Consider the following 72089-nt stretch of genomic DNA (forward strand, 5'->3'; position numbering starts at 1 on the left):
TGGGTCACCTGAGAAAACAGGGGGTTCTGGAACTGGAAGCCGAGTGAGGGCTATGGACTCGTAATGTTTGCACTAAGCTTGCTTCATTCTTAATGAGTTGCTCGTTCTGATTTGTTAGCTTTGAATTAGTGGAGGGAGGGCTTCTCTCTTCATTGTACAAACAACCATCCCTATCAACCTTTTCCTTTAGCTCTTCCTCAGTGTACACTCTAAGTTTTGCTTCTATTACCTCAACATCTCTCTGATTTTCAAGCCGTTTTAGTTGTTGGCGTTGTGCTTCAATAGCAGCTTCCATTTCAATTTCAGCCCTCTTTGCAGCTAGCTGTGCAGCAGTCTCTGCTCTCTTAACTGACATACTTGGTGACTCAGATGAATACTTAGAGCAATCACTTTTAACAGTGGCTCTTGAAACTGTGGAGCCATATATAGATTTAGCGTAGTCATTATCAAGGAGCATGCATAGCCTTGCATTTTCTGCTTCAGCATCAAAATCATCTTCATCTTCAATTGCTCGAACCTTCATGAGCCCCAGCAAGTCAGCAGTAACAGCTGAGCATGTATCAACTTTCCGTCTAATGTCTTGACTTGGTGTAACTTGGAGTCGTATTTTGTTATATAGTTCTTTCAGCTCGGATTCAAGCTTCTCAATCACATCCATCATGTTAAATAAGTCAGTTTCCGAACACTCTATCTTTAGCCTTTTCCGAGTCTCCTTTACATGACATTTCCATTTCTCATAAACTGACAGAAACTTTCTTTCCCGCTGAGCCAGCTCTTGCTCTTTTAACTCCTGCATCTTAGGTGTAAGGCGTACTTCACGTGAAGATTTTCGGATATTTGTATTACAGTCCTCATGTAGCTGTTTTGATGTCTCACCTCTAATGCCATCATTATCCAGGGCACAGCTTCCTTTGTCTGTTTCAGCTTCAACATATTTAGGTGCTAGAATGTTTTGATCTTCCATTTCAGGATTTGCATTTTCATCAAACTCATCTGATGTTTCATGTTGAACCAACATATTTACCTCTGCCAAATCAGTACTTTCAGTAATCAGAATTACAATATACAACTTCAGCCATTGCAAGTAATGCAAAACCTTGCTTTAGACACACTGCAGTAACCTGTTATATAATTACAGTACTGCTTTGAAATCTGTCATTCAAAGGAAATATGTTCTCAAATCACACCAACTTGTGTATTTCACTTATATGATCCTTTTTGTTTAGTTATGACACTTTACCATGAGATGACAGATTTGAATTTCCAAACGATGACCTCTAAAGTTTTAGTTCACTAGCTCTGAGTGGCTTTGCCATGTGGTTACACTGTTAAGTTTACAACTTACTCTTATATCGTGCCAGAAATGCTTGGTGTGAAACTTGTGTTGTACTTAGTTCAACGTGAAATGGCCTGGTTGTTGGTGACCACATGACGTGAAGCAGGCCTTCACTCTGAAGCCTGATGATGCCAGCAGGAGATGAAGCAGGTCTGCACTCTGAAGCCTGATGATCCCAACAGGAGATGAAGCAGGTCTGCACTCTGAAGCCTGATGATCCCAACAGGAGATGAAGCAGGTCTGCACTCTGAAGCCTGATGATCCCAACAGGAGATGAAGCAGGTCTGCGCTCTGAAGCCTGATGATGCCAGCAGGAGATGAAGCAGGTCTGCACTCTGAAGCCTGATGATCCCAACAGGAGATGAAGCAGGTCTGCACTCTGAAGCCTGATGATCCCAACAGGAGATGAAGCAGGTCTGCGCTCTGAAGCCTGATGATCCCAACAGGAGATAAAGCAGGTCTGCGCTCTGAAGCCTGATGATCCCAACAGGAGATGAAGCAGGTCTGCGCTCTGAAGCCTGATGATCCCAACAGGAGATGAAGCAGGTCTGCGCTCTGAAGCCTGATGATCCCAACAGGAGATGAAGCAGGTCTGCACTCTGAAGCCTGATGATCCCAACAGGAGATGAAGCAGGTCTGCGCTCTGAAGCCTGATGATCCCAACAGGAGATGAAGTAGGTCTGCGCTCTGAAGCCTGATGATCCCAACAGGATGAAGCAGGTCTGCGCTCTGAAGCCTGATGATCCCAACAGGAGATAAAGCAGGTCTGCGCTCTGAAGCCTGATGATCCCAACAGGAGATGAAGCAGGTCTGCACTCTGAAGCCTGATGATCCCAACAGGAGATGAAGCAGGGCTTCACTCTGAAGCCTGATGATGCCAGCAGGAGATGAAGCAGGTCTGCACTCTGAAGCCTGATGATCCCAACAGGAGATGAAGCAGGTCTGCGCTCTGAAGCCTGATGATCCCAACAGGATGAAGCAGGTCTGCACTCTGAAGCCTGATGATCCCAGCAGGAGATGAAGCAGGTCTGCGCTCTGAAGCCTGATGATCCCAACAGGAGATGAAGCAGGTCTGCGCTCTGAAGCCTGATGATCCCAACAGGAGATGAAGCAGGTCTGCACTCTGAAGCCTGATGATCCCAACAGGAGATGAAGCAGGTCTGCGCTCTGAAGCCTGATGATCCCAACAGGAGATGAAGCAGGTCTGCACTCTGAAGCCTGATGATCCCAACAGGAGATAAAGCAGGTCTGCGCTCTGAAGCCTGATGATCCCAACAGGAGATGAAGCAGGTCTGCACTCTGAAGCCTGATGATCCCAACAGGAGATAAAGCAGGTCTGCGCTCTGAAGCCTGATGATCCCAACAGGAGATAAAGCAGGTCTGCACTCTGAAGCCTGATGATCCCAACAGGAGATGAAGCAGGTCTGCACTCTGAAGCCTGATGATCCCAACAGGAGATAAAGCAGGTCTGCGCTCTGAAGCCTGATGATCCCAACAGGAGATGAAGCAGGTCTGCGCTCTGAAGCCTGATGATGCCAACAGGAGATGAAGCAGGTCTGCGCTCTGAAGCCTGATGATCCCAACAGGAGATGAAGCAGGTCTGCGCTCTGAAGCCTGATGATCCCAACAGGAGATGAAGCAGGTCTGCGCTCTGAAGCCTGATGATCCCAACAGGAGATGAAGCAGGTCTGCACTCTGAAGCCTGATGATCCCAACAGGAGATGAAGCAGGTCTGCACTCTGAAGCCTGATGATCCCAACAGGAGATGAAGCAGGTCTGCGCTCTGAAGCCTGATGATCCCAACAGGAGATGAAGCAGGTCTGCGCTCTGAAGCCTGATGATCCCAACAGGAGATGAAGCAGGTCTGCGCTCTGAAGCCTGATGATCCCAACAGGAGATGACGTGGTTTGGTGGAATTGGGCCACGTTTTCACTATAACTACTCTGGTCATAAAGAATCCACGCTTCTTACTGATGCATACTTTTCTTTATTCCATAACCACGAAACACCGTGAAAACTGAAAGAAAAAAATGTCTTTTCAAAATCAAGGCTCAAATATTCTTTTCCAATCACAAATATTAGAATATATTTACGTTTTAAATATCCAATTTAAACCTTGTTTACAATATATCCATAAACAAAAGAAATACCTCATCAAACATACCGTGTTCGCCTTTCAGACCAGCAGTAGAATTATTAAGCGCATAAAACTCCTCCCGAAGTCTCTATTACTTTACTCTTGTTGGCGCTTAGTGAACAGCTTCCGGGGCGCAGTCACATGACTCAAAACGCAAACCTATTCTCACAGAAACAGCAGCACAGCAATCAAATAATGGCCAAAATCATCAGAGCATTTCCACAATAATACAATCAGACACTCCGAAACTGTGTTTAAAAAAAAAAAAAGGAATTCAATTTATATAAAAACCCACAAAGAAAAAACAGCGCGAATGCCGGCTTCCGGCGTTACCATGGCAACACATAAACATTGTGCCGAATATGCTGCCAGCTACAGGAAGTACTTTTAATTTATTTTCAAAAGGTCCTTAAGATCGAAGCAAGAGGATGGAATCTGACGTCATCGTCAGAGATTGGTTTCCCTTTGATTCTTTGATCCTTTGATCCTTTGATGTCAAAGGCAATCGAATATGATGTCAGACCCGCCACTCTTTAATAGCCAGCTACTTGTTCACACACCTTCATTTCTAAAGGATCGCTTCAGAAAAGACAAGTAGTTTTCAGTATCGAGCAAATTTACAGGACTTTTTTTTTTTAATCCGTCACAGTTTACAATGGGAATCTGTTCCAGTAGGGATATTCATCCCGCGATACAATTAAATTGTTATGTGCATGATCCATATGGAGGATATTGTCTTCGTGAGTTTATTGGAAAAGGGTCTACTGGAGAAGTGGCCGAATGCATCGACGTGTACAACAATTACAGGACAGTGGCAATTAAATTTTTGAAAAGAAAATTTGACGAACTAGGAAGAAGAGAAGCTGGGATCTTGCACCAAATCCAAAAATTAGATCCTGACAAAAACAATTTGATCAAATTCCACAGGTGCTTTCAGTACATGGGCGTAAATTGTCTGGTTTTTGAGAAGCTGGACATTAGCTTATCTGACTTGATACAACGGAAGAGGAAGTCACTGCATGTTTCTGAAATCAGAACAATTGCAAAGCAGCTACTGGAGGCCATCAACGCACTCAATAGTATCGGTTTGTCACACAATGGTATTAACCCAGACAATGTAATGTTGGTAAACCGGAAATTGCAGCCTTTCAAAGTGAAGCTAATTGATTTTGGACTAACTGCTAAGTCAGGTGATTTGTGTAATCATCCTTCCTTTCAAAAACTTTGTTACAGAGCCCCTGAGAATTTTTTGGGCCTTCCAGTCAATGAAGCAGTTGACATGTGGTCTTTGGGATGCACACTGATGTTCTTGTATCTTGGTGAAAACCTGTTTGCAGGCAAACATAATTATGACATCATGAAAGTCATTTCAAAGATTATAGGTATTCCTAATTACATACTGGATAAAGGACTCAAAACCGAAACCTTTTTTAACTGGGTGGAGACGGATGACGGTTCAGAATGGAAGTGGAATACAATGGATGAATATGAAAGATCTGAAGGAGGTTGTTTTACTTCCGTCAAGTATATTTACGACAACATCTCTTCTCTGGAAGATCTGCCAACACTGCATAAGGTGCCTGACAAGCCCACAGAACCTGAAGACACAGATGGATTCATCAGTCTTCTCAAAAAGATGTTGCAGGTGGATCCAGACGAACGGATAACCCCTGCTGAAGCACTCAATCACCCTTTCATACTTCAAACTCCCTTATCTGAGGAAAATAATCAGCCTTCTGCAGTTCCAACTCAGTGCGTTATGTCAGACGATGGAAGATATCGAATGGAGCTGATGGATGTACAAAATCAAAGACAGGTCGAGTTGATAGCAGCATTTAATAATTGGAAAAATCAGGAACTCTTTCCTGTTACCAGTGATCAGCCTTCTGAGACCTTAAGTCAGATAAATGTGGCAGACATTCAGCCCAGTGAGACAGAAGAAGAGACCATTGTTACATCCTCTACTAAAGAAACAACTAAATCAGTCAATAGTTTAACCAGCTTCACAGGCGCTGTGACCAATGCTAACAGAGTTACTGCTGTAACTTCTGCAGAAGTCTCTCCCAGCGACAAACAAGTCAAAGATGAAGATGATAACAACAAAGACAATGAAATATATCTAATGGAACTGATGGATGTACAAAATCAAATACAGGTCGAGTTGATGGAAGCATTAAATCATTGGAAAAATCAGGAACTCTTTTCTGTTACCAGTAATCAGCCTTCTGAGACCTTAAGTCAGATAAATGTGGCAGACATTCAGCCCAGTGAGACAGAAGAGACCATTGTTACATCCTGTGCTAAAGAAACAACTAAATCAGTCAATAGTTTAACCAGCTTCACAGGCGCTGTGACCAATGCTAACAGAGTTACTGCTGTAACTTCTGCAGAAGTCTCTCCCAGCGACAAACAAGTCAAAGATGAATATTATAACAAAGGCGATGGAAGATATATAATGGAGCTGATGGATGTACAAAATCAAATACAGGTCGAGTTGATGGAAGGATTTAATTATTGGAAAAATCAGGAACTCTTTTCTGTTACCAGTAATCAGCCTTCTGAGACCTTAAGTCAGATAAATGTGGCAGACATTCAGCCCAGTGAGACAGAAGAGACCATTGTTACATCCTGTACTGAAGAAACAACTAAATCAGTCAACAGTTTAACCAGCTTCACAGGCGCTGTGACCAATGCTAACAGAGTTACTGCTGTAACTTCTGCAGAAGTCTCTCCCAGCGACAAACAAGTCAAAGATGAATATTATAGCAAAGGCGATGGAAGATATATAATGGAGCTGATGGATGTACAAAATCAAAGACAGGTCGAGTTGATGGAAGCATTTAATCATTGGAAAAATCAGGAACTCTTTTCTGTTACCAGTAATCAGCCTTCTGAGACCTTAAGTCAGATAAATGTGGCAGACATTCAGCCCAGTGAGACAGAAGAGACCATTGTTACATCCTGTGCTGACGAAACTGCTGCTGACAATGCAAACAAACCAGCAGCAACACCCGTCCAAAACATCACAAACATAACATCCTCTGATATGTTTAACAGTAACTGTAAATAAGAGCAATGAAGATCTGCTGAGGTGAACACCTGCAACACGTTTTTACAAAGGATTGGTAAATTCTTCTCCCAGTTATGCATGTTTTGCACAGGAGCAGAATAAATGGATGGATTTCCACCACCTTAATTCGTACACATAAAAAAAAAAACAACTACAAGCACAGACCACAACGCCATAGGGTTCCACACCTGAGCAAAACACCAAAAGGCCAAACAAATAAAAGCAAACAAAACTAACAAAAAACCCCACAAAACACAAAAACAACAAAAACCACCCAAACAACCAAAAGCAAAACAACGAAAAACAAAACCCAACAATAAACAAACTCTACACAAAAACCCCAACAAAAAACAACCAAAAACAAAAAACAACAAAACACCAAAAAAAACCAAAAACACAAAAACAAAATCCAACAAAAAACAATGAACAACTGAAAAAAAAAACAACAAAACCCAACAATAAACAACAAACAAATTGAGTAACAACAAAAAAAACCAAAAACAAAACCCAACAGAAAACAACCAACAACTGAAAAAAAACAACAAACAAAAAACAAAAAAACCCAACAATGAAAAACCAAAAACAAAACCCAACAATAAACAAACAAACACAAAACATAAAAACACACAAATAAACACAAAAAACGTAACTAAAAAAAACAACAAATAATGCAAAAACAAAACCCAACAAAAAACAACCGAAAAAAAACAACAAAAGACAACCCAAAACACAAAAACCAAAACCCAACAATAAACAACCAAAAAACACAAAAACAAAACCAACAATAAACAAACACAAAACAAAAAAAACAACAATAAACGACCAAAAACGCAAAAACAAAACAAAAAAAACCCTAAAAAACCCAAACAACCAAAAGCACAACATAAACAACCAAAAAACACAAAACACCCCTCCCTGAGCCGTCACCTTGTCGTGGTGGGGGGGTTTGTGCGTCCCAAAGATCCTAGCAGCTATGTTGTCGGGGGCTTTATGACCCTGGTAGGGTCACCCATGGCAAACAGGTGTCTAGGGGAGGGACCAGACCAAGCACGGCTCATCGACCCCTATGATGACCACAAACCTGGGCGGAAATGTTCCCTTCCCCGGACACGGGTCACCGGGACCCCCTCTGGAGCCAGGCCTGCAGGTAGGGTATGAGAGCAAGCGTCTGGTGGCCGGGCCTTCGCCCATGGGGCCCGGTCGGGCTCAGTCCGAAAGGGTTACATGGGCTCCACCTCACCAGAGCTCACCATCTGCGGGAGGAGCCGTAGGGGTCGGGTCAAATGTGAGCTGGGCGGCCGCAAGGGGCGGGGACCCTGGCGGTCCGATCCCCAGCTGCAGAAGCTGGCTCTAGGGACGTGGAATCTCACCTCTCCGGTGGGGAAGGAGCCTGAGCTTGTGCGCGAGGTTGAGCAGTTACAACTAGATATAGTTGGACTCACCTCGACGCATGGCTTGGGCTCTGGAACCAGTACCCTCGAGAGGGGCTGGACTTTCTTCCACTTTGGAGTTGCTCATGGTGAGAGGTGCCGAGCAGGTGTGGGCATTCTCATCGGCCCCAGCTTGGTGCCTGCACGTTGGGGTTTACCCCGGTGGATGAAAGGGTAGTTTCCCTCCGCCTTCGGGTGGGGGGACGGGTCCTGACGGTTGTCTGTGCTTATGCACCGAACAGCAGTTCAGAGTACCCATCCTTTCTGGAGTCCTTGGAGGGAGTGTTGGAGGGTGCTCCTTCTGGGGACTCCATAGTTCTGCTGGGGGACTTCAATGCTATCAAAGTTATTGGGAGGCATGGTCACCCCCCTCTGAACCCAAATGGTGTTTTGTTATTGGACTTCTGTGCTCGTCATGGATTGTCCATAACGAACACCATGTTCCAACATAAGAGTATCCATATGTACACCTGGCATCAGGATTCCCTGGGCCGCAGTTCCATGATCGATTTTGTAGTCGTATCGTCAGACCTGCGGCCACATGCCTTGGACACTCGGGTGAAGAGGGGGGCGGAGCTGTTCAGATCTGGCAGGCCCAAACATGTTGTGAGGGTCTGCTGGGAACATCTGGCTGAGTCCCCGTTAGAGCGAGCTTCAACTCCCACCTTCAGCAGAGCTTCAAACATGTCCCGAGTGAGGCGGGGACATTGAGTCCGAATGGGCTGTGTTCCGTGCCTCTATTGCTGAGGCGTACTTGGCCAGTGGGACTCCGGAGGCAGCTGATGGGTACCGGCGGACTAAGCGGCATGCGGCTTCGGCTGTCACCAAGGCAAAAACTCAGGCATGGGAGGAGTTTGGCGAGGCCATGGAGAAAGACTTCCGGATGGCTTCGAGGCGATTCTGGTCCACCATCCGGCAGCTCAGGAGGGGGAAGCAGTGCTCCATCAACACTGTGTACAGTGGAGGTGGGGAGCTGCTGAAATCAACTCGCGACATTGTGGGTTGGTGGAGGGAGTACTTCGAAGACCTCCTCAATCCTACCAACACAAAAAGGGGGGTGGTGGTCCCCCTTTTTAAGAAGGGGGACCGGAGGGTGTGTTCCAGTTGCAGGGGAATCACACTCCTCAGCCTCCCTGGTAAGGTCTATTCAGGGGTCCTGGAGAGGAGGGTCCATCGGATAGTCGAATCTTGGATCGAGGAGGAGCAGTGCGGTTTTCGTCCTGGTCGCGGACCAGCTCTATACCCTCTTTGGAGTCCTGGAGGGGGCATGGGAGTTTGCCCAACCAGTCTACATGTGCTTTGTGGACCTGGAGAAGGCGTTCGACCGTGTCCCCCGGGGGCTCCTGTGGGGGGAACTCCGGGAGTATGGGGTACTGGACCCCCTTGTACGGGCTGTCCGGTCCCTGTACGACAGGTGTCAGAGCTTGGTCCGCATTGCCGGTAGTAAGTCGGATTCGTTTCCGGTGAGGGTCGGACTCTGCCAAGGCTGCCCTTTATCACCGATTCTGTTCATAACTTATATGGACAGAATTTCTAGGCGCAGCCTAGGTGTTGAGGGGATCCGGCTTGGTGTCCTCAGGATTGGGTCCCTGCTTTTTGCAGATGACATGGTCCTGTTGGCTTCATCTGGTCGTGATCTCCAGCTCTCGCTTGAGCGATTTGCTGCCGAGTGTGAAGCGGCTGGGATGAGAATCAGCACCTCCAAATCCGAGACCATGGTCCTCAGCCGGAATAGGGTGGATTGCCCTCTCCGGGTCGGGAGTCAGGTCCTGCCTCAAGTGGAGGAGTTTAAATATCTTGGGGTCTTGTTCACGAGTGAGGGAAGGATGGAGCGTGAGATTGACAGACGGATCGGTGCGGCGTCTGCAGTAATGCGGACTCTGCGCCAGTCTGGTGTGGTGAAGAAGGAACTGAGCCTGAAGGCGAAGCTCTCGATTTACCAGTCGATCTACTTTCCTACCCTCACCTATGGTCATGAGCTGTGGGTCGTGACCGAAAGAAGGAGATCTCGTATACAGGCGGCTGAAATGAGTTTCCTCCGCAGGGTGGCTGGGCTCTCCCTTAGAGATAGGGTGAGGAGCTCGGTCATCCCGGAGGAGATCAGAGTAGAGCCGCTGCTCCTCCGCATCGAGAGGAACCAGTTGAGGTGGCTCGAGCATCTGGTCAGGATGCCTCCTGGACCTCCCCGGTGAGGTGTTCCAGGCACGTCCCTCTGGGAGGAGACCCCGGGGAAGACCCAGGACACGCTGGAGGGATTATATGTCTCGGCTGGCCTGGGAATGCCTCGGGATCCCCCCGCAGAGTTGGCAAATGTGGTTGGGGAGAGGGAAGTCTGGGCTTCCCTGCTTAGGTTGCTGCTACCCCGCAACCCGACCCCGGATAAGCGGCACGAAGACGAGACTGGTGTGTGTGTGTGTGATATGTTAAGATGTGTGCGCTTGAGAAAACGTGTGTCGTAGTGTGAGACTGGTGTCTGCTGAATGCTGTTGGGGGTGACTGGGGATGTCAGTGCTGATAGGAGAGTGTGTGAAATGGCCACTGATTATGACGACATCCTGAGCATGCTCAGTTATTGGTTTCCATCAGCTGGCGAACCTGTAACCAAAGCTGCATTTCCTTATCAAAACATAGCAAATATGTCATAATACCAGTGGTTTTAACTCTTTAAATGCCAGTGTGATCACAAGAGGTCACTGCTCTTGTTAAAACAGGGAGAAACCTACAATAAGTTTGATGTAATACATGTAACGGGATTAACTGGTTTCCATCTTAAAGTGTAATTTTTAATGGAGGCGTCTGGGGTTACGTGCCCTGTGATGACCTGAAGGAGGTCATTTAAACCGCGTGGGTTAAACTCATGCATGTGTCACGAGCCATGTGTCGGTGAGGTAGTCTTTGGTCTTTAACCAGCTCTCAGGTACGGAGCTCCAGGCGTAGAATTCATGGGTCTACATGATGAGAACGCTGCTGTCACTCAGGTGCACTTCATGCCTCACCAGGTACAGGAAACAACACACACCGGTCTGCTCGCAGCTGTGTAAACGGACAGTGTGGAGTAACTGTGCTTCCTCTCCAGGCCGAGCTGGTCACCCTGCTGGACGATAACAGTCTCCACATGTGGAGTTTAAAAGGCCACAACGGGCTTTCTGAGCTGCTGGAGATCGCTTCACGCTGACTGGACCACCCGGGTAAAACACACATTTACAGAATTATCTCCCCGTTCTTAGGGGTCCACTCCTGACTTTACCTGCAGTTCTTCTGTTCTCCATCACATGGATGGAAGCCACTAGTTCTAAACAGCAGCTGGTTTCGTTGCTCAGAGCGCCGCCTTATGTGACCCGAGTGACTGCAGTGCTGGCCCACTCCTCCGGAGAGCTGCTGCTGCTCGGGACAGAAGGAGGACACGTGTTCATCGTTGAAGTCCCAGGATTCAGAGAGCTAGAAGAGAGGAACATCAGCCTGGACCAGGTCGCCAGCAGGTGGGCAAGTCTGCAGGTTGATCTACTGTTCAGCCGGCGGGGGTCGGTGTGTTTGAGGAAGACGCCAGGCAGACCCCAGTCCCCCCATCACATGAACGCAACCTTTCCCAGCAGCAGCCAGACTCTCTTTATCCGCTCTGTTCAGATGAATTAAACATCTGTAAACATCTGTATCTGTAAACGTAAACAGTTTGTAAACATAAATATTCAGTCTGTAAACATAAATATTCAGTCTGTAAACATAAATATTCAGTCTGTGAACGTAAACAGTCAGTCTGTGAACGTAAACAGTCAGTCTGTGAACGTAAACAGCAGTCTGTAAACGTAAACAGTCAGTCTGTGAACGTAAACAGCAGTCTGTGAACGTAAACAGTCAGTCTGTGAACGTAAACAGCAGTCTGTGAACGTAAACAGTCAGTCTGTAAACGTAAACAGTCAGTCTGTGAACGTAAGCAGCAGTCTGTAAACGTAAACAGCAGTCTGTGAACGTAAACAGTCAGTCTGTGAACGTAAACAGCAGTCTGTGAACGTAAACAGTCAGTCTGTGAACGTAAACAGCAGTCTGTGAACGTAAACAGTCAGTCTGTGAACGTAAACAGTCAGTCTGTGAACGTAAGCAGCAGTCTGTAAACGTAAACAGTCAGTCTGTAAACGTAAACAGTCAGTCTGTGAACGTAAACAACAGTCTGTAAACGTAAACAGCAGTCTGTGAACGTAAACAGTCAGTCTGTAAACGTAAACAGTCAGTCTGTAAACGTAAACCGCAGTCTGTAAACGTAAAAAGTCAGTCTGTGAACGTAAACAGTCAGTCTGTAAACGTAAACAGCAGTCTGTAAACGTAAACAGTCAGTCTGTGAACGTAAACAGCAGTCTGTGAACGTAAACAGTCAGTCTGTGAACGTAAACAGCAGTCTGTGAACGTAAACAGTCAGTCTGTAAACGTAAACAGTCAGTCTGTGAACGTAAGCAGCAGTCTGTAAACGTAAACAGTCAGTCTGTAAACGTAAACAGCAGTCTGTAAACGTAAACAGTCAGTCTGTGAACGTAAACAGCAGTCTGTGAACGTAAACAGTCAGTCTGTGAACGTAAACAGCAGTCTGTGAACGTAAACAGTCAGTCTGTGAACGTAAACAGTCAGTCTGTGAACGTAAGCAGCAGTCTGTAAACGTAAACAGTCAGTCTGTAAACGTAAACAGTCAGTCTGTGAACGTAAACAACAGTCTGTAAATGTAAACAGCAGTCTGTGAACGTAAACAGTCAGTCTGTAAACGTAAACAGTCAGTCTGTAAACGTAAACAGCAGTCTGTAAACGTAAAAAGTCAGTCTGTGAACGTAAACAGTCAGTCTGTAAACGTAAACAGTCAGTCTGTAAACGTAAACAGTCAGTCTGTGAACGTAAACAGTCAGTCTGTAAACGTAAACAGCAGTCTGTAAACGTAAACAGTCAGTCTGTGAACGTAAACAGTCAGTCTGTGAACGTAAACAGCAGTCTGTAAACGTAAACAGTCAGTCTGTGAACGTAAACAGCAGTCTGTGAACGTAAACAGTCAGTCTGTGAACGTAAACAGCAGTCTGTGAACGTAAACAGTCAGTCTGTGAACGTAAACAGCAGTCTGTGAACGTAAACAGTCAGTCTGTGAACGTAAACAGTCAGTCTGTAAACGTAAACAGCAGTCTGTGAACGTAAACAGTCAGTCTGTAAACGTAAACAGTCAGTCTGTGAACGTAAACAGCAGTCTGTGAACGTAAAAAGCAGTCTGTGAACGTAAACAGCAGTCTGTGAACGTAAACAGCAGTCTGTGAACGTAAACAGTCAGTCTGTGAACGTAAACAGTCAGTCTGTGAACGTAAACAGTCAGTCTGTAAACGTAAACAGCAGTCTGTAAACGTAAACAGTCAGTCTGTGAACGTAAACAGCAGTCTGTGAACGTAAACAGTCAGTCTGTGAACGTAAACAGCAGTCTGTGAACGTAAACAGTCAGTCTGTAAACGTAAACAGTCAGTCTGTGAACGTAAAAAGCAGTCTGTAAACGTAAACAGCAGTCTGTAAACGTAAACAGTCAGTCTGTGAACGTAAACAGCAGTCTGTGAACGTAAACAGTCAGTCTGTGAACGTAAACAGCAGTCTGTGAACGTAAACAGTCAGTCTGTGAACGTAAACAGTCAGTCTGTGAACGTAAGCAGCAGTCTGTAAACGTAAACAGTCAGTCTGTAAACGTAAACAGTCAGTCTGTGAACGTAAACAACAGTCTGTAAACGTAAACAGCAGTCTGTGAACGTAAACAGTCAGTCTGTAAACGTAAACAGTCAGTCTGTAAACGTAAACCGCAGTCTGTAAACGTAAACAGCAGTCTGTAAACGTAAACAGTCAGTCTGTGAACGTAAACAGCAGTCTGTGAACGTAAACAGTCAGTCTGTGAACGTAAACAGCAGTCTGTGAACGTAAACAGTCAGTCTGTAAACGTAAACAGTCAGTCTGTGAACGTAAGCAGCAGTCTGTAAACGTAAACAGTCAGTCTGTAAACGTAAACAGCAGTCTGTAAACGTAAACAGTCAGTCTGTGAACGTAAACAGCAGTCTGTGAACGTAAACAGTCAGTCTGCGAACGTAAACAGCAGTCTGTGAACGTAAACAGTCAGTCTGTGAACGTAAACAGTCAGTCTGTGAACGTAAGCAGCAGTCTGTAAACGTAAACAGTCAGTCTGTAAACGTAAACAGTCAGTCTGTGAACGTAAACAACAGTCTGTAAATGTAAACAGCAGTCTGTGAACGTAAACAGTCAGTCTGTAAACGTAAACAGTCAGTCTGTAAACGTAAACAGCAGTCTGTAAACGTAAAAAGTCAGTCTGTGAACGTAAACAGTCAGTCTGTAAACGTAAACAGTCAGTCTGTAAACGTAAACAGTCAGTCTGTGAACGTAAACAGTCAGTCTGTAAACGTAAACAGCAGTCTGTAAACGTAAACAGTCAGTCTGTGAACGTAAACAGTCAGTCTGTGAACGTAAACAGCAGTCTGTGAACGTAAACAGTCAGTCTGTGAACGTAAACAGCAGTCTGTGAACGTAAACAGTCAGTCTGTGAACGTAAACAGCAGTCTGTGAACGTAAACAGTCAGTCTGTGAACGTAAACAGCAGTCTGTGAACGTAAACAGTCAGTCTGTGAACGTAAACAGTCAGTCTGTAAACGTAAACAGCAGTCTGTGAACGTAAACAGTCAGTCTGTAAACGTAAACAGTCAGTCTGTGAACGTAAACAGCAGTCTGTGAACGTAAAAAGCAGTCTGTGAACGTAAACAGCAGTCTGTGAACGTAAACAGCAGTCTGTGAACGTAAACAGTCAGTCTGTGAACGTAAACAGTCAGTCTGTGAACGTAAACAGTCAGTCTGTAAACGTAAACAGCAGTCTGTGAACGTAAACAGTCAGTCTGTGAACGTAAACAGTCAGTCTGTAAACGTAAACAGCAGTCTGTGAACGTAAAAAGCAGTCTGTGAACGTAAACAGCAGTCTGTGAACGTAAACAGCAGTCTGTGAACGTAAACAGTCAGTCTGTGAACGTAAACAGTCAGTCTGTAAACGTAAACAGCAGTCTGTGAACGTAAACAGCAGTCTGTGAACGTAAACAGCAGTCTGTGAACGTAAACAGTCAGTATGTAAACGTAAACAGCAGTCTGTGAACGTAAACAGTCAGTCTGTGAACGTAAACAGTCAGTCTGTGAACGTAAACAGTCAGTCTGTGAACGTAAGCAGCAGTCTGTAAACGTAAACAGTCAGTCTGTAAACGTAAACAGTCAGTCTGTGAACGTAAACAACAGTCTGTGAACGTAAACAGCAGTCTGTGAACGTAAAAAGCAGTCTGTGAACGTAAACAGCAGTCTGTGAACGTAAACAGCAGTCTGTGAACGTAAACAGTCAGTCTGTGAACGTAAACAGTCAGTCTGTGAACGTAAACAGTCAGTCTGTAAACGTAAACAGCAGTCTGTGAACGTAAACAGTCAGTCTGTGAACGTAAACAGTCAGTCTGTAAACGTAAACAGCAGTCTGTGAACGTAAACAGCAGTCTGTGAACGTAAACAGCAGTCTGTGAACGTAAACAGCAGTCTGTGAACGTAAACAGTCAGTCTGTGAACGTAAACAGTCAGTCTGTAAACGTAAACAGCAGTCTGTGAACGTAAACAGCAGTCTGTGAACGTAAACAGCAGTCTGTGAACGTAAACAGTCAGTATGTAAACGTAAACAGCAGTCTGTGAACGTAAACAGTCAGTCTGTAAACGTAAACAGCAGTCTGTGAACGTAAACAGCAGTCTGTAAACGTAAACAGTCAGTCTGTGAACGTAAACAGTCAGTCTGTAAACGTAAACAGTCAGTCTGTGAACGTAAACAGCAGTCTGTGAACGTAAACAGTCAGTCTGTGAACGTAAACAGTCAGTCTGTAAACGTAAACAGCAGTCTGTGAACGTAAACAGCAGTCTGTAAACGTAAACAGTCAGTCTGTGAACGTAAACAGTCAGTCTGTAAACGTAAACAGTCAGTCTGTGAACGTAAACAGCAGTCTGTGAACGTAAACAGTCAGTCTGTGAACGTAAACAGTCAGTCTGTAAACGTAAACAGCAGTCTGTAAACGTAAACAGTCAGTCTGTAAACGTAAACAGCAGTCTGTGAACGTAAACAGTCAGTCTGTGAACGTAAACAGTCAGTCTGTGAACGTAAACAGCAGTCTGTGAACGTAAACAGTCAGTCTGTAAACGTAAACAGTCAGTCTGTGAACGTAAACAGTCTGTGAACGTAAGCAGCAGTCTGTAAACGTAAACAGTCAGTCTGTAAACGTAAACAGTCAGTCTGTGAACGTAAACAACAGTCTGTAAACGTAAACAGCAGTCTGTGAACGTAAACAGTCAGTCTGTAAACGTAAACAGTCAGTCTGTAAACGTAAACCGCAGTCTGTAAACGTAAAAAGTCAGTCTGTGAACGTAAACAGTCAGTCTGTAAACGTAAACAGCAGTCTGTAAACGTAAACAGTCAGTCTGTGAACGTAAACAGCAGTCTGTGAACGTAAACAGTCAGTCTGTGAACGTAAACAGCAGTCTGTGAACGTAAACAGTCAGTCTGTAAACGTAAACAGTCAGTCTGTGAACGTAAGCAGCAGTCTGTAAACGTAAACAGTCAGTCTGTAAACGTAAACAGCAGTCTGTAAACGTAAACAGTCAGTCTGTGAACGTAAACAGCAGTCTGTGAACGTAAACAGTCAGTCTGTGAACGTAAACAGCAGTCTGTGAACGTAAACAGTCAGTCTGTGAACGTAAACAGTCAGTCTGTGAACGTAAGCAGCAGTCTGTAAACGTAAACAGTCAGTCTGTAAACGTAAACAGTCAGTCTGTGAACGTAAACAACAGTCTGTAAATGTAAACAGCAGTCTGTGAACGTAAACAGTCAGTCTGTAAACGTAAACAGTCAGTCTGTAAACGTAAACAGCAGTCTGTAAACGTAAAAAGTCAGTCTGTGAACGTAAACAGTCAGTCTGTAAACGTAAACAGTCAGTCTGTAAACGTAAACAGTCAGTCTGTGAACGTAAACAGTCAGTCTGTAAACGTAAACAGCAGTCTGTAAACGTAAACAGTCAGTCTGTGAACGTAAACAGTCAGTCTGTGAACGTAAACAGCAGTCTGTGAACGTAAACAGTCAGTCTGCGAACGTAAACAGCAGTCTGTGAACGTAAACAGTCAGTCTGTGAACGTAAACAGTCAGTCTGTGAACGTAAGCAGCAGTCTGTAAACGTAAACAGTCAGTCTGTAAACGTAAACAGTCAGTCTGTGAACGTAAACAACAGTCTGTAAATGTAAACAGCAGTCTGTGAACGTAAACAGTCAGTCTGTAAACGTAAACAGTCAGTCTGTAAACGTAAACAGCAGTCTGTAAACGTAAAAAGTCAGTCTGTGAACGTAAACAGTCAGTCTGTAAACGTAAACAGTCAGTCTGTAAACGTAAACAGTCAGTCTGTGAACGTAAACAGTCAGTCTGTAAACGTAAACAGCAGTCTGTAAACGTAAACAGTCAGTCTGTGAACGTAAACAGTCAGTCTGTGAACGTAAACAGCAGTCTGTGAACGTAAACAGTCAGTCTGTGAACGTAAACAGCAGTCTGTGAACGTAAACAGTCAGTCTGTGAACGTAAACAGCAGTCTGTGAACGTAAACAGTCAGTCTGTGAACGTAAACAGCAGTCTGTGAACGTAAACAGTCAGTCTGTGAACGTAAACAGTCAGTCTGTAAACGTAAACAGCAGTCTGTGAACGTAAACAGTCAGTCTGTAAACGTAAACAGTCAGTCTGTGAACGTAAACAGCAGTCTGTGAACGTAAAAAGCAGTCTGTGAACGTAAACAGCAGTCTGTGAACGTAAACAGCAGTCTGTGAACGTAAACAGTCAGTCTGTGAACGTAAACAGTCAGTCTGTAAACGTAAACAGCAGTCTGTGAACGTAAACAGTCAGTCTGTGAACGTAAACAGTCAGTCTGTAAACGTAAACAGCAGTCTGTGAACGTAAACAGCAGTCTGTGAACGTAAACAGCAGTCTGTGAACGTAAACAGCAGTCTGTGAACGTAAACAGTCAGTCTGTGAACGTAAACAGTCAGTCTGTAAACGTAAACAGCAGTCTGTGAACGTAAACAGCAGTCTGTGAACGTAAACAGCAGTCTGTGAACGTAAACAGTCAGTATGTAAACGTAAACAGCAGTCTGTGAACGTAAACAGTCAGTCTGTAAACGTAAACAGCAGTCTGTGAACGTAAACAGCAGTCTGTAAACGTAAACAGTCAGTCTGTGAACGTAAACAGTCAGTCTGTAAACGTAAACAGTCAGTCTGTGAACGTAAACAGCAGTCTGTGAACGTAAACAGTCAGTCTGTGAACGTAAACAGTCAGTCTGTAAACGTAAACAGCAGTCTGTGAACGTAAACAGCAGTCTGTAAACGTAAACAGTCAGTCTGTGAACGTAAACAGTCAGTCTGTAAACGTAAACAGTCAGTCTGTGAACGTAAACAGCAGTCTGTGAACGTAAACAGTCAGTCTGTGAACGTAAACAGTCAGTCTGTAAACGTAAACAGCAGTCTGTAAACGTAAACAGTCAGTCTGTAAACGTAAACAGCAGTCTGTGAACGTAAACAGTCAGTCTGTGAACGTAAACAGTCAGTCTGTGAACGTAAACAGCAGTCTGTGAACGTAAACAGTCAGTCTGTAAACGTAAACAGCAGTCTGTGAACGTAAACAGTCAGTCTGTGAACGTAAACAGTCAGTCTGTGAACGTAAACAGCAGTCTGTGAACGTAAACAGTCAGTCTGTGAACGTAAACAGCAGTCTGTGAACGTAAACAGTCAGTCTGTAAACGTAAACAGTCAGTCTGTGAACGTAAGCAGCAGTCTGTAAACGTAAACAGTCAGTCTGTAAACGTAAACAGCAGTCTGTAAACGTAAACAGTCAGTCTGTGAACGTAAACAGCAGTCTGTGAACGTAAACAGTCAGTCTGCGAACGTAAACAGCAGTCTGTGAACGTAAACAGTCAGTCTGTGAACGTAAACAGTCAGTCTGTGAACGTAAGCAGCAGTCTGTAAACGTAAACAGTCAGTCTGTAAACGTAAACAGTCAGTCTGTGAACGTAAACAACAGTCTGTAAATGTAAACAGCAGTCTGTGAACGTAAACAGTCAGTCTGTAAACGTAAACAGTCAGTCTGTAAACGTAAACAGCAGTCTGTAAACGTAAAAAGTCAGTCTGTGAACGTAAACAGTCAGTCTGTAAACGTAAACAGTCAGTCTGTAAACGTAAACAGTCAGTCTGTGAACGTAAACAGTCAGTCTGTAAACGTAAACAGCAGTCTGTAAACGTAAACAGTCAGTCTGTGAACGTAAACAGTCAGTCTGTGAACGTAAACAGCAGTCTGTGAACGTAAACAGTCAGTCTGTGAACGTAAACAGCAGTCTGTGAACGTAAACAGTCAGTCTGTGAACGTAAACAGCAGTCTGTGAACGTAAACAGTCAGTCTGTGAACGTAAACAGCAGTCTGTGAACGTAAACAGTCAGTCTGTGAACGTAAACAGTCAGTCTGTAAACGTAAACAGCAGTCTGTGAACGTAAACAGTCAGTCTGTAAACGTAAACAGTCAGTCTGTGAACGTAAACAGCAGTCTGTGAACGTAAAAAGCAGTCTGTGAACGTAAACAGCAGTCTGTGAACGTAAACAGCAGTCTGTGAACGTAAACAGTCAGTCTGTGAACGTAAACAGTCAGTCTGTGAACGTAAACAGTCAGTCTGTAAACGTAAACAGCAGTCTGTGAACGTAAACAGTCAGTCTGTGAACGTAAACAGTCAGTCTGTAAACGTAAACAGCAGTCTGTGAACGTAAACAGCAGTCTGTGAACGTAAACAGCAGTCTGTGAACGTAAACAGCAGTCTGTGAACGTAAACAGTCAGTCTGTGAACGTAAACAGTCAGTCTGTAAACGTAAACAGCAGTCTGTGAACGTAAACAGCAGTCTGTGAACGTAAACAGCAGTCTGTGAACGTAAACAGTCAGTATGTAAACGTAAACAGCAGTCTGTGAACGTAAACAGTCAGTCTGTAAACGTAAACAGCAGTCTGTGAACGTAAACAGCAGTCTGTAAACGTAAACAGTCAGTCTGTGAACGTAAACAGTCAGTCTGTAAACGTAAACAGTCAGTCTGTGAACGTAAACAGCAGTCTGTGAACGTAAACAGTCAGTCTGTGAACGTAAACAGTCAGTCTGTAAACGTAAACAGCAGTCTGTGAACGTAAACAGCAGTCTGTAAACGTAAACAGTCAGTCTGTGAACGTAAACAGTCAGTCTGTAAACGTAAACAGTCAGTCTGTGAACGTAAACAGCAGTCTGTGAACGTAAACAGTCAGTCTGTGAACGTAAACAGTCAGTCTGTAAACGTAAACAGCAGTCTGTAAACGTAAACAGTCAGTCTGTAAACGTAAACAGCAGTCTGTGAACGTAAACAGTCAGTCTGTGAACGTAAACAGTCAGTCTGTGAACGTAAACAGCAGTCTGTGAACGTAAACAGTCAGTCTGTAAACGTAAACAGTCAGTCTGTGAACGTAAACAGTCTGTGAACGTAAGCAGCAGTCTGTAAACGTAAACAGTCAGTCTGTAAACGTAAACAGTCAGTCTGTGAACGTAAACAACAGTCTGTAAACGTAAACAGCAGTCTGTGAACGTAAACAGTCAGTCTGTAAACGTAAACAGTCAGTCTGTAAACGTAAACCGCAGTCTGTAAACGTAAAAAGTCAGTCTGTGAACGTAAACAGTCAGTCTGTAAACGTAAACAGCAGTCTGTAAACGTAAACAGTCAGTCTGTGAACGTAAACAGCAGTCTGTGAACGTAAACAGTCAGTCTGTGAACGTAAACAGCAGTCTGTGAACGTAAACAGTCAGTCTGTAAACGTAAACAGTCAGTCTGTGAACGTAAGCAGCAGTCTGTAAACGTAAACAGTCAGTCTGTAAACGTAAACAGCAGTCTGTAAACGTAAACAGTCAGTCTGTGAACGTAAACAGCAGTCTGTGAACGTAAACAGTCAGTCTGTGAACGTAAACAGCAGTCTGTGAACGTAAACAGTCAGTCTGTGAACGTAAACAGTCAGTCTGTGAACGTAAGCAGCAGTCTGTAAACGTAAACAGTCAGTCTGTAAACGTAAACAGTCAGTCTGTGAACGTAAACAACAGTCTGTAAATGTAAACAGCAGTCTGTGAACGTAAACAGTCAGTCTGTAAACGTAAACAGTCAGTCTGTAAACGTAAACAGCAGTCTGTAAACGTAAAAAGTCAGTCTGTGAACGTAAACAGTCAGTCTGTAAACGTAAACAGTCAGTCTGTAAACGTAAACAGTCAGTCTGTGAACGTAAACAGTCAGTCTGTAAACGTAAACAGCAGTCTGTAAACGTAAACAGTCAGTCTGTGAACGTAAACAGTCAGTCTGTGAACGTAAACAGCAGTCTGTGAACGTAAACAGTCAGTCTGTGAACGTAAACAGCAGTCTGTGAACGTAAACAGTCAGTCTGTGAACGTAAACAGCAGTCTGTGAACGTAAACAGTCAGTCTGTGAACGTAAACAGCAGTCTGTGAACGTAAACAGTCAGTCTGTGAACGTAAACAGTCAGTCTGTAAACGTAAACAGCAGTCTGTGAACGTAAACAGTCAGTCTGTAAACGTAAACAGTCAGTCTGTGAACGTAAACAGCAGTCTGTGAACGTAAAAAGCAGTCTGTGAACGTAAACAGCAGTCTGTGAACGTAAACAGCAGTCTGTGAACGTAAACAGTCAGTCTGTGAACGTAAACAGTCAGTCTGTGAACGTAAACAGCAGTCTGTGAACGTAAACAGCAGTCTGTGAACGTAAACAGTCAGTCTGTGAACGTAAACAGTCAGTCTGTAAACGTAAACAGCAGTCTGTGAACGTAAACAGCAGTCTGTGAACGTAAACAGCAGTCTGTGAACGTAAACAGTCAGTATGTAAACGTAAACAGCAGTCTGTGAACGTAAACAGTCAGTCTGTAAACGTAAACAGCAGTCTGTGAACGTAAACAGCAGTCTGTAAACGTAAACAGTCAGTCTGTGAACGTAAACAGTCAGTCTGTAAACGTAAACAGCAGTCTGTGAACGTAAACAGCAGTCTGTGAACGTAAACAGCAGTCTGTGAACGTAAACAGTCAGTATGTAAACGTAAACAGCAGTCTGTGAACGTAAACAGTCAGTCTGTAAACGTAAACAGCAGTCTGTGAACGTAAACAGCAGTCTGTAAACGTAAACAGTCAGTCTGTGAACGTAAACAGTCAGTCTGTAAACGTAAACAGTCAGTCTGTGAACGTAAACAGCAGTCTGTGAACGTAAACAGTCAGTCTGTGAACGTAAACAGTCAGTCTGTAAACGTAAACAGCAGTCTGTGAACGTAAACAGCAGTCTGTAAACGTAAACAGTCAGTCTGTGAACGTAAACAGTCAGTCTGTAAACGTAAACAGTCAGTCTGTGAACGTAAACAGCAGTCTGTGAACGTAAACAGTCAGTCTGTGAACGTAAACAGTCAGTCTGTAAACGTAAACAGCAGTCTGTAAACGTAAACAGTCAGTCTGTAAACGTAAACAGCAGTCTGTGAACGTAAACAGTCAGTCTGTGAACGTAAACAGTCAGTCTGTGAACGTAAACAGCAGTCTGTGAACGTAAACAGTCAGTCTGTAAACGTAAACAGCAGTCTGTGAACGTAAACAGTCAGTCTGTGAACGTAAACAGTCAGTCTGTGAACGTAAACAGCAGTCTGTGAACGTAAACAGTCAGTCTGTGAACGTAAACAGCAGTCTGTGAACGTAAACAGTCAGTCTGTAAACGTAAACAGTCAGTCTGTGAACGTAAGCAGCAGTCTGTAAACGTAAACAGTCAGTCTGTAAACGTAAACAGCAGTCTGTAAACGTAAACAGTCAGTCTGTGAACGTAAACAGCAGTCTGTGAACGTAAACAGTCAGTCTGCGAACGTAAACAGCAGTCTGTGAACGTAAACAGTCAGTCTGTGAACGTAAACAGTCAGTCTGTGAACGTAAGCAGCAGTCTGTAAACGTAAACAGTCAGTCTGTAAACGTAAACAGTCAGTCTGTGAACGTAAACAACAGTCTGTAAATGTAAACAGCAGTCTGTGAACGTAAACAGTCAGTCTGTAAACGTAAACAGTCAGTCTGTAAACGTAAACAGCAGTCTGTAAACGTAAAAAGTCAGTCTGTGAACGTAAACAGTCAGTCTGTGAACGTAAACAGTCAGTCTGTGAACGTAAACAGTCAGTCTGTAAACGTAAACAGCAGTCTGTGAACGTAAACAGTCAGTCTGTGAACGTAAACAGTCAGTCTGTAAACGTAAACAGCAGTCTGTGAACGTAAACAGCAGTCTGTGAACGTAAACAGCAGTCTGTGAACGTAAACAGCAGTCTGTGAACGTAAACAGTCAGTCTGTGAACGTAAACAGTCAGTCTGTAAACGTAAACAGCAGTCTGTGAACGTAAACAGCAGTCTGTGAACGTAAACAGCAGTCTGTGAACGTAAACAGTCAGTATGTAAACGTAAACAGCAGTCTGTGAACGTAAACAGTCAGTCTGTAAACGTAAACAGCAGTCTGTGAACGTAAACAGCAGTCTGTAAACGTAAACAGTCAGTCTGTGAACGTAAACAGTCAGTCTGTAAACGTAAACAGTCAGTCTGTGAACGTAAACAGCAGTCTGTGAACGTAAACAGTCAGTCTGTGAACGTAAACAGTCAGTCTGTAAACGTAAACAGCAGTCTGTGAACGTAAACAGCAGTCTGTAAACGTAAACAGTCAGTCTGTGAACGTAAACAGTCAGTCTGTAAACGTAAACAGTCAGTCTGTGAACGTAAACAGCAGTCTGTGAACGTAAACAGTCAGTCTGTGAACGTAAACAGTCAGTCTGTAAACGTAAACAGCAGTCTGTAAACGTAAACAGTCAGTCTGTAAACGTAAACAGCAGTCTGTGAACGTAAACAGTCAGTCTGTGAACGTAAACAGTCAGTCTGTGAACGTAAACAGCAGTCTGTGAACGTAAACAGTCAGTCTGTAAACGTAAACAGTCAGTCTGTGAACGTAAACAGTCTGTGAACGTAAGCAGCAGTCTGTAAACGTAAACAGTCAGTCTGTAAACGTAAACAGTCAGTCTGTGAACGTAAACAACAGTCTGTAAACGTAAACAGCAGTCTGTGAACGTAAACAGTCAGTCTGTAAACGTAAACAGTCAGTCTGTAAACGTAAACCGCAGTCTGTAAACGTAAAAAGTCAGTCTGTGAACGTAAACAGTCAGTCTGTAAACGTAAACAGCAGTCTGTAAACGTAAACAGTCAGTCTGTGAACGTAAACAGCAGTCTGTGAACGTAAACAGTCAGTCTGTGAACGTAAACAGCAGTCTGTGAACGTAAACAGTCAGTCTGTAAACGTAAACAGTCAGTCTGTGAACGTAAGCAGCAGTCTGTAAACGTAAACAGTCAGTCTGTAAACGTAAACAGCAGTCTGTAAACGTAAACAGTCAGTCTGTGAACGTAAACAGCAGTCTGTGAACGTAAACAGTCAGTCTGTGAACGTAAACAGCAGTCTGTGAACGTAAACAGTCAGTCTGTGAACGTAAACAGTCAGTCTGTGAACGTAAGCAGCAGTCTGTAAACGTAAACAGTCAGTCTGTAAACGTAAACAGTCAGTCTGTGAACGTAAACAACAGTCTGTAAATGTAAACAGCAGTCTGTGAACGTAAACAGTCAGTCTGTAAACGTAAACAGTCAGTCTGTAAACGTAAACAGCAGTCTGTAAACGTAAAAAGTCAGTCTGTGAACGTAAACAGTCAGTCTGTAAACGTAAACAGTCAGTCTGTAAACGTAAACAGTCAGTCTGTGAACGTAAACAGTCAGTCTGTAAACGTAAACAGCAGTCTGTAAACGTAAACAGTCAGTCTGTGAACGTAAACAGTCAGTCTGTGAACGTAAACAGCAGTCTGTGAACGTAAACAGTCAGTCTGTGAACGTAAACAGCAGTCTGTGAACGTAAACAGTCAGTCTGTGAACGTAAACAGCAGTCTGTGAACGTAAACAGTCAGTCTGTGAACGTAAACAGCAGTCTGTGAACGTAAACAGTCAGTCTGTGAACGTAAACAGTCAGTCTGTAAACGTAAACAGCAGTCTGTGAACGTAAACAGTCAGTCTGTAAACGTAAACAGTCAGTCTGTGAACGTAAACAGCAGTCTGTGAACGTAAAAAGCAGTCTGTGAACGTAAACAGCAGTCTGTGAACGTAAACAGCAGTCTGTGAACGTAAACAGTCAGTCTGTGAACGTAAACAGTCAGTCTGTGAACGTAAACAGCAGTCTGTGAACGTAAACAGCAGTCTGTGAACGTAAACAGTCAGTCTGTGAACGTAAACAGTCAGTCTGTAAACGTAAACAGCAGTCTGTGAACGTAAACAGCAGTCTGTGAACGTAAACAGCAGTCTGTGAACGTAAACAGTCAGTATGTAAACGTAAACAGCAGTCTGTGAACGTAAACAGTCAGTCTGTAAACGTAAACAGCAGTCTGTGAACGTAAACAGCAGTCTGTAAACGTAAACAGTCAGTCTGTGAACGTAAACAGTCAGTCTGTAAACGTAAACAGTCAGTCTGTGAACGTAAACAGCAGTCTGTGAACGTAAACAGTCAGTCTGTGAACGTAAACAGTCAGTCTGTAAACGTAAACAGCAGTCTGTAAACGTAAACAGTCAGTCTGTAAACGTAAACAGCAGTCTGTGAACGTAAACAGTCAGTCTGTGAACGTAAACAGTCAGTCTGTGAACGTAAACAGCAGTCTGTGAACGTAAACAGTCAGTCTGTAAACGTAAACAGTCAGTCTGTGAACGTAAACAGTCAGTCTGTGAACGTAAACAGCAGTCTGTGAACGTAAACAGGAGCTGTGGAAGTGCTGAAAGCAGCAACGCTCCACTGGATTGTTGGTGTTTCAGTGTAAACGGTGAATCCTGCTGCAAACATCGGGTACCTCTCGTCCTCTGAGAGGGACAGATTTCTCAGAGGACACTGTTCTCCAGCAGAAATCCTGCAGTGACAAAGTATTGATGTGATGTTTGGATTTTGTTCTTGTAGACATATTTGCCAGTCAGATGTGATGTAATCAGAGTTACTAGGGATCCACCAAGTACAAGTACACACACTTGGTACTGAGCCGATACCGTTACTGGTTTTGGTATCGGCTCAGTAACAAGTGTGTGTACTCGTATTTGGTATTAATAAAAGCGTACCGATACCACATTAGCCAAGCCAGCGCAGATGTGTTTGATGCTTCGGACGTGTTGTAATAGAAATAAATGCCTTGAATGTTAAAATGTGACATTTTTAGTTCCACTGAAACAGCGAGTCTTCACTGTTAATCCAACACTCGGCCTACTAAGACAAGAGGAGAGCTGCCACCCCCCATAAAAAAAACAATCCCACGCTACGTGTCCTGCTACGTTGCCAAATCAGTAACATTCAGCTTTTCAGCAAGGAATGGTTATCCTAAATATTACACGGAGTAACGGCATTCTTATGCAACAGTATCTGGAGAAAATACAATAATGCCTCCAGAATGTGGGCGTTTCTTTTTCATTATATATACGGAGCTACCGACGGAGCAGCTCTTTGGTGGAGTTCGGTGCAGCTGAAATCAGCCAAACCTGGCAACTCTGACAGGGTCAGTTAGGGCCGTTAGGACAGCAGAGTTTCTGCAAGCAGCCTGCAGCTCTTGTTTGTGGAGAGAACTGCAGCGTTGAGGATCATTATGACTTGTTTAGATGCATTTTCAGAAAGCCATCGGCTGCTTCACGAGCCGCAAGGCAAGAGTCAGAGAGCTGCATGCGACGAGGAACACAGCACTAAAAGCTGGATCTTTGTTCCAAAACCACACATTTATAGTTGTATTTAGGGAAAATGTGACCAATCAGAATAAAACTTGTTGAAATAGTTCGATCTGTAATGTTATTATATTTGTATTGGTGAGGTAACTTCAGAAAGGATGGGTCATTTATTACAACCTCATGAAGTCTGACACAGTTAGAACAGCAGTAATAACCATAATAATGTTCACATAAACACATCTGGTATCGCCAGATATCAGCAGATATTCACATGTCAGATATCGGATCGGAACACCCAACAAGTGGATCGGTGCGTCCCTATGAGTTACTGTTCTGTTCCAGACCTTTTTAAGCCTCCTGCACATCCATGTGGGCGGCTCTGTCATCCCTCTGCTTTGTCCTGCAGCGTACCAGATGACTACATCGGTCGCAGGAACCTGGAGCATGTGGAGGCCTTACAGGAGAACCCGTCGAGACGGAACCAGGTTGTCATCGGTTACGGACGCGGCCTCATGGTAATCTGGGATCTGGAGAAACAGTGTGCCCTCCAGCACATCCCTGCCACACAGGTAGCTGTCATGTGACTGGGACTGACGGTCTGAAGAACGGGTTCCTGCAGCCGGAACATCTGATGTTTGTTGTCTTTCATCTGGTCACCCAAAGCAACTGGAGAGCATGTGGTGGACGGAGGATGGAAGCTACATTCTGAGTTCTCACAGCGATGGAAGCTACTGTCGATGGATGGTGGGAGGAGACGACGTCTGTGAGGATGAGGAGAAATCTGACATTCCTTATGGTGAGGAGGAAGAGCTGTCCCCTTCATGATGCACTGCCACACGTGGACGTGTTTGTCCAGCAGCCATGATCCTTTTCTCTTGTTGCTGCAGGACATTTCCCCTGCAAGGCCATCTCTAAAATCATTCAGCTTCCCACAGCAAAAGGGTGAGTCCTCCGCCGCCTGCCTCAGCCCTCGCGGCACATTCACCTGGAGCTGAACTTCATCCTGTGTGGGTGTGTGGGTGTGCGCGTGTAGGCCTCCTTTCCTGCTGTTCAGCGGCGGCATGCCAAGAGCCAGCTACGGGGACCGCCACTGCATCACGGTGATCCAGAGTAAAACACAAGTGGCTTTAGACTTCACCTCCAGGATCATCGACTTCTTCGTCATCCGGGACGGAGCCCAGCATACAGGCAGGACACACTCACCTCACACACACACACGACACTGATGGAGAAAATACCTGTAGTGGGATGGAACAAATGAACAGGCGTGTTCAGTCCATACGGTCACATGATGTTGAGACATCCAGGTCCACCTGGGGGTGTGGACGAGACACCAGACCCTCCTGGACAAACCCAATGCAGTTCAAACCCCAGAGACCAGTGTCCACCTACAGCTTCTGATCATGTCTCCTCATGAACAAGGCTGCTGGTTACAGAGACGTCTGTCTGGTCACCGTGGGACAGAAATCTGCCAACCAGAACATGACTTTAGCTGTTTTGTGGTGAAAAGTTTTAATCAATTGCTAAAAACTCTGACAATGTGTCTCCAGTGACTCTGCGTTTGTTTGACATGAATCATGGAGCTCCAGCTTGTCTCCATGGAGACGAAGCTCCTGCTTCGTCTCCATGGAGATGAAGCTCTTGCTGGTTTCCTTGGAGGTTCATAGTGACGGTGGCGACTCAACAAGCTGTGACAGGAAGCGGCTCCACTTCTTTTACACCCTTTAAGATTCTTTCCCACCAAAAAGCTCTCATTCAAAGCAAAGCCAAAGTTGGTGTGAGGATGCTTCCCGGGTCTCTGACTTCTCTGGACTTCATGCTGTTTCCTCTGCAGCAGTTTGACCTGGAGCTTTGGAAGCAGCTGCTGAGGTTCTTGTTTGTAACGGAGACGTCTGCAGGGTTTCATCGTGCCGTCTGTTTCTGTCTGTGAAGCTAAATGAAAAGCCGGGCTGGAGGTTCCAGTGAGACACAGGCGGCTCGTTTTGGGTTCGGTTCATAAACTGATGAGAATAAAACAGAAACAGCTGATTATTTGTTTTCAGCATCTTTTCTCAGGTCGCACACGGCTCACGGCCGGCTTGTGTCCTGTCCTGCAGGAGACCCCAGTGCTCTGGTGGTCCTGGTGGAGGAGGAGTTGGTGGTCATTGACCTGCAGTCGGAAGGCTGGCCGGTCATTCAGACCCCGTACCTGGTCCCCCTGCACAGCTCAGCCATCACCTGCTCCCACCACGTCTCTGCCATCCCCCTCAAACTGTGGGAGAGGATCATTGCTGCTGGAGCTCTGCAGACTACACACTACTCTAAAAAGGTAAACGTCCTGCAGGACTTTAATCTGTAACTCTTTGTCTGCCAGCCGTTGTTACAGCAGAGAGCCCCGTATGCCGGCGCTTCGGGGCTCATCAGGGCGCGCGCTGAGAATCCAACATGCACCCTGACATCCGGCTAAGTCGGCTTTCCTTCCACTAAAAACACAAAAGATGTGTTTTGGCGCCTTTGGCACCAACGTTTGTGTTGGAAGAGACGTAGGACGGCGTGATGACACGAGTTGCTTTCGTTAACGGTGCTTTTCCATTTTCCCCTCAACACGATACAGACTCCCCATGAGGAGAACAAACTTTTTAAGGGTTTTTAGTTCAACCCTTCAAACTCCCCCAGATCTCCATCAGGTGCCTCCTGACCTCATCCATTTCCTCGGATCAGTGACGTGCAGCGCTGTGATGGATATGTGGCCCTTCCGCTGATCTGTGTACATTTTCCAGGTATTTTTCCCCGTCCAGGAAGCCCACAGTCCACCAACATGCATCTGACTTAAAAAACAAAGAAGAAAATGTCAATCTAAAAGTCAATCCAGCCACAGCATGTGTTGTTTGTTCAGAAACGTCTGTTTTTACCTGGAAATGAGGACGAAGACACTTCCTGTCACAGTTTCCACCATCCAGAGATCCATGACAACGCCATTAGTTTCCAAGGCAACGCTGTTATGTATCACATCTACCACTGAGGCCATTATTTAGTGTGTAGGACACCTGGCTCACCTGGAGCCACAGCTGAGCCAGACCTGAAGAAGGTACTGGTTCCACACGGTGGGAACAACATGAGGACTCAGTGAGTAGGGCTGTGACGATACACTTTTGTCCCGATTCCATTCAATTCCGATTTTTTGGGTGCCAATTCAATTTGAATTGCAACTCCCAATTCTTTGTAGATTAAAAACAAATGTATAAAACTTTTTTTTGCTAATTTTTTTCTTGATTTCAAAGAGGAAAAAACAACCCAGAAGCCAGAAAGACCATCATTCTGCTGCTATAATGCCCAAGAAGACACGTAAAAAGATAATAAAACCAAAAAAAGACTAAAATTTTATACTGTTTTTTTTTATTCATTTGAAAAAAATCCATTCTTTTTAAACAAAAAATTGATTTTAGAATTGTGAAGCAAAAAATCCCGATTTTCGATTTTTCGATTGGATTTTCCCGCCACTATCAGTGAGTCTGTTTGTGTGTGTTTGTCAGTCACACACCTCGCTGAAAGTCGCCCAGTGTGTCAGACGTGAAGAAGGCGGGGCCTAACTGGGTCCAGACACGGGGACGGCCCCCAGCAGGCTGCTGGTCATACTTAACCCTGGTTCTGCTCACATTCCTTCATGTTTACTGTTAAACCTCCATTTCCTCTGTCTCCGTCAGCCGTGGCCCGTAACGGGAGGCCAGAACCTGGCCCCCGATCCTCCACAGAGAGACCTGCTGCTCACCGGGTCGGTACTGCTGCACTGCATCACACCAGCCCGGCCTGCGGCGGACCTTTCTAACTCTGCTGTGTCGATGTAGGCATGAGGATGGAACGGTGTGGTTCTGGGACGCATCAGGGGTCTGCCTTTCTCCCATGTACAAGCTGAGCACGGCTGCAGTTTTCCACACGGACGCCGACCCCAACGACAACATGAACCAGAGCACGGAGGGCGAGTGGCCGCCGTTCAGGAAGGTGCGTCTTGTTTCTGCTTCATACGGGGTCACAGTGGAGTCCCCCCCCCCCGCTACAGCCAGCAAGACCTTCAGAAAAGTCATTATGTCGCCACCGCAGGACCCTGCTGGGTCCGATCCTTCACCGATAGGCTCTTTTCATTTAATCAAATCAAAGCTACTTTATTCATCCCCGAGGGGAAGGTTCAAGCCAGCTCGTCCAAGGTTTGACATACAGACACGTAAAAATAATGACAAAAGAAGAACACAGAACCGGACTGAAGCTCAGGCCATGCAGCCAGTTTTTCACCTTATAACAGATAAAAACAGAGATACATTAGGATCACAGGGGCTGAAGGGAAAAATGTAGCAGGTTAGTTTGATCCAGACGGCAGATTAATGAGCTCTTTTCCCTCTGGGGGGGCAAGCCAGGTGAGGAGGACACCCAACAGGTGGAAGAGGAGCTGACATCAAGCAAAGGGACAGTCTGGTGGCGTTTCCAGTGTGTGATGTCAGACATGAAACAATACGACTGATCAGTGTGTTTTATTCCTGCTGGAGACCTTCCCATCCTGTCCATTAAAATCACACAATCCTCCCAGTTTAAACAACTCCTTCTTTCATGTCTGATATGTGACATTTTTACTGGATTCCACCAGATTCCACTGGTTTCCAGTTGCAGGCAGGTGCAGGGAGCTGTGGGACCACCAGGTGGTGCCGAGAGTAAACATTTTGGCTGAAATGAGGAAATTATTTCATAGAAATTTAAAGACGTTTGAAGTGATCCATGAAAAAAGAAAACCTCTGTGTAAACATGTCACCGTGATGTAACAGGCCATGTTCACATGTTTTACTGTGTTTCTAAACAAAAGTACATAAATTTATATAAATGTATCCATTTCACGTCTGTACATGTTGTTTATTCACCAGACGTTTATGAACCAGATGCTGGTTAACCAGGTAGTAGTTTGTTAGGCATTTAATAACCAGACACTGGTTAATCAGGCACTGGTTTATTAGACATATATTAACCAGACGCTGGTTTATTAGACGTTTATTAACCAGACGCTGGTTTATTAGATGTATATTAACCAGACGCTGGTTTATTAGACGTTTATTAACCAGATGCTGGTTTATTAGACGTTTATTAACCAGACGCTGGTTTATTAGACGTATATTAACCAGACGCTGGTTTATTAGACGTATATTAACCAGACGCTGGTTTATTAGACGTTTATTAACCAGACGCTGGTTTATTAGACGTTTATTAACCAGACGCTGGTTTATTAGATGTATATTAACCAGGCGCTGGTGAAGCAAAACCCAGCCGACCAGCAGAGAGTCTCCTTCAGGGCTGGAGCTGCAGCGTTTTCACTGATTGTGTCCGATACAACAGAAGGAACATTCAGACGTTTCCTCAGCTCCACATGTTCTAAACACTTGCGTGTTTCAGGCCTGATGGGACATCTTCAATCAAACCAACATCTTCCAGACCGCTGTTCTGACTTTCTGTGTGTTTCCAGGTGGGCTGCTTTGACCCTTACAGCGATGACCCCAGGCTCGGCATCCAGAAGATCCACCTGTGTAAATACAGCGGTTATCTAACGGTGGCAGGCACGGCGGGACAGGTAACTGACTGGACACACTCTCTGCTGTGTGTGTTTAGTCACTTTAAAAATCTTCATTTCATTAATACTGATGGATTCAGTGTTTATTCTTAAAGACTGAATAAAAAGAGTAAAAAATGTTTATAGAAATGGTAAAAGGTACAAATACACATTGGAAATGAGTAAAAATAAGTTGTAGCTAAATAATCTAAACCAGTCAGTACAGGCTTCCTGTTACCATGTAACGCAGACATGCTTACACCAGATTACCAGGAAGGCTGTGTTTATAGCTCAGTGATGTGTCCAGATCCTGGTGCTGGAGCTGAATGACGAGGCGGCAGAGCAGACGGTGGAGGCTAAAGTTGTAGATCTGCTGCAGGGCCAAGAGGGATTCCGCTGGAAGGTAAATCCCAGTTCCGACCCGCCACACATTTAACCATTACCAGTTCACACGGTCTGAGGCAGGGAGGTCCAGTTTGACACGTCACACCCAGTCAAGCTTTACTGGTTCTCCAACAGCTGGGTGTCGTTTCTGGGATCTCCCAGAATGTCCATCATCATCATCAGTGTAACGACAGTGTGTAACTCTGTGATGGTTATGTGACCCTCCAGCTGGTCTACAGAGGTTTCATTTAATTAAATTTAATTGAGCTTTATTTGTATAGCACCACTTCACAACAATGTTGTCTCAGGGAACTTTACAGACTAGCCAGTTCATACGTAGTCTACAACAGAAACCAACTGATTGCATCAAGTCATGACTTGGATCCAATACCCCATCCTGAGCTGCACGTGGCGACAGTGGGAAGGAAAAACTCCCCTTTGACATGAAGAAACTCAGGAGATGCTCATATCCTAACTATAAGAATCATGGACAAGGAAGGTTTTCAGCTCGATCTTAAAGGTATGGAGAGAGTCTGCCTCCGAACCCACGGTGGAAGCTGGTTCCATAAGAGAGGGTCTTCGTATTCGTCTTCGTGCCGCTTATCCGGGGTCGGGTCGCGGGGGCAGCAGCCTAAGCAGGGAAGCCCAGACTTCCCTCTCCCCAGACACATTTGCCAACTCTGCGGGGGGGATCCCGAGGCGTTCCCAGGCCAGCTGAGAGATATAATCCCTCCAGCGTGTCCTGGGTCTTCCCCGGGGTCTCCTCCCAGAGGGACGTGCCTGGAACACCTCACCAGGGAGGCGTCCAGGGGGCATCCTGACCAGATGCCCGAGCCACCTCATCTGGTTCCTCTCGATGCGGAGGAGCAGCGGCTCTACTCTGATCTCCTCCCGGATGACCGAGCTCCTCACCCTATCTCTAAGGGAGAGCCCGGCCACCCTGCGGAGGAAACTCATTTCAGCCGCCTGTATACGAGATCTCGTTCTTCTGGTCACGACCCACAGCTCATGACCATAGGTGAGGGTAGGAACGTAGATCGACTGGTAAATGGAGAGCTTCGCCTTCTGGCTCAGCTCCTTCTTCACCACGACAGACCGGCACAGAGTCCGCATTACTGCAGACGCTGCACCGATCCGTCTGTCGATCTCGCGCTCCATCCTTCCCTCACTCGTGAACAAGACCCCGAGATATTTAAACTCCTTCACTTGAGGCAGGACCTGACTCCCGACCCGGAGAGGGCAATCCACCCTATTCCGGCTGAGGACCATGGTCACAGATTTGGAGGTGCTGATTCTCATCCCAGCCGCTTCACACTCGGCCGCGAATCGCTCAAGCGAGAGCTGGAGATCACGACCAGATGAAGCCAACAGGACCACGTCATCTGCAAAAGCAGGGACCCAATCCTGAGGCCACCAAGTCGGATCCCCTCAACCCCTCGGCTGCACCTAGAAATTCTGTCCATATAAGTTATGAACAGAATCGGTGATAAAGGGCAGCCTTGGCGGAGTCCAACCCTCACCGGAAACGAATCCGACTTACTACCGGCAATGCGGACCAAGCTCTGACACCTGTCGTACAGGGACGGGACAGCTCGTACAAGGGGGTCCGGTACCCCATACTCCCGGAGCACCCCCCACAGGGGCCCCCGGGGGACACGGTCGAATGCCTTCTCCAGGTCCACAAAGCACATGTAGACTGGTTGGGCAAACTCCCATGTCTCCTCCAGAACCCCAAAGAGGGTATAGAGCTGGTCCACTGTTCCACAACCAGGACGAAAACCACACTGCTCCTCCTCAATCCGACATTCGACTATCCGGCGGACCCTCCTCTCCAGGACCCCTGAATAGACCTTACCAGGGAGGCTGAGGAGTGTGATTCCCCTGTAATTGGAACACACCCTCCGGGGGACCACCACCCCAGTCTGCCAATCCAGCGGTACTGCCCCCGATGTCCACGCGATGCTGCAGAGGCGTGTCAGCCAGGACAGCCCCACAGCATCCAGAGCCTTAAGGAACTCCGGGCGGATCTCATCCACCCCCGGGGCCTTGCCGCCAAGGAGCTTTTTGACCACCTCAGCGACTTCAGCCCCAGAGATAGATAGGAGAGTCCACCCCTGAGTCCACCAGCTCTGCTTCCTCATTGGAAGACGTGTTGGTAGGATTGAGGAGGTCTTCGAAGTATTCCTTCCACCGACCCACAACGTCCCGAGTTGAGGTCAGCAGCTCCCCATCTCCACTGTACACAGTATTGATGGAGCACTGCTTCCCCCTCCTGAGCCGCCGGATGGTGGACCAGAATCACCCAGGCTGCTCTCACAAATCATTTGTATAATCTCATACGAAAAGTAACACACAGACATTCGTACATTTCCAACGTAATCCTGAGCAGGCGCTTTCATCACGTGACGTTTCAGTCTATGGTTCTGTCCCCAGGAGGAGCATTAAACACGTTGAAGTCTGAGTAAAATGCATCGTGTCTCGCTGATTATGACTGTAAAGCTTTTAAGCTCTTCGGTATCGGCTGCATTGCTAGATGTTTAAAATAAAACAAAGTGTAAAGTATTGTTCAACAGCACAAGGGTTTTTTGTTCTTACTTTCTCCCCTTTCTATTGGCTGCACGGGGTGTCAATCATTTACTTCCCGCTAAAGCTGTATTTTTATGGATGGTTGGGCTACAGTATCTTCATTTCAGGCACATATTTTCTGTTTCACATCACAGATCATTTCGTTACTTAATAAATACGAGTTCGGCTGTCACTTGTATTTGAAATATGAAGAAAAAGTGTCATATTATGAACCTATTTCCAATGAAATTGTGGAAGATTGACCAGGCCACATCCACTTAATGTTATAATTGTTTATATATCTCAAATAAGCCATCATATTTGCCTTGATCAACGCATATTTATACATTGGATACCCACTAGTTCGGCTTTATTAGGTATTTGATTCATGAAGCATATACGTGTTTTCCAAACCCTAGCTTAAGAGTGGGTGTGAAACTTAGAAAAACTACAGTCATGGCATTTATTTGCTGTGCGCAGGTGCACTGGTTGCTCTGCTTACACAGGCGCACTGGTAGCTAGAAATACGTAGCAAATCCTACGTAACTTTGAGCATAGTTTTTCGTAGATATTATACGAAGCAGTAATGAGGATACGTTGAATCGCCTTGAAGCCGTCCGGAAGTCTTTCTCCATGGCCTCGCCGAGCTCCTCCCAAGCCCGAGTTTTTGCCTTGGCGACAGCCGAAGCCGCATAACGCTTAGCCTGTCGGTACCCATCAGCTGCCTCCAGGTGGGAGTTGAAGCTCGCTCTGACAGGGGACTCAGCCAGACGTTCCCAGCAGACTCTCACAACACGTTTGGGCCTGCCAGATCTGACCGGCTTCCTCCCCCACCACCTGAGCCAACTCACCATCAGGTGGTGATCAGTTGAAGCTCCGCCCCCCTCTTCACCCGAGTGTCCAAGGCATGTGGCCGCAGGTCCGACAATACGACTACAAAATCGATCATCGAACTGCGGCCCAGGGAATCCTGATGCCAGGTGTACATATGGACACTCTTATGTTGGAACATGGTGTTCGTTATGGACAATCCATGATGAGCACAGAAGTCCAATAACAAAACACCATTTGGGTTCAGAGGGGGGGGACCATGCCTCCCAATCACTCCCCTCCAGGTCTCGCTGTCATTGCCCACGTGAGCATTGAAGTCCCCCAGCAGAACTATGGAGTCCCCAGAAGGAGCACCCTCCAGCACTCCCTCCAAGGACCCCAGAAAGGGTGGGTACTCTGAACTGCTGTTCGGTGCATAAGCACAGACAACAGTCAGGACCCGTCCCCCCACCCGGAGGCGGAGGGAAACTACCCTTTCATCCACCGGGGTAAACCCCAACGTGCAGGCACCAAGCTGGGGGCTGATGAGAATGCCCACACCTGCTCGGCGTTTCTCACCATGAGCAACTCCAGAGTGGAAGAAAGTCCAGCCCCTTTCGAGGGTACTGGTTCCAGAGCCCAAGCCATGCGTCGAGGTGAGTCCAACTATATCTAGCCGGAACCGCTCAACCTCGCGCACAAGCTCAGGCTCCTTCCCCACCAGAGAGGTGACGTTCCACGTCCCTAGAGCCAGCTTCTGCAGCCGGGGATCGGACCGCCAGGGTCCCCGCCTCTTGCTGCCGCCCAGCTCACATTGCACCCGACCCCTACGGCTCCTCCCGCAGATGGTGAGCCCACGGGAGGTGGGGCCCATGTAACCCTTTCGGGCTGAGCCCGACCGGGCCCCATGGGCGAAGGCCCGGCCACCAGACGTTCGCTCTCGTACCCCACCTCAAGGCCTGGCTCCAGAGGGGGGTCCCGGTAACCCGCGTCCGGGCAAGGGAACATTTATGCCCAGGTTTGTGGTCATCATAGGGGTCTGTGAGCCGTGCTTGGTCTGGTCCCTCCCCTAGACACCTGTTTGCCATGGGTGATCCTACCAGGGGCATAAAGACCCCAACAACATAGCTGCTAGGATCTTTGGGACGCACAAACCCCCCCACCACGATAAGGTGACGGCTCAGGGAGGGGTAAGAGAGGAGCCTGATAGCTAAAGGCCCTTCCTCCCATAGTACTTTTTGAGACTCTGGGAACCACCAGTAAACCTGCAGTCTGAGAGCAAAGTGCTCTATTTGGAATATATGGATCTATAAGATCTTTTATGGACAATGGAGCTTGGTCATGAAGAGCTTTATGTGAGGAGAAGAATTTTAAACTTTATCCTGGATTTAACAGGGAGCCAGTGTAGAGAGGCTAAAACTGGTGAAATGTTTACAGTCCAGACACATGTAGCGTTTATCCAGAGACTAGATGATAAATCCACCATTATTTATCACATCTTCATCACCATCACTACCATGTTGCTAAGAGACCTCTATTTTCACCTGGACATGATGATGAAGACACTTCCTGTCAGACTTTCCACCAATCAGAGAGCTTAAACTGACGGTAACGTCCAATCAGGAGCAGAAAGAAGTGAAATGATGGTGGTCTGACGTTTGTGACGAACGCTGTTGGAGCCGGTTGACACAGCGACCTGCAGATGAGGAAAAGCTCCGCCACGTTGTTCTCTGTTGTTATTCCTACAAAGCTGTCTGAGTGATAAATTCTCTGTGCGTCTTGTGGCTCACAGCGACTTCAGTGCTGTAACGGTTTCTGTGTTAGGGCCACACTCAGCTGGACGTGCGTGAGGAGCCGGTGACGTTCCCTCCAGGCTTCCAGCCCTTCAGCCTGGTCCAGTGCCAGCCCCCCGCTGTGGTCACCGCCCTCACCCTACACTCGGAGTGGAAGCTGGTCGCCTTCGGGACCAGCCACGGCTTTGGCTTGTTCGACTACCAACAGAAGAACAACGTCTTTGTGAAGTAAGCAGACGTGGAGGAGGAGCTTTCCGAGGTCAGATAGAGGAGCGAACTGAGCAGAAGCAGCGACGTGCAGGCTGGAGATGGTGGAGTCAAGATGCTGCACGTCGTCATGACTCATGGAAACGATTCTTTCAGATCTTCACCTCATGGAAATGTCTTGATGATGATGATGTCACATCCTCTCTTCTTCTTCTTCTTCTTCTTCCAGGTGCACGCTAAACCCCAGCGACCAGCTGGCGATGGAAGGCCCTCTGTCCAGAGTGAAGAGCATCAAGAAGTCCCTCCGGCAGTCCTTCAGGAGAATCCGACGCAGCCGAGTGTCTCTGAGAAAACATCACGTCAACAATGCTGCCAAGGTAGCGTCCCGCCGCCGCTCACATGCAGTCGTCTCCCTCCGTGTCTGAGTGTTGTCTCCCCGAGCAGCTCCAGGAGGCCAACGCTCGTCTGGAGGCTGAACTGGCTGAGATGGAGCTGGCTCCGGTCCAGAGGAAGATCGAGGCCCGCTCCTCAGACGACTCCTTCACCGGACTCGTGCGGACGCTGTACTTCGCCGACACCTTCCTCGCAGACAGTGAGTCTCTCCGTCTGTCTCTCCGTCTGTCTGACCCTATCCCTAGGGTCCTGCACTGCCAGCCGTCTGTCTGTCAGTGCAGGAGTAGAAAAGTCGTTCTGTCGGCCGCAGGAACGCTTTGCAGACATTTAACCGGAATTCTTATCTTTGTGTTGAAGAGGTGTTTACTAGGGAATCTCCGTAGTGCTGCTGGATCGGACCGGCAGGGACAGGAAAGAGGAATATAGACAAGAAACAAGCAGGAAACAGACATACATCACATAGAAAACACTAGAATCCAGCTTCTAGACCAGTGTTTTTCCACCACTGTGCCGTGAGAGATCATCAGGTGTGTACTGAAGAATTCCCCAATTTCACCTAATTAGTCTAAAAAGCAGCTCTGTGTTCATCCAAACAGGCCCTGGTGAAAGATAATAAAATTGCTTCTTGTCTCTATCTGGTGTCTGTTCAAGAGGCTCTGAGGAGATGGACTTTATATTAATACAGACTTTAAAAACAAAAACATTTAGGTTTGTGGTGTGCCTTGAGATTTTTCAGGTTCAAAAAAGGTTGAAAAACACTGGTCTAGACTTTCTGCTGCACATCCACCTACACCCACCCAGTCACCTCCATCCCTTCACCGTAACCCCCCCAATGTCCTCCCTGTACTGCCCCAACCAAAGTCCCCCCTCCCAGCATGAACTGCATGTCTAAGTGAGAGTGAAGCTGAACTGCTGCTTTGCCTTTCTCACTAACCTCTGGGGGGGTCTCATCCCCTCTGCTGTTGCAGGTTCTCATCACTCCCCCTCCCTGTGGGCGGGGACTAACGGGGGCTCCGTGTTCGCCTACATGCTCCGCCTCCCCGCCGCAGAGCGCCGAGCAGACGAAGCCGTCTCTGCACAGCCAGGTGAGGCCAGAGCTTCAGACCGCGGCTCAGACGTTTCCTCTCTGCCTCTGTCGTAACGCCCGCTCACCTTCCTTCCAGCCAAGGAGATCCAGCTGATGCACCGCGCTCCGGTGGTCGGCGTCGTGGTCCTGGACGGCCACGGAGCCCCCCTCCCCGAGCCGCTGGAGGTGGCTCATGACCTGGCTCGCTCGCCTGACATGCAGGGCTCACACCACGTCCTGGTCATCTCTGAGGAGCAGTTTAAGGTCCAGCACACACACACACACACACACACACACACACAGAGTGATGAAGAGCAGACAAACGTCTGATCTGATTACGGTTCGATTCCAACGATCAGCTGAACTAAATGTTATCGGTGAGGATCAATCTGCTGATGGATGGTGAAGCTGCGTTCCTCCATCTGCAGCCTTCATTCAGACGTGCACGGAGGTGCAGGCGTGCACGGAGGAGCAGGCAGGGAACTTGCAGGTTTGGGTTGGTGGGGAGAAGTAAAAGTGAACGCCGTTTGTTGTCGTGTTCAGGTGTTCACGCTGCCGAAGGTGAGTGCGAAGATGAAGCTGAAACTGACTGCTGTCGACGGCTCCCGAGTACGGCGGGTGGGCGTGGCCTGGTTTGGCAGTAACCGCACGGAGGACTACGGCGAGAGCGGCCTGCTGGTTCTGACCAATCAGGGCGACGTCCACGCCGTGTCGCTGCCGCACGTGAAGATGCAGGTTCAGTACCCCTGCATCCGTAGAGAGGACGTCAGCGGCATCGCCTCCTGCGTCTTCACCAAGCACGGCCAGGGTAAAGCTCCTCCTCCTGGACCATCAGAGTGTCTACCCGGAGGCGCAACCTGAAACCAGCCCTCTGATCCTCCTCATGCTCTCTCTGTTGCTTTCAGGCTTCTATCTTATCTCTCCGTCTGAGTTTGAGCGTTTCTCTCTGTCCACTCGCTGCCTGGTGGAGCCTCGCTGTCTGGTGGAGGAACCCCGCCCCCCAGCCGCCTCCAACCATCATGGAGCTCCGTCCGCTCATCGGTACCCAGACTCTTCTCAGGCTCATCTGGCTCTGAAGGAGGTTTTCTCACGTCTTTCTCTCCTCTGTTCTCCTAGGAACACTCAGGATGCTGAAGATGCAGGTAAAACGTGTGTGTGTGTGGGGGGGGAGGAGGTCTGACAGACTGGTGCATGTGCAGCCATGACCACCATGTGTTGTGGATGGAATTCCAGTATGTGCTTGTGCTGATGTGCTGCCTGCCTGTTTTTACCACAGACCATATATTAAAGATAGTTGGAGCCTCCGGCGGTTAAAAGTAAAGCCGATGCAGAAGTGCATAAAACCGCAGTTCCCCCTTCATCCACTAGGGGCTGCAAAACAGCGGATCCCCATAGACTCCCATGTTAAAAAGACCAACTTCACAGCAGAAATAAACATGTTTACAGCAGAAATAAACATGTTTACAGCAGAAATAAACATGTTTACAGCCTGGTTCAAAAATCATTTTAGGTTTAACAGGTCAGATTTACCTTCATGACAACTGTGGGGGGAGTGAATTTTTTCTAACTCGCCCGTTTAAAAGTAATTTAATCTCGAAGTTCGGCATATTTAGGGGCGTGTCCTTTTGATTGACAGGTACCTGATCTCCCGCTTCAAGTCAGAAGAACGTAGAACAACCGCGGTTTTTAACCGGTTAACAACGTGACTTAGCTTTAGCCCGCTTATCTCCGTTAGCTGGTTAGCTCCTGTTATCTCCTGTTATCTCCGGGTTAGCTCAGTTAGCTCTTAGCTACAGAAAGCTCGGAGTTCGCTTAATGTCAATCATCCACCATGACGCTCACAGCCCCCCTCTCAGCTCCACCTCTTTGCCCATATTTGTATTTTCCGGGTGAGACGACACGCATGCCCCTGCCAAGATGGTGATGGTAGGAACCGCCCACCGAGCTTCACTTCAGCTCTGCAGAAACCTACGGGTGGCGTCACGGAGGCTCCGCCCATCTCTAAATATAGTCTGTAGTTTCTACACACTGTGTGTGGCTGTGTGTACTGATGTGATGCCTGTGTGTTCCAGAAAGTGCAGCTAGACGTGTTATGGAGCATGCTTTGCTGAATGACGAGCGTGAGTACTCCAGAGGACGTCCTGTAGCAGGCGCTCTGTCTCTGTTCTGTCTGTAACCGTTCCGCCAGCTTTCTGCTCACACACACGATGTTGGACACCTGATCCGACGTCATGTGGCTTCATTTCACCGTGACTCCTTTCAGCTCGGCTCTGTCTGTGGCTGAGTTGCTGCTGCAGGTCTTTTCTACGTCATGTTTACAGACGTATGTTTTCTTTCAGACGTTCTCCAGGAGATTCAGAAGTCGCTGGAGGGAGAGCACACGTAAGTTCCTCTGCCTCCAGAATCCTCCGTTTCTCATGCAGAGTCAGGTCACACCTCCTCCACATGATGCCGAAACACCCCCCCCCCCCCCAGTTCCAGCTTCATGTCTGGCGTTAAAGAGGTCCAAAGTTCCCATCAGGCTTGAGCAGGTCTGCTGCTGTGTTAAAGCCGTTACTTCCCAGTAAAGTCCTGATGACACCACGGCTGCTTCCCGTTCAACACCACATGAACAGGATTTACTACAACCAGGCACAACTTTTTACCTGCTTTATGACAACATGAATAACACAAAATAACACAGAAATCATCTGTGGATGGAAAAAATCTTCATTTCGATAAAACCATCACTTTTTCTGCCCGCCTCAGTTTTGTTTTTAACCTTCACATCTCTGGTTGGTGTGATCCATGGAAATAAAACTGGAGCTTCAGAAACTGGAGGTGACTCTGAGATGACGTCACATGATGCCGTCGTACGTCCGACTGGAGGCAACAGGGAACGTGCAAACTACGTCTACAGAAAAATTTTCCTGTTAAAGTTACCAAAACCTGAGATGATAGATAATAATAATAATTATAGTTCCAGATTGCTTGGAGCACAATCTGGGTGATATCTGCAGTTATTCAGCACTGTGATTGGCAGCTGCTGTGTTGTGACGTCCTGACCAGGACCAGCTGACGTCCCACAATGTCCCAGTATGTCCCAGTATCCTGTCCTGCAGCAGACCTGAAGAAGCCTCTGCCTGAACATGTTCTGACCCTGTGCTGCGTGCTGGACTGCAGCTCCTGGAGCCTTTATCTCTGGACCGTCGGAGTTTAAGGACAAACTTTCAGTCCTCTCTGAGCTTGGAGACACTTTCCCAGTAATCCCACCATCATGTTGGTGTCCTGCCAGTAAGCTGGGAGGGAGCTCGTTGTTAGCGGTGGTTGTTTACAAGCTGCTGCACGACGACGACGTCTCCAGGTGTTGACGGAGCCGTTTCTGTTGTCTGCAGGTCGTTTCTGGAGAACAATGTGAAGACCGCCTGAGCGGCGCCAGTCCTCCGGTCAGGTGAGACTGGCGCCGCTCTTCCTGCTCCTGTGTGTGTGTGTGTTGTGTGTGTAGTGCAGCTCATCAGTGTTCCCGGTGTGTCCTCAGAGAAGAGACGTGTGTGAGGCGTGGGCGCCTCCTGCTAGCTAACAACCACTACTGACTCCAGCGGCGGCGCGGCGTGGCGGGGCTCCTGCTCGCGCTCAGCAGTTTAAAGATGACGGCGGCTGTACGAGACCACCAGCTGTGCCTGAAGACCACACACTGTCACCGAGCACGCTCACTAGCATTCAGTCCTGAACTACCTGAAGACGTCTGCCATCCACACCGCGTTCTGAGGCCTTTTTCAGCACCAGCACAAGCCCCCCCCCCCCCCCCCCCCTCAGCAGGGAACCAGCTTCTACCGCCTTCATCTCATCTCACTACAGGAGGGACAGATGGCTTTCTGCAGAGGATCCTCAGAACATCCTGATGTCGCCAGACGCCGTTTTACCCCGAAGCAGACGTTAGAAACACTAAATCATTTCGCTTCACTCAGGATCGTTTTTCTGTTCTGTCCACTCCAGATGTTCCCTCCCAAAGTCCTGATTTTCTGATTCCTGAACCAGTCTGCTGTTTCTGGAGTCAGGTTACTCAGACTGGTCCAGTTTCCTCTGCTGGGGACGCCTCCCGCCTACTTTAAACTGACCACAGGTACTGGTGCACCACTCCGGCGCTGTACTGCTGGAGCAGCTTCTCTCTGGGGTCTTAGTTTTATGGAAACGTTTTTATTCCATCGTGAATGATGTAATTAGGAAAGTAACTGTTTGTAGTGAAATGACTTTAATATATAGTGTGTGAGACTTTACCTGTGGGCCGTTGGAATGTGGGTCGGCTTCCATCACCAGGAAATGTTTGGTACTCTGTCATGATGCTGGGATTTCTGCAGCAGCCTAGAATATATTTTTGTAGCAAACCACAATTTTTGATCTGTAAGAATTCCACACTACCTTTTAATGCAGATGATTATTACACCCTTTTCTTAAGAATCACCGTGTCTTGTTTTTATTGTTTTAGCTGGTTTTACACACCGTTCAGCTCCATCATGTGCAGGAGTGTCTGCACGTTTTCTGCTTTCAGAAGACGGAGTGTTGAGACACATTTCTGCAGATCCGCTCAGGCCGCCAGCTGCAGCGTCCCGCCTGACCCACAGGATGGTGTGGACAGAGATGAGCTGTGCAGCTCTGCAGCATGCACAGTGTGTACTGACCTGACAGGTTGGATCTTCTGCAGAGAAGCAACACGACAACTCCAGCCAATGAAACAGCCATCACAGTTCCCACCAGCAAAGAAACCCACTCTGGAAAAAACACACAAAACATTCTTCTTTAGTTAACTAAAGCCAAACTGGAGCCAGTATCGAAGCTCTTTACACTGAAGTGGAGCAGTCAGGAGAAGTTTTCAGCCCACATATCCAGAAGTGGACGGTAGTTTCCTCCGGTTGGTTGAGGAAAGTGTGCTTCCACATGAACGTTTGTGCTTTTATTGGAAGAAGTGATGTTAAAGCTAATATTGCAGTAGGAATTACACCGAGGCTGTCACTGCTCACCAAACTGGCTTGGGTCCTTTCCTCCACTCCATCTTGGCTTTGAGCTCGCTGCTGAATGGAGCTGAAATATTAAAGGCAGAAACAGAAGCAGTGGGAGGAAATCTGGACCTGAGACGGCTGTTACTGCCGTGTCAAGGAAAAGGACAAAGCTCTTTACTTCCCAGCTTTAAAAGAACTAGTAGAGTAGAATACTGACATACTGGCTAAATACTGAACTGAACTTCATCATCCTGCTCTGTCATGTCTGGTTAAAAAGATGTGGAACAAATAAACACTGAAACACTCTCATGGCAAATCTGCTATGAAAACGATGGCGAATGAGTTTGAAACTATCAGAAGCTGCTGAAAATGTTCTGAATCAGTTCTTTCTTGAGGTGTTGTTCTCATACTCTGATAGTTAACTCCAGGATGGTGACAGACTGCATCCGGCTGACTGACACGGGATCAGAGTCAGCATAAAGTCTGGCTTAAACATCACCTGCAGCTCTCAGTCCGTGTTTGAAAGCAGACACTCCTTCTTCCACTCGGAAACGTCTGAAACGCTGCATTCATTTCTGTTTTGTTACATGCACCCACCTGTTCTTTGGGAAAAGAAAAAAAAGTGCAGCTTGCTGGAACTTCAGGCTAACTCCTGTTAATGTCATGATGCTGAGCTGTTTGACCCACATGCAAATGAAGCTCAAAAGAGAAGTTAACAATGAGAAGGTTTGCTGGAAAACAATGAAGGTTTCTACGGTCCGGGAAAATCCTGGGCTCAGCACTGCTGTGTCGCTGTAGAGACAGCTTTATATGAGAGCTGGGGTTGGATGATGACACCGTGGAATGGATGGGCTTTCCTACTTGTTTTAAAGATATAGATAGCCAGGGTGATGACGAGGGATCTGGGAGGGAAGTTCTGGGAGGGATGCCTGGAGAATGCTGCAAGTCTGAGCCAGTCGTGGGCAAACGATGGAGGGTGGACAAGCTGCACAGCCATGACTGTTCCTGGATGGCTGCCAGCCGTGGACAGATGACCACAGGAGGTTGTTGCAGCAGAGAGGATTTCCAGAGAGGAACGTCATGGACTGGTTAGCAATGAAGTCAACAGGGCGCTCAGGGGAATCCAGTTCGGGTGCTTTCACAGGGCTCAAGGCTCAAGCAACGAGGAACTGGCAGCCGGCTCCAGATATACTCCAGGCGATGACCACAGATGCTCTGCAGGTGTGTGGAAAAGCACACCTATGGAAATCAGCCTGCAGGTACGGGCCCAATGGCCCCCTCTGGTGGAACCTGAAAAACAGCACCGATCCCCACAGAAGACAACCCAGATCCTGACAATTAAAAGAGCTGACAGGACAGATGTGCAGCTCTAGTACTGCTTTGTTGACAAGTTAACTCAGTGTTTGCACAACTCAAACAAAAGGCCAACTAAAGACGCTCAATTCTCTGCAGCTTTTGCTCTTAATCAGATCCTGTAGAATAATAATCATCATTTTACTGGCTGAAACACATTCCCTATCCGCACAAGTCCACATTAGGTTCTGCTTGGTTGGATTAAAACATCTACTTGGTGGTCAGAAAGGATCCTGTCTTGTTAATGAGACATCATGAAAGCTCACCAAAATAACAAGGCATGCTTCCATTTCATTGCATCAGCAGTGGTTGTTTATCAGGATCCAGCATTTTAAATAAAAACATATCAAGAGCAGAGTGTTTAGATGTTACTTCCAGCTGCAACTGGTAACATATCAAACACTTTGGTGCAATAACGCCAGGCATTCCCATTCACATACTTGGTCTGACACTCATCTGGAAGATAAAAAAGAAATATGACAAATAAGATGAGGATTTCTGAGGATTTCAAATCCTCATCTGAAGAGACCAAACCTGACGGTAAAAAGCGTAAACTTGGGTGATGTGTCGGCTCCCATGGTTTCCACGTAGAAGAGAGATGCGGTCTGGCCATGTGGCTTTCAGGACCAGCAGATAGGTGAATGTCTCCAGGCTGGAAGATCCTCGCTCTACAAAGTCACCCTGCAGACAGCAGAGGCCTGTTCAAGATGCTGTGTGAAAACACTGGAACGTCAACCAGACCTCCCAGTCTGTTTATTAAAATCCGATGGTCTACTGTATCATCACTATTAACGATTATTGACTAGTTTACACACAAGCTAATGTCACTTGGTTACGCTGTTAGAATACAAAACGGCAAAGACAGTCTCATTATAATTATAATACATCTTTAGTTAACATATTTATCAAATGTTTAGTTTACCTTGAGGTCATTTTCTGGGAGATATTTACACTGTTTAGCAATCTCCGCATATTTATCTAATCTTTACTGTGTAAAGTTGTCACGCACTACGTCTTGTAACAACCGCTTTTTATTTTACCCCCGAGTCGTTTCAAACTCTTACACAAGCTGAAGTGGTTAAATAAATAAAGCAATTATTATTATTATCATTATTATTATTATTAATAATAATAATAATAATAATAATAATAATAATAATAATTGGACGAGTGATTATTTGAGGATGACAAAAAGAAAAAAAATTGCTGCGACATCTTAATATTTTCCCCTGGAATTAAAGGAAGTATAACTACTCTGGTCATAAAGAATCCACGCTTCTTACTGATGCATACTTTTCTTTATTCCATAACCACGAAACACCGTGAAAACTGAAAGAAAAAAATGTCTTTTCAAAATCAAGGCTCAAATATTCTTTTCCAATCACAAATATTAGAATATATTTACGTTTTAAATATCCAATTTAAACCTTGTTTACAATATATCCATAAACAAAAGAAATACCTCATCAAACATACCGTGTTCGCCTTTCAGACCAGCAGTAGAATTATTAAGCGCATAAAACTCCTCCCGAAGTCTCTTTTACTTTACTCTTGTTGGCGCTTAGTGAACAGCTTCCGGGGCGCAGTCACATGACTCAAAACGCAAACCTATTCTCACAGAAACAGCAGCACAGCAATCAAATAATGGCCAAAATCATCAGAGCATTTCCACAATAATACAATCAGACACTCCGAAACTGTGTTTTTTAAAAAAAAAAAAAAAAAAACCCACAAAGAAAAAACAGCGCGAATGCCGACTTCCGGCGTTACCATGGCAACACATAAACATTGTGCCGAATATGCTGCCAGCTACACTCCCACCAAATTATCTTTGATTAATTCAATGAGAAACACACACATTTTCTGAATGATTAAATCAATGGTAATTTCCACTTGCTATTACATTTGACAGAATAACAACTGTTTCAAGGAGAATAACACTTTTATAGACATAAGCTTCTTAAACTGTCAATCACTAATGTATATAATAAACCTTAACTGCTTTTCACAAGAACAACCAGTTTCTGTATGGGTCGTTCAAGAACGGATGGTTTTCCAGTGCGTTCACCACCTTTTCCTAAACTCCTCTCTCCCAGCTGAATGAGGGCCTTTCTAACTAGTCCATCATCATCCCGATGTGCTTCAAGAACCTTGGCAAGTTTCCATCTGTTACGAGGAACATCTTCTTCATTGACAATCACAATATCGCCAACTTGCACATTTCGTCGAGGTGTATGCCATCGTTGCCTTAGAATGATATTGGCAAGATATTCCTTTCTCCATCTACTCCAAAATTGCTCAGAAAGGTATTGAACTCGTCTCCATCTCTTTCTGACGTACAAGTCTTCCTCAATAAATCTGCCAGGAGGTGGTAGTGGAACAGAAGATTTCATGGTGAGGAGATGATTAGGTGTTAGTGGCTCTAGACTGTTGGGATCACTAATAGTGCTGACTGTAAGAGGTCGGTTGTTTACAATGGACATTGCTTCATAGAAAAATGTCCTAAGAGATGAGTCGTCCAACCTTCCAGCACTCCGGGCAAGAACGGAAGCAAGTACACTCCGGACTGTTCTGATCTGGCGTTCCCATATGCCTCCAACATGACTAGACTCTGGCGCAGTCATGCGGAAGTCACACTGTTTGTTTGCCAAAAAGGCAGCTATTCTCTCTTGATCCATCTCCTTTAGAGCTCTTTGCATTTCATTTTTGGCCCCTACAAAGTTTGACCCTTGGTCTGACCTGATATGTCCAACTGCTCCACGGATAGCTATGAAACATCGTAAAGCATTGATGAAGGCACCTGTAGTCATATCTTCCAACATCTCGATGTGAATTGCTCTGGAACATAGACATGTAAAGAGAATACCATAACATTTTTGTTCCTTACGACCTTGCTTTGTGTGGAATGGACCAAAACAGTCCATACCACAGTAGGTGAATGGTGGCGAGGGCTCAACACGATCATGTGGAAGATCTGCCATGAGTTGTTCTTCAGACAGGCCACGAGCTCTTTTACATGGAACACATTGCCGTATATACTGAGCCACTGCCTTGCTTCCACCAACAATCCAATAACCACTGGCTCGAAGTTCATTGAGTGTCTGCCACCTGCCTTGGTGCTGAATTTTGTTGTGATGATGTGCAAGAATGAGGCTTGTAACAAAACTATTTCTTGGGAGGATCGCGGGATGTCGTAGGTCAAAGGGCACGGCACGGAGGCTCTCTTCATCCTTCCTCCCACCCTCATCACACCATGATGAAGAAAAGGATCCAGTTGGTTTAGCCTATGGTTACATGGCAGCGTTTCAGATTTTTTTGCTCAGTATGTTCAGTTCTTCTTTAAAGGCTTCCTGCTGTACCAGCCTGATAAGAGTATAGGTGGCATTCATTCTTTGTTCCACGTTTATGGGATCTGACCTTTTAGTTTTATTTAATAGCCGCTGGATCCGTGCAATCACATTCACCAGGGTGGTCCATTTTGATATTCTTGTGAGACACTGAAGAAAATCGCCTTGTTTGGTCACTTCGGTTTTTAGCACTTGAGCCGTTTTGACCTCAGGATCTCCCACAAGTAGTTCAGAACTTCCTTCAGTAGCAGCTACCTTCATTTCCCACAGAAACTTGGGTCCTGAGAACCAGTTTGACTCCACCAGCTCTGCTAACTTCAGACCTCTAGAGGCATGATCTGCCGGGTTGTCTTCTGTGTCAACATAGTGCCACTGTTTTGGGTTTGTGGTCTCTCGAATCCTCTGGACACGGTTGGCAACGAAGACATGAAATCTTCGCGCGTCGTTGTTGATGTAGCCTAGGACCACCTGTGAATCTGTCCAGAAGTATTCTCTGTCGATCTTGAGTTCCAGCTCATTCCTCAAGATATTGCTTACAGCTGCTGAGACTACTGCTGCAGTTAACTCAAGTCTAGGAATAGTAACTATCTTTGTAGGTGCAATTCTTGCTTTCCCAATGACTACTGTGCAGTGAACTTTATCTTCACCTACCAATCTGATATAAGAACACTGTCCATAGCCAAGATTGCTTGCGTCTGAAAAGTGATGCAACTCAACTTTCACAACCTTTCCAAAGTTTTTGGGCAGGAAGCATCTTGGAATCTGAATCATTTCCAGGTTCTTTAAGTCACTCAGCCAACTTTCCCACCTTGGTTTCAAGTCATGTGGTAATGGCTCATCCCAACTGACTCCCCTTTGACACATTTACTGTAGCACTCTTTTTCCCTGAAGGAGGAACGGGGCTAAAAAACCTAATGGGTCATACACAGAAGCTACAGCTGAAAGATTTCCACGTCGTGTTGCTGGTTTCTCATCCAGTGCAACTTTGAAGAAGAAGAAGGTGTCACTTTCAACATTCCAGCTTACTCCGAGTGCACCTTGAATTGGAAGGTCATTGCGATTGAGATCCACGTCCTTCATGCCAGCAGCAAGTTCAGTAGGATATATGGATTCAAGCACCTCTCGACTGTTGGATATGAATTTGCGTAGGCGCAGTTTTCCTTTAGCACAGACCAGTTGTGTTTCTTTGACCAAGTCAATTGTATCATTTACAGAATCCACACTGATAAGGCCATCATCTACATAGAAATGTTTTTTAATGAAGTTAGCTGCAGCAGGGTGCTGGCTTTCGTTTTGGCTAGCTAGATGCTTTAAACCATAGTTAGCACAGCCTGGAGATAATGAGGCTCCGAAAAGGTGGACCTTCATACGGTACTCTTTGGGTTCTGATTCTGTATCTCCATTTTCCCACCACAAGAAACGCAAATGGTCCCTGTCTTCCTCTTTAACATGGAATCTGTGAAACATTTTTTTCCACGTCGCACATGACAGCTACTGGATGTTCGCGAAACCTGCAGAGGACCCCAGTAAGTCCATTTGTCAGATCAGGCCCTGCCAAAAGATGATCATTCAGGGCAGTGCCTTCATACTTTGCAGAACAGTCAAATACTACCCTGATCTTCTCTGGTTTTTTAGGGTGGTAAACTCCTTGATGCGGGATGTACCATGAACATTCCACCTTTGGTTCTTCCTCTGCTCTTTCAGCTTCCCCATCTTTGAAAACAGTTTCCATGAACTTTACGTAATCATTCCTAAATTTAGGATTTTTCTCCATTTTCCCTTTAAGGTGCCTTAATCGCACCAGAGCCAGTCTTTTATTGTCTGGAAGATTGGGGCGTGCCTCGAAGGGAAGGGGCATCTCAATGTGGCCACTCTCATTTTCACGTATACTCTCCTTTAGGATTTGCAGAAATCGTATGTCCTCCTGGGATACACTTTTTTCATTAGGAGAAGTTTCAGCAAAGTCTGCCTCGAGTGCTTTAATAACAGCCGTTGGTGTTACAGGTGGAATCTCCTTCACAGATATGCGATGACAAAGGCCCGTTACTTCTTTGGAGTTAATTCGCTGTGGTGTGCTTCCAACTATGCTCCAGCCCAAGTCAGTTTTTATGGCATATGGCTCTGTGTCTTGCCCTGTAATGACCTTTCGAGGTGCGAGAGCTCTGGAGCAATCATAGCCAACAAGAACTCCACAATCCATTAGTGAGGGAATCTCATGAGCAATGACAGTGAGGTGCTTCCATCTGTTAGCTGTATCACAGGTGGGAATGTGTGAACGTTCGAGTGGTATGAAATCCCTTGTATAGGCAGGAGGCAACTCTATGGTGTTTCCTGTTGAGAAAGCTCTGACTCTGAGTCCACTGACTCTCTGACTCTGTACAATTGAGTCTTTTCCCATCATTGTGGAAAGTTTTAATTTAACTGGGTCAGACACCACTTGCAACTTTGCACATATTTCCTCATCAACAAATGTGTTACTGTCTGAGTGTCTAATAAGGCGTATGCCAGGACTTCGGAATCAGGAGCATTGGATGGTGAGATCCATACTGGAACAATCATTGATGTGCTTTCACCCTCTCCTCAAGTTGCACTACACGACAGTGATGACATGCACGCCTCTATTGCTGGACATTTTGTGAAGCAGATTTCTCTGTTAGAAGACGGTCTTCATGCAATGGAGTGGGATGGCGACCTTTGCTTATGCGGCACATAGCCCTGTTCTTACAGCTTTTGGAGTTGTGCCCTCTAGGCATGCAAAACAAAGTTTATTTTCTTGAATGAACTTTTTCTTTTGTTCTACAGTCTTTTCTGTCAGTCTTTGACATTTATGCATGGAGTGCTTGTCGCCACAGCAAAGACACACTACAGGATTTGAGGCTTGAGTCAATCTACTAGTAGTCTCTTGTCTGTCTGAGTCTTTCATCGTTTCAGTAACTTTGCTTTGTTTTGCTACCTCACTGAAAACATCAGAGGACTTTACACTGGTAGCAAAATTGTTAGCCTTCGAACGCTTTATTTCTCTTGGTGACCTCTCCTCTGAGGCCTTTAAAGCAAGAAGCGATGATACTGGGTTGCATGCAATGCGTGCTTCCTTTGATACAAATGCAGCAAACTCTTCGAAGGTTGGGTAATCTTTGGCTTGATCAAGCTTCTCTGTAACAAAACGATTCCAGCTGGCTGTTACCCAGTCTGGAAGTTTGGCTAGCATCTTCTGATTTTCTTCACAGTCATTTAACACATGAAGACCTTTGACATGAGGTATGGCATTGCTACATGTTTGCAGAAAATCACTGAATTCTATTAGCCTGACATATTCTCTTGTGCCAATTTTTGGCCACTTATTAAGCTTTTCCCTGAAGGCCCGTTGCACAACAAACGAATGTCCATACCTGGCATTAAGCTTGTCCCAGGCATGCTGGGACATTCTTCATCTTTTCTGTAAAAACTACCCTCCAAAGCTGACCTGGCTTCCCCAGTAACATACCTTTGAATGTAGAATAACCTGTCAGCAGGATTTGAGCATCGTCTTTCTATGAGCGCCTTAAAGCTGATGCTCCACTCAGTGAACTTCAGTGGGTCACCTGAGAAAACAGGGGGTTCTGGAACTGGAAGCCGAGTGAGGGCTATGGACTCATGTAACGTTTGCACTAAGCTTGCTTCATTCTTAATGAGTTGCTCGTTCTGATTTGTTAGCTTTGAATTAGTGGAGGGAGGGCTTCTCTCTTCATTGTACAAACAACCATCCCTATCAACCTTTTCCTTTAGCTCTTCCTCAGTGTACACTCTAAGTTTTGCTTCTATTACCTCAACATCTCTCTGATTTTCAAGCCGTTTTAGTTGTTGGCGTTGTGCTTCAATAGCAGCTTCCATTTCAATTTCAGCCCTCTTTGCAGCTAACTGTGCAGCAGTCTCTGCTCTCTTAACTGACATACTTGGTGACTCAGATGAATACTTAGAGCAATCACTTTTAACAGTGGCTCTTGAAACTGTGGAGCCATATATAGATTTAGCGTAGTCATTATCAAGGAGCATGCATAGCCTTGCATTTTCTGCTTCAGCATCAAAATCATCTTCATCTTCAATTGCTCGAACCTTCATGAGCCCCAGCAAGTCAGCAGTAACAGCTGAGCATGTATCAACTTTCCGTCTAATGTCTTGACTTGGTGTAACTTGGAGTCGTATTTTGTTATATAGTTCTTTCGGATTCAAGCTTCTCAATCACATCCATCATGTTAAATAAGTCAGTTTCCGAACACTCTATCTTTAGCCTTTTCCGAGTCTCCTTTACATGACATTTCCATTTCTCATAAACTGACAGAAACTTTCTTTCCCGCTGAGCCAGCTCTTGCTCTTTTAACTCCTGCATCTTAGGTGTAAGGCGTACTTCACGTGAAGATTTTCGGATATTTGTATTACAGTCCTCATGTAGCTGTTTTGATGTCTCACCTCTAATGCCATCATTATCCAGGGCACAGCTTCCTTTGTCTGTTTCAGCTTCAACATATTTAGGTGCTAGAATGTTTTGATCTTCCATTTCAGGATTTGCATTTTCATCAAACTCATCTGATGTTTCATGTTGAACCAACATATTTACCTCTGCCAAATCAGTACTTTCAGTAATCAGAATTACAATATACAACTTCAACCATTGCAAGTAATGCAAAACCTTGCTTTAGACACACTGCAGTAACCTGTTATATAATTACAGTACTGCTTTGAAATCTGTCATTCAAAGGAAATATGTTCTCAAATCACACCAACTTGTGTATTTCACTTATATGATCCTTTTTGTTTAGTTATGACACTTTACCATTAGATGACAGATTTGAATTTCCAAACGATGACCTCTAAAGTTTTAGTTCACTAGCTCTGAGTGGCTTTGCCATGTGGTTACACTGTTAAGTTTACAACTTACTCTTATATCGTGCCAGAAATGCTTGGTGTGAAACTTGTGTTGTACTTAGTTCAACGTGAAATGGCCTGGTTGTTGGTGACCACATGACGTGAAGCAGGGCTTCACTCTGAAGCCTGATGATGCCAGCAGGAGATGAAGCAGGTCTGCACTCTGAAGCCTGATGATCCCAACAGGAGATGAAGCAGGTCTGCGCTCTGAAGCCTGATGATGCCAGCAGGAGATGAAGCAGGTCTGCACTCTGAAGCCTGATGATCCCAACAGGAGATGAAGCAGGTCTGCACTCTGAAGCCTGATGATCCCAACAGGAGATGAAGCAGGTCTGCGCTCTGAAGCCTGATGATCCCAACAGGAGATGAAGCAGGTCTGCGCTCTGAAGCCTGATGATCCCAACAGGAGATGAAGCAGGTCTGCACTCTGAAGCCTGATGATCCCAACAGGAGATGAAGCAGGTCTGCGCTCTGAAGTCTGATGATCCCAACAGGAGATGAAGCAGGTCTGCGCTCTGAAGCCTGATGATCCCAACAGGAGATGAAGCAGGTCTGCACTCTGAAGCCTGATGATCCCAACAGGAGATGAAGCAGGTCTGCGCTCTGAAGCCTGATGATGCCAGCAGGAGATGAAGCAGGTCTGCACTCTGAAGCCTGATGATCCCAACAGGAGATGAAGCAGGTCTGCACTCTGAAGCCTGATGATCCCAACAGGAGATGAAGCAGGTCTGCGCTCTGAAGCCTGATGATCCCAACAGGAGATGAAGCAGGTCTGCGCTCTGAAGCCTGATGATCCCAACAGGAGATGAAGCAGGTCTGCACTCTGAAGCCTGATGATCCCAACAGGAGATGAAGCAGGTCTGCGCTCTGAAGCCTTATGATCCCAACAGGAGATGAAGCAGGTCTGCGCTCTGAAGCCTGATGATCCCAACAGGAGATGAAGCAGGTCTGCGCTCTGAAGCCTGATGATCCCAACAGGAGATGAAGCAGGTCTGCACTCTGAAGCCTGATGATCCCAACAGGAGATAAAGCAGGTCTGCGCTCTGAAGCCTGATGATCCCAACAGGAGATGAAGCAGGTCTGCGCTCTGAAGCCTTATGATCCCAACAGGAGATGAAGCAGGTCTGCGCTCTGAAGCCTGATGATCCCAACAGGAGATGAAGCAGGTCTGCACTCTGAAGCCTGATGATCCCAACAGGAGATGACGTGGTTTGGTGGAATTGGGCCACGTTTTCACTATAACTACTCTGGTCATAAAGAATCCACGCTTCTTACTGATGCATACTTTTCTTTATTCCATAACCACGAAACACCGTGAAAACTGAAAGAAAAAAATGTCTTTTCAAAATCAAGGCTCAAATATTCTTTTCCAATCACAAATATTAGAATATATTTACGTTTTAAATATCCAATTTAAACCTTGTTTACAATATATCCATAAACAAAAGAAATACCTCATCAAACATACCGTGTTCGCCTTTCAGACCAGCAGTAGAATTATTAAGCGCATAAAACTCCTCCCGAAGTCTCTTTTACTTTACTCTTGTTGGCGCTTAGTGAACAGCTTCCGGGGCGCAGTCACATGACTCAAAACGCAAACCTATTCTCACAGAAACAGCAGCACAGCAATCAAATAATGGCCAAAATCATCAGAGCATTTCCAAAATAATACAATCAGACACTCCGAAACTGTGTTTTTAAAAAAAAAAAGGAATTCAATTTATATAAAAACCCACAAAGAAAAAACAGCGCGAATGCCGGCTTCCGGCGTTACCATGGCAACACATAAACATTGTGCCGAATATGCTGCCAGCTACAGGAAGTACTTTTAATTTATTTTCAAAAGGTCCTCAAGATCGAAGCAAGAGGATGGAATCTGACGTCATCGTCAGAGATTGGTTTCCCTTTGATTCTTTGATCCTTTGATGTCAAAGGCAATCGAATATGATGTCAGACCCGCCACTCTTCAATAGCCAGCTACTTGTTCACACACCTTCATTTCTAAAGAATCGCTTCAGAAAAGACAAGTAGTTTTCAGTATCGAGCAAATTTACAGGACTTTTTCTTTTTTAAATCCGTCACAGTTTACAATGGGAATCTGTTCCAGTAGGGATATTCATCCTGCGATACAATTAAATTGTTATGTGCATGATCCATTGGGAGGATATTGTCTTCGTGAGTTTATTGGAAAAGGGTCTACTGGAGAAGTGGCCGAATGCATCGACGTGTACAACAATTACAGGACAGTGGCAATTAAATTTTTGAAAAGAAAATTTGACGAACTAGGAAGAAGAGAAGCTGGGATCTTGCACCAAATCCAAAAATTAGATCCTGACAAAAACAATTTGATCAAATTCCACAGGTGCTTTCAGTACATGGGCGTAAATTGTCTGGTTTTTGAGAAGCTGGACATTAGCTTATCTGACTTGATACAACGGAAGAGGAAGTCACTGCATGTTTCTGAAATCAGAACAATTGCAAAGCAGCTACTGGAGGCCATCAACGCACTCAATAGTATCGGTTTGTCACACAATGATATTAACCCAGACAATGTAATGTTGGTAAACCGGAAATTGCAGCCTTTCAAAGTGAAGCTAATTGATTTTGGACTAACTGCTAAGTCAGGTGATTTGTGTAATCATCCTTCCTTTCAAAAACTTTGTTACAGAGCCCCTGAGAATTTTTTGGGCCTTCCAGTCAATGAAGCAGTTGACATGTGGTCTTTGGGATGCACACTGATGTTCTTGTATCTTGGTGAAAACCTGTTTGCAGGCAAACATAATTATGACATCATGAAAGTCATTTCAAAGATTATAGGTATTCCTAATTACATACTGGATAAAGGACTCAAAACCGAAACCTTTTTTAACCGGGTGGAGACGGATGACGGTTCAGAATGGAAGTGGAATACAATGGATGAATATGAAAGATCTGAAGGAGGTTGTTTTACTTCCGTCAAGTATATTTACGACAACATCTCTTCTCTGGAAGATCTGCCAACACTGCATAAGGTGCCTGACAAGCCCACAGAACCTGAAGACACAGATGGATTCATCAGTCTTCTCAAAAAGATGTTGCAGGTGGATCCAGACGAACGGATCACCCCTGCTGAAGCACTCAATCACCCTTTCATACTTCAAACTCCCTTATCTGAGGAAAATAATCAGCCTTCTGCAGTTCCAACTCAGTGCGTTATGTCAGACGATGGAAGATATCGAATGGAGCTGATGGATGTACAAAATCAAAGACAGGTCGAGTTGATAGCAGCATTTAATAATTGGAAGAATCAGGAACTCTTTCCTGTTACCAGTGATCAGCCTTCTGAGACCTTAAGTCAGATAAATGTGGCAGACATTCAGCCCAGTGAGACAGAAGAAGAGACCATTGTTACATCCTCTACTAAAGAAACAACTAAATCAGTCAATAGTTTAACCAGCTTCACAGGCGATTTGACCAATGCTAACAGAGTTACTGCTGTAACTTCTGCAGAAGTCTCTCCCAGCGACAAACAAGTCAAAGATGAAGATGATAACAACAAAGACAATGAAATATATCTAATGGAACTGATGGATGTACAAAATCAAATACAGGTCGAGTTGATGGAAGCATTAAATCATTGGAAAAATCAGGAACTCTTTTCTGTTACTAGTGATCAGCCTTCTGAGACCTTAAGTCAGATAAATGTGGCAGACATTCAGCCCAGTGAGACAGAAGAGACCATTGTTACATCCTGTGCTAAAGAAACAACTAAATCAGTCAACAGTTTAACCAGCTTCACAGGCGCTGTGACCAATGCTAACAGAGTTACTGCTGTAACTTCTGCAGAAGTCTCTCCCAGCGACAAACAAGTCAAAGATGAATATTATAACAAAGGCGATGGAAGATATATAATGGAGCTGATGGATGTACAAAATCAAATACAGGTCGAGTTGATGGAAGGATTTAATTATTGGAAAAATCAGGAACTCTTTTCTGTTACCAGTAATCAGCCTTCTGAGACCTTAAGTCAGATAAATGTGGCAGACATTCAGCCCAGTGAGACAGAAGAGACCATTGTTACATCCTGTACTGAAGAAACAACTAAATCAGTCAACAGTTTAACCAGCTTCACAGGCGCTGTGACCAATGCTAACAGAGTTACTGCTGTAACTTCTGCAGAAGTCTCTCCCAGCGACAAACAAGTCAAAGATGAATATTATAGCAAAGGCGATGGAAGATATATAATGGAGCTGATGGATGTACAAAATCAAAGACAGGTCGAGTTGATGGAAGCATTTAATCATTGGAAAAATCAGGAACTCTTTTCTGTTACCAGTAATCAGCCTTCTGAGACCTTAAGTCAGATAAATGTGGCAGACATTCAGCCCAGTGAGACAGAAGAGACCATTGTTACATCCTGTGCTGACGAAACTGCTGCTGACAATGCAAACAAACCAGCAGCAACACCCGTCCAAAACATCACAAACATAACATCCTCTGATATGTTTAACAGTAACTGTAAATAAGAGCAATGAAGATCTACTGAGGTGAACACCTGCAACACGTTTTTACAAAGGATTGGTAAATTCTTCTCCCAGTTATGCATGTTTTGCACAGGAGCAGAATAAATGGATGCATTTCCACCACCTTAATTCGTACACATAAAAAAAAAACAACTACAAGCACAGACCACAACGCCATAGGGTTCCACACCTGAGCAAAACACCAAAAGGCCAAACAAATAAAAGCAAACAAAACTAACAAAAAACCCCACAAAACACAAAAACAACAAAAACCAACCAACCAACCAAAAACAAAACAACGAAAAACAAAACCCAACAATAAAAAAACTCTAAACAAAAACCCCAACAAAAAACAACCAAAAACACAAAACAACAAAACAACAAAAACCAACCAAAAACACAAAAACAAAATCCAACAAAAAACAATGAACAACTGAAAAAAAAAACAAACCCAACAATAAACAACAAATTAAGTAACAACTTATACAACCAAAAACAAAACCCAACAGAAGACAATCAACAACCGAAAAAAAACAACAAAAACAAAACAAAACAACAATAAAAAACCAAAAACAAAACCCAACAATAAACAAACAAACACAAAACAAAAAACAAACAACAAAAAAACAACAATAAACAACCAAAAACAAACAACAAAAAAACACCATGAAACACAAAAAACAACAAAAAACGCAAAAACCCCAACAACGAACAACCAAAAACACGAAACAAAAAACACAATAAACAACAACAACCAAAAAACAACATAATAAACAACGAAAAACACGAAACAAATAACACAATAAACAACAAAAAACAAAAAAAAACATAATAAACAACCAAAAACACGAAACAAAAAACACAATAAACAACAAAAAACAAAAAAAACATGATAAACAACAAAAAACACAAAACAAAAAACATAATAACCAACAAAAAACACTAAACAAAAAGACCCAACAATAAACAAACACAAAACAAAAAACATCCAACAACGCAAAACAAAGAAAAACCTAACAAACAAACAAAAATCAACAACAAACAAAAATCAATCAACAACCGAAAACACAAAACAAAAAAACCCAACAAAAAACAATCAAACACAAATCAAAACAACTAAACAAAAAAAACCACAAAAAAAAAACAAAAAACAAGCAACAACATAAAAAACACGAATGAACACAAAAAACGTAACTAAAGAAAACAACAAATAATGCAAAACAACAAAAAACACAAAACAAAAACATAAAAAACAACAAAAATCACTAAACAAAAAACCCCAACAATAAACAAACACAAAACAAAAAACATCATACAACACAAAACAAAAAACCCCACAAAAAACAAACACAAATCAAAACAACTCAACAAAAAACCAAACACAAAACAAAAAAATCCAACGAAAACAATTGAAAACAAACAAACAAAAAACATAAAAACACACAAATAAACACAAAAAAACGTAACTAAAAAAACCAACAAATAATGCAAAAACAAAACCCAACAAAAAAACAACCGAAAAAAACCAACAAAAGACAACCCAAAACACAAAAACCAAAACCCAACAATAAACGACCAAAAACGCAAAAACAAAACAAAAAAAACCCCAAAAAACCCAAACAACCAAAAGCACAACATAAACAACCAAAAAACACAAAACACCCCTCCCTGAGCCGTCACCTTGTCGTGGTGGGGGGGTTTGTGCGTCCCAAAGATGCGGCTTCGGCTGTCACCAAGGCAAAAACTCGGGCATGGGAGGAGTTCGGCGAGGCCATGGAGAAAGACTTTCGGATGGCTTCGAGGCGATTCTGGTCCACCATCCGGCAGCTCAGGAGGGGGAAGCAGTGCTCCATCAACACTGTGTACAGTGGAGGTGGGGAGCTGCTGAAATCGACTCGCGACGTTGTGGGTTGGTGGAGGGAGTACTTCGAAGACCTCCTCAATCCTACCAACACAAAAAGGGGGGTGGTGGTCCCCCTTTTTAAGAAGGGGGACCGGAGGGTGTGTTCCAGTTGCAGGGGAATCACACTCCTCAGCCTCCCTGGTAAGGTCTATTCAGGGGTCCTGGAGAGGAGGGTCCATCGGATAGTCGAATCTTGGATTGAGGAGGAGCAGTGCGGTTTTCGTCCTGGTCACGGACCAGCTCTATACCCTCTTTGGAGTCCTGGAGGGGGCATGGGAGTTTGCCCAACCAGTCTACATGTGCTTTGTGGACCAGGAGAAGGCGTTCGACCGTGTCCCCCGGGGGCTCCTGTGGGGGGAACTCCGGGAGTATGGGGTACCGGACCCCCTTGTACGAGATGTCCGGTCCCTGTACGACAGGTGTCAGAGCTTGGTCCGCATTGCCGGTAGTAAGTCGGATTCGTTTCCGGTGAGGGTCGGACTCTGCCAAGGCTGCCCTTTATCACCGATTCTGTTCATAACTTATATGGACAGAATTTCTAGGCACAGCCTAGGTGTTGAGGGGATCCGGCTTGGTGTCCTCAGGATTGGGTCCCTGCTTTTTGCAGATGACATGGTCCTGTTGGCTTCATCTGGTCGTGATCTCCAGCTCTCGCTTGAGCGATTTGCTGCCGAGTATGAAGCGACTGGGATGAGAATCAGCACCTCCAAATCTGAGACCATGGTCCTCAGCCGGAATAGGGTGGATTGCCCTCTCCGGGTCGGGAGTCAGGTCCTGCCTCAAGTGGAGGAGTTTAAATATCTCGGGGTCTTGTTCACGAGTGAGGGAAGGATGGAGCGTGAGATTGACAGACGGATCAGTGCGGCGTCTGCAGTAATGCGGACTCTGCGCCGGTCTGTCGTGGTGAAGAAGGAGCTGAGCCAGAAGGCGAAGCTCTCGATTTACCAGTCGATCTACGTTCCTACCCTCACCTATGGTCATGAGCTGTGGGTCGTGACCGAAAGAAGGAGATCTCGTATACAGGCGGCTGAAATGAGTTTCCTCCGCAGGGTGGCCGGGCTCTCCCTTAGAGATAGGGTGAGGAGCTCGGTCATCCAGAAGGAGATCAGAGTAGAGCCGCTGCTCCTCCGCATCGAGAGGAACCAGTTGAGGTGGCTCGAGCATCTGGTCAGGATGCCTCCTGGACCTCCCTGGTGAGGTGTTCCAGGCACGTCCCTCTGGGAGGAGACCCCGGGGAAGACGCAGGACACGCTGGAGGGATTATATCTCTCGGCTGGCCTGGGAATGCCTCGGGATCCCCCCGCAGAGTTGGCAAATGTGGTTGGGGAGAGGGAAGTCTGGGCTTCCCTGCTTAGGTTGCTGCTACCCCGCAACCCGACCCCGGATAAGCGGCACGAAGACTAGACTGGTGTGTGTGTGTGTGTGATATGTTAAGATGTGTGCGCTTGAGAAAACGTGTGTCGTAGTGTGAGACTGGTGTCTGCTGAATGCTGTTGGGGGTGACTGGGGATGTCAGTGCTGATAGGAGAGTGTGTGAAATGGCCACTGATTATGACGACATCCTGAGCGTGCTAAGTTATTGGTTTCCATCAGCTGGCAAACCTGTAACCAAAGCTGCGGTAGATGTTAGAGAACAGTCCGGCATGTTCATGCCAACGTGTTTTCTGGTCACATGTCAGCTCAGTTCTGCTTATCTGAAGCAGACCTGGGAAACATTCCAGCCTCAGAGAATGTTCTGTAATCCCAGTGGGACACTGATAGTTATGATGTGGGCCAGATTAAAGCGCCTGTTCCATGTTCACATTTCTGCCTACTTCAAACTATTATCCTCTGGAAGCGGAAGCGACCGTATTGTTTCCCCAAGTGTGTGTCTGCTTCCGGTACGCTCCTTGTCCGTTTACTGTGGAGGTCGGTTTTTTCATGACTTCAGTGTGGAAGCATCGTTCCTGTTGAGGCTCCTCTCCTTATCTTCTCTCATTTATGTGAAGGGTTTGGGATCCCTCGGAGTGGGGAACAGGACATGTTCTAGTTTCTGGGGGCATTCTTGTTTTGCGGTGGAGTTGACTGTGTTTTATCCTGCTTGAGCAGAAACTTCTCATTTTTCTGCTTATGGCCACCCTGAAATGCTTCTGGACATGCCAACTAGCACTGGTTACTGATGCAGGGCTTAGAAGATCCTGATACTTTGTTCTCTTTTAAGGATGACGGGGAACTTCAGTGCTGTCTGCTGCTCTTGACCATCAACACAGACCCCCAACTCTGATGTCAAGGCTACTGCTTGGTGGCTCTGGTCAGGCGTTTGTGTGTGCTCTAACCTCGAAGGTTTATTTTGGTTCCTTGTCTAAATATTATCCAGCCCAATCAGCTGTGTTTTCAGCAAGCTCACTCAAAAAATGTCTTCTGTTTGGTGATCTGTTTGAAACAGGTCTCATTATGATCAGAAGAGGGGTATTGTTGTGGAAATTTGATGTTTGAACTTAGATTTTCATATATTTCATACTCCTTAGCATATATTCATTTCTGTTTATGGCTTTGTGGGCTTTCTGAAAGGTCATGATGAACTTAAGCTTAGTTCCACAGTATCTGCTTAGTCCCCCTTACAGACAGATAATGTGTCGAGGCCCTGAGACGTCTGCATCCAGACATCTGGCATCTGATTATAACTTGGGGGTCAGTCTGACCTAACATTTTAAGCAACACCATTTCTTGTTTAGAATAACATCGATGTATGACGTGCAACTGACATACTTTAGGCGAGGGCTTAAAAGACAGTTTATTCTAGAACTCTTTAGAGCGTTTTCAGACTTCCGCCCTGTCGGACTTCTGAACCGTCTCTCCAAATTGCAATTTGAATCATTCTGCTCTTATTTTCTGTTCAATAAACTTTGTACTTTTTCATTTCAGAACCAGACTCCTCGTCATTGGCAGATTTTTTCCACAACACGGCCTTCCAGTCCCGGCCTTCCGGTCCCAGCCTTCCGGTCCCACCCTTCCCGTCCCGGCCACGGCCAGCCTTCCGGTCCCAGCCTTCCGGTCCCGGCCACGGCCAGCCTTCTGGCCACGGCCTTCTGGTCCCAGTCCCGGCCTTCCGGTCCCGGCAACGGCCAGCCTTCCAGTCCGCGGCCCGGCCTGCCGGTCCCGGCCATGGCCAGCCTTCCGGCCACGGCCTTCTGGTCCCAGTCCCGGCCTTCCGGTCCCAGTCCCGGCCTTCCGGTCCCGGCCACGGCCAGCCTTCCGGTCCCAGTCCCGGCCTTCCGGTCCCGGCCACGGCCAGCCTTCCGGTCCCAGCCAGCCTTCCGGTCCCAGCCACGGCCAGCCTTCCGGTCCCGGCCAGCCTTCCGGTCCCAGCCACGGCCAGCCTTCCGGTCCCGGCCACGGCCAGCCTTCCGGTCCCAGCCACGGCCAGCCTTCCGGTCCTAGTCCCGGCCTTCCGGTCCCGGCCTTCCGGTCCCAGCCACGGCCAGCCTTCCGGTCCCGGCCACGGCCAGCCTTCCGGTCCCGGCCACGGCCAGCCTTCCGTTCCCAGTCCCGGCCTTCCGGTCCCGGCCACGGCCAGCCTTCCGGTCCCAGCCAGCCTTCCGGTCCCAGCCACGGCCAGCCTTCCGGTCCCGGCCACGGCCAGCCTTCCGGTCCCGGCCACGGCCAGCCTTCCGGTCCCAGTCCGGCCTTCCGGTCCCAGCCACGGCCAGCCTTCCGGTCCTAGTCCCGGCCTTCCGGTCCCGGCCACGGCCAGCCTTCCGGTCCCAGCCACGGCCAGCCTTCCGGTCCCGGCCACGGCCAGCCTTCCGTTCCCAGTCCCGGCCACGGCCAGCCTTCCGGTCCCAGCCACGGCCAGCCTTCCGGTCCCGGCCACGGCCAGCCTTCCTCAAACTGGTTGCGTATTGGGTGGTTTTGAACAGGTCTGATGATACTGAAGTAATCTATGGAATTCTATGGATTTCTAAAGATGGTATAGCAGCTGTTTGTGCTTGGGCATTTGTTCCATGAAGGTGTGCAGGGTTAAATATTTTAGCTAATGAGTTGCACAGATGTGGAAGCTGTGTCATCACTGAGAATTTGTCTGGTTTTAAAGCATCATTTTGCTTCAAGATTTCAAGAGTTAAACTATGTATTCGTTCTAAACGATGAATCTAGAGCTGCGTTACTGATCAGTTCATGTGAAACAGTTCTGAATTAGTAGTTTCGCTGCAGGTCGTTTCACTTAGAAAATAACCAAAATGTCTTTGAGCTGCATTAAATGCTTCCTTTGTTGAGTCCAGCAGCCTAACATCCTTCCATCCATTTACTCGCCTCTTATCCAGGTTGGGTGTTCTCAGGGCAGCTGAGAGATGTAGTCCCTCCTGCCTCTCCTTCCTCCTGGTGGGACAGGCCTGGAACACCTCCTAACCAGATGGCTCAGCCACTTGATCTGCCTCCTGTCGATGCTTAAAATACAACTCATCCAAACAAAACATTTCAACTTCACATGAAGACAATTTTATTTTAGGTCTGCAGCTTCAAACATCTTCAAACAACGTATGAGCAGCTCTTCACCGATGGAAAAACAAGACAACATTTGTCATTAACTCAGAAATTATTCTACATCTAACAATCAGGAACAAATCAACACTGACACCAAACATGTTTTGTTGGTTTTCAGTCATAAAAACACAGGCAATGACAAAACCAATGGTCGCTAAACAACAGTGATTATCGAAGACATACGGCAGCAATGCTGCATTTTAACATTGTTCAGAAGAAATTAATCATTTCTACATGATCAAGATATAAACCACTGAATATCTCCAGCAGCAGACATGCATTTCTAATACTGTCTTCCAGCCAACCTGGTTCATAACTGCACCGACGTCAAACAAGCGTTTTGAGCTCAGTTGTCTTTAGTGCTTCGTCTTTTATGCAACTTGAAGATGTGCCTTGGTGTAACAGTCTTCATGTACAAAGCATGCTTTCTTTTAGCTCCTTCCTGAAGTTAGAAAAACCTCTGCACAGTTGGGAAATGACAGAAATCAGCTTATTGTTCCAGGTGTAAGCAGCTCCACTGTTTTCAGCAAGCCCGAGAGAAAACGCTACATCTGTGCTTCCTGTGCTGCAACAAATAAAGATGTCTGCGAAGGAAAACCTCTATTTTGCATACAGGCTGTTTGGTTTCTGTGGGCTGAAATGTACAATCTCACGAGGACATAGAGAAAAACCTAAACACTGGCCAAGTTGCATTTGCATTCATGTAAATAAAAGCCAAGTTCACGAAACGCTGCTTTTGGGAAGAAGAAATCCCTTCATTACTGCACAAAAAGCACGGTAACACTGCAGATGAAGTGCTCAGAAGGCACGTCAAACCATATGTAACCCATGTCTCCAAATAATCTGGGAGTTTTTCACTGCTCCCCGCCGCAATCACATGCCCTGCCACAAGTGGCGCTATCATAAAAATGGCTGCGGCCTCACTAACATCCTGTCACCATTGCCCTGCTCCACGGCTGGACTCGTGTGCTGGATGACTCCACAAACTCCGCCAGAACTCCCTGAAAACTAAACCAAAGCTTTTCAAACTCAATGGTGAGTTTATGCATCATGTCCTTAACTAAATCCTTTCGACTGATTTTGCCGAAAGTCGTTTAAAAAAGTTAAATTAATGGCGGAAGTTGCTTTCGGTTTTCCAGAAGTTTTCTGACAGCGTTTACACTTACTAAACTGTCTAAAACTAACTAAAAACACTTAGAAGCCGGCTATGAATGATATGTGCCTTTAGTATAAGGCCTAAACTATCCACCATATTGGTGTTATACCAATATCGCTTTCCGTTGATTATTTATGTTTTAAAATGCGCTAGCAATGTGCTAACTAAAAGTTAACTAAGCAATAGAAATGAATGGGCCAGTGTTAGCCACTGCTACAACTGGTGCTATTAATGTTTTGATTTTTCTTTTGAATGAATGTTGCGCAACTGAATTATTTATTTATATTTATTTGTCATATGTTTACAAACTATTGAGAGCATTTATATTTGATATTTTGATAAGGTGATGAATACTGAAAAAATGTTACTGGTAACTGATATGATTTATGGGTTGATATTTATTGGGATTTTTTTTGTGACCTTCTTTTAGGTCAGGTTTTTACAAACCCCAGAATCCTCTTCAAGAGGTGGTGAGCTGGATTTGGTAGGACTTTTATTTTTTGTTTGTTTTGATGTTTTTTCTCCGAACACCTTTAGTTTTGATAAAATGAACTTTGCGGTTCCTCCAAGGATCGTAACTAAAAACTGAACTCTGCGTTTCCCTCAAGGATCGTAAATAAAACTGAACTTTTGCATCTTCCTACCAGGATCGTAATAAGAAGACTGAACAAAAATCCAAAAGGGAAAAAAATCCTTTTGGGTACAACTGAACTGAACTGGGAAAAAAAGCTTGAAAAAAGGTTTCTTGAAAGTGTTTTTTTTTTGTGTGTGTCTCATTTCTTGGTTGTCCTGTTTACAAATATAATTTAACTGTGCCTTATTTAGTTTTTTAATGCAATACAATTATCCTTAACTTTAATTTTCCTGCCTCCTGTCTTCATTCATTCACCACACAAGCTCCCATAGCGAATCTGGTCTTCTGTTCACCCATTCCATCCATTGCAATACTTAGTCCTAACACTCTTAATTTAATTTAAGCGTTACACATATTTATTAAACTGAAAAGGAAATGAAATGCAAAATCAAACTATAAAAATGGTAACATGGCAGGATGAAGCGGTGTAAAACCATCCTGTGATGTCATGAAACGTTACTGGAAGACTGGTGCATATGTGCTTGTATCAAAACACTGATCTGGAGATGGCATGTTCATAATCCACGTCTGCCTGACGTCCCTCAGAAATCTTGCTAGTTGCCTGAATTCTCTCAGCTGCTTGAGGGTAAACGTGGAACATCGTTAGTCCGGACACTGGTGCAGCTGCAGCCAACTGCACGACAACAGCAACCAATGAAAGCAGCACAGGATGACAGGAAGTAACTTCCCTGCTGAGCGAACGACCAGAAGACAACTAGATTCATTAAAAAGACAATATGGGAGTAACATGAGCTGCAGTGTTGCTTTCAGTTCCCTCAGTTTAAGCCACAGTCTGTTTAACTGCACCAGGCTGCAGAGGCGTCATGGCCGAGACAGCACCTACTGTCTGTTTCTACCAGCAGCGTCCCGCTGAGGTTCTACTGGGAGCACTGGGTCTGAACTGGTTCAGAAGCCGCCACAACTTTCATGGTCGTCACAGATGAGCGTTCTGCAAAGCATTCTTGGGTCGCCGTCGAACTCGGACCGGATCTCCTTCATCCTGCAAGTTCATTTGATGTTATTATTTTAGTTTGACACGTATTATTCACTGGTTTCTCATGGTAGGAAACGGATGTAAAACACAGTCCCAGCAGTGTCTGCCGTCTCCTCTCCCTCTGTGTGCTCGCTGCCGGGGGCGAAGGCCTCAAAGTCAGACGGTGCACTCTCCACCGCCTCTTCATCGTAGTCTGTCTGCTACTCATCAGAGAGTTCCTCTGGAGGAAGAGGAAGATGAAGTAGGAAACACAATGAGGACATGCAGTTTATTGTAAACAGCTTTTCAGAGGAATATTGAACAAAAAGACAGAATACATATTTTATTCCCAATTTAACATAAAGACACGTCAGATGAAAAATTAAATGAAAAATACTTTATTAATCCCCAAAAGGAAATTCAGTAGTATATAATAATAATAATAATATTAACTAGAGGAGGTCTTGTTCTGGAGGCTGATGGCTGCTGGCAGGAATGATCTTCTGTATCTTTCAGTCTTACATCGGACCTGAAGAAGCCTCTCACTGAACACACTTTGTTGTTTCATCACTGTGTTGTGATGAGGGTGTGAAGAATCCTCCATCATCTTCATCAGCTTGTGCAGCATTCTTCTTTGGACAATCAGCTCCAGCGGCTCCAGAGTTACTCCAAGCACAGAAGCAGCTTTCTGGATCAGTTTGTTGATTCTCTTCAAGTCTCTGGTTCTGATGCTACTACCCCAGCAGATGCTGCAAAGCTGACTGCACTCTCCACAACAGACTTATAGAAGATATGCAACATCTTGGTGCAGACGTTAAACCATCTCAGCTTCCTTAAGAAGTACAGTCTGCTCTGACCTTTCTTGTAGATGTAGTCAGTGTTGCATTTCCAGTCCAGTTTGTTGTCCAGCTGAACTCCAAGATACTTGTATTCCTCCACCACCTCCACCTCCTCTCCCAGGATGGAAACAGTGCTTTGTTTATTCTTCTTCCTCCTGAAGTCAACAATCATCTCTTTTGTTTTGCTGCTATTTAATATGAGATGATTGTCACCGCACCATTTAACAAACTGACTGACCAGTTCTCTGTACTCTGCTTCTTGTCCATCCCTGATACACCCCACAACTGCAGAGTCATCAGAGTATTTCTGCAGATGACAGGACTCAGAGTTGTACTGGAAGTCTGAGGTGTACAGAGTGAAGAGGAATGGCCAGAGTACAGTTCCTTGTGGTGCACCAGTGCTGCTGACCTCCATCTCAGACACACAACCTTTCAGTCTCACAAACTGGGGTCTGTTTGTGAGGTAGTCATAGATCCAGGTGGTTGTGGAGGTATCCACCTGGAATTTATGGAGCTTCTCACATAACAAAGCAGGCTGAATGGTATTAAAAGCACTTGAGAAATGAAAGAACATGACCCTCAGAGTGCTGCCTGAATGGTCCAGATGAGAGTGTGCTCTCTGGAGCAGGTATATGATGGCATCTTCAACCCCAAGTCCATTACGATATGCAAACTGGAATGGGTCCTGAAAGGTGTTTACTTGCTTGTTGAGGTGAGCCAGTAAGAGTCTCTCCAGGACTTTCATGATGTGAGATGTCAGGGCAACTGGTCTGTAGTCACTTGGTTCAGCTGGTTGTGTTTTTTTAGGCACTGGAACAAGGCAGGAGGTTTTCCACAGCACTGGGACTCTATTTTGTCTCAGACTGGTGTTAAAAAGGTGCTGGAGAATCGGACATAGTTGTTCTGAGCAGGTCTTGAGAACTCTGGGACTGACCCCATCTGGACCTGCAGCCTTGTTCTGGTTCAGTTTCTCAAGTTGCTTCATAACCTGATTGCAGGAGACAAACAAGGTGGAGGTCTCAGGATGTCCTGATGTGGAGGGAGATGAAGCTGTGTTCTGGTCCATGACTGAGCTGCAGGGTGACAGATTGGAGGCGTGACAGGAAAGCAGTGGGTTTATGGAGGGTGTGTGGTCTGTTGGGCTGGAGGTAGGGGGTGAACTGAACCTGTTGAAGAATATGTTCAGCTCATTAGCTCTGTCCAGACCTCCACCAGGCTGGTCCCCCTTTAACTTGAAGCCGGTGATCTTCTTCATTCCAGACCACACATCCCTCACGTTATTCTGCTGGAGCTGACTTTCTAACTTCTTCCTGTAGTCCTCCTTGCACTTCTTAGTTTGCGTTTTAAGTTGTTTTTGTGTTGCCCTCAATAACTCCCTGTCTCCATCCCTGAAGGCTTTCTTTTTGATGTTCAGCAGCTTTTTCAGGTCACTGGTGATCCAGGGTTTGTTATTGGGGAAGCACCTCACTGTTCTTGTTGGGATGATGCTGTCCACACAGAAGTTTATGTAATCTGTCACACACTCAGTCATGGTGTTGATGTCGTCTCCATGAGGTTCACAGAGGACGTTCCAGTCTGTAGCCTCAAAGCCTCCTCTAAGAGCATCTTCAGCTTCAGCAGACCAGATTTTGATAGTCTTCGTGATGACTGGTTGCTGCTGAACGATGGGCTTGTAGGTGGAGGTGAGAAGAACCAGATTATGGTCAGATCTTCCTAAAGGAGGCAGGGCAGAACAACTGTATCCATTATTCAGATTTGCACAAAATAAGTCCAACATCTTATTTTCTCTGGTGGAGCAGCTGACAAACTGCTCCACCAGAGAAAATATGTTGGTAGAATGTTGGTAGAGTTGCAGAGAGGGAGACGTTGTTGAAGTCTCCGGAGATCACCATGAATGAGTTTGGATGCTGTGTTTGTAGCCGGGCAACGACGGAGCTGATGACGTCACAGGCTGTGTCTGGTGCGGTACCAGGTATTATATAAACCGCTACCAGAATAACACAGGTAAACTCTCTGGGTAAATAATATGGACGGAAGCTCACAGCTAACAGTTCCATGTCCCTTGTGCATATCTTCTCCTTGACAGTAACATGTCCAGGATGACACCAACGCTGGTTAACCAGCACTGCAATTCCACCACCCTTTAGCTTTCCGCTGTGTTGTCTACTGCGGTCTGCATGGACCGTTTTAAAGCCCAGTTGTTACGACCCGTTAGGAAGGTTGGTGCAACAAAGTACGGCGGACAACATGGATGCAAAAGAAAGGCATTTTAATTTTATACCCCTGGGTAGCCGACACAATGTAGTTAAGCGTGTGGCAACACGCTAGTTGTTTGTTGGGGTAAAGGGAACAGCTGAACAGAAGAAAAAGGCTGCAAAAGGGCATATGAAATCACAGTACACACACCACAGCTGTTCCCATGAATGGAACAGGGTGGTCTGAACAACCCAACCCAGGGCACTCCAAGAACCCAAACAACAGGGCAAGACCACAAAAACAAACAAAACAAAAGACCAAATCCCAAATCAGTTCACAAGATTCACACACAGGAATGTCCTGTCATGAAAGTCAAAACAATGCTATTAAAGTTCACCACAGACATAGGTCCCAAAGAAATTCCACACAACGGTAAACATCACACAAAATGTCCATCACAAAACCCAAGTTGAGGGGGACAACCACCAGAAACAGACAGCTGCTTCCCCCTCCAGCCGAAATGCAGCAGCTTCTATCTATGTCCTGGCTTGCTCCCGGAATGGCACTCTGAACCAATGAGAAGAGGAGGAGTCAAAGGTGCGTCCACAGTAACCACTCCTGGATCAGAGGGGAAGAGCTTGCACTTTTATCCAGAATGAAGTTCAGGTGTGGTTCTTGCACAGGTGCTCGTAACACCGGTACAGACACATTACAGTCAGGGATGTGTTCATGGAGTCATGTCTCGGTGCAGCACTCTCTGTATTCTTTCTGAGACCTTGTTAGCATCTCGAGCTCGTCCGTTTTGTTAGCTAGCGATCTCACATTATCCATGACGATGGTCGGGAGAAATGGTTTAAATCTCCATCGCTTTCTCCACTGTCTGACTCCCGCTCTGCATCCTCTTCTCTTTCTTTTCAACTCCATCGGGATTTGATGTGTTGTTTCGCTGATAATCCTGATTTGGGAGAGTTTAATCAGTTGATCCCGATTATAAACAAGTCTTTCGTTCCCATGGAGACTCAAAATAACAAGTCTTGAAAGACCCAAAAATATGCAGAAAAATCTTCCTTGCAGCACACCCTCCGAACCGGCATGAAATCCTCAGAAAAAATACCTAATCTGAGGTAATATCAATGTGAGAA

At 45.7% G+C, this 72089-nt stretch overlaps 2 protein-coding genes across 2 annotated transcripts in view; one reads left to right on the forward strand and one right to left on the reverse strand.

Annotated features, from left to right (window-relative positions):
* Positions 1-11249: 11249 nt before the first annotated feature.
* LOC306771480 (LLGL scribble cell polarity complex component 2-like) lies at positions 11250-43991 on the forward strand (the record flags this gene model as incomplete). Its single annotated transcript, XM_079260646.1, has 21 exons — positions 11250-11452; positions 27271-27433; positions 27528-27660; positions 27752-27806; positions 27898-28052; positions 28961-29172; positions 30548-30615; positions 30689-30842; positions 32344-32448; positions 32735-32830; positions 38011-38207; positions 38416-38563; positions 38631-38778; positions 39548-39664; positions 39743-39909; positions 40189-40453; positions 40551-40686; positions 40762-40787; positions 41985-42027; positions 43020-43075; positions 43163-43991. 20 exons carry the CDS (start codon positions 11250-11252, stop codon positions 43051-43053), a joined length of 2625 nt encoding a protein of 874 aa, XP_079116772.1. The 3' UTR covers positions 43054-43075; positions 43163-43991.
* A 23435-nt stretch (positions 43992-67426) lies between these two features.
* The window catches only part of LOC306771481 (patatin-like phospholipase domain-containing protein 7), a gene marked incomplete at both ends in the record, with an annotated part of 11557 nt that continues 6894 nt past the window's right edge, over positions 67427-72089 (reverse strand). Inside the window, 1 exon segment of the mRNA XM_079260647.1 lies at positions 67427-67573. Within this exon segment, the coding sequence (XP_079116773.1) occupies positions 67427-67573 (147 nt within the window).

Source organism: Telmatherina bonti (genome assembly GCF_933228915.1).
Source record: "Telmatherina bonti genome assembly, chromosome: 21".
NCBI classification, from domain to species: domain Eukaryota; kingdom Metazoa; phylum Chordata; class Actinopteri; order Atheriniformes; family Telmatherinidae; genus Telmatherina; species Telmatherina bonti.